This window comes from Martes martes (assembly GCF_963455335.1).
Source record: "Martes martes genome assembly, chromosome: 6".
Taxonomy (NCBI): Eukaryota; Metazoa; Chordata; class Mammalia; order Carnivora; family Mustelidae; genus Martes; species Martes martes.
In genome coordinates, this window is record NC_137893.1 from 79,923,683 (window position 1) to 79,995,771 (window position 72,089).

Sequence of the window (72,089 nt, forward strand, 5' to 3'; positions counted from 1 at the left end):
TTTCTTACATTTCTTTCTTTTTTTTTAAACCTTATCTACACTTACATAACAACAACATTATCCACATTTATACAACACAATTTGTCCATTTAGGTACTTTTCAAACATTTTGAAAAGGTTTTAGATCTATTTCTGTTTCCATGTCCTGGGCCATGTTCTAGACAGTGCTGTCTAGAACAGAAGTCCCTCGTCTGTTATATAAATCATACCCATTATTCAGCCAGGCATGGCCACCAGGCAAGGGTGAATGGCTGGTCTGAAGTGACCATGGCACTTTGTCATGCCACAAATTAGCTGCAGGCAGCTCTTGGACCAGATCAGCCCAAAGCACTGCCCTGCACTCCTTCCATGTATTAATCACCTTTCTGAAAATCACAGTGCCTTGCATGTGGACAAAAACACTGAATTCCAGCCAGGCTCCCTAGACCAGTTCACTCCACTGGTCCACTTTGCATGAGGTTGAGTCATGTCACTTGTTTACTTTCTCCTACAGTGTTACAACCTTCAGATGGTGCACATGCTGAATCCTACCCCCTTATCCATCTGGCAAATCCACACTCCTGAGGCCCAGGCATCTCCTCTAGGGCAAGGCTGTGCTGATGCCAAACACTGTTTATCTCTCCTTTTTTCAATGCAACCAACAGATTCTGTACTTATTTCCCTTTTTCTACTAAAGCTCTGATTCCGCTTTACTATGGTGATTTGTTTGCATATCCATCTTCCTCCCCTGCCCTCACCGTTGCCCTTAAGTTTCTTTTAGGGACTAATCTCAAAACCATTCCTCATCCTTCCCAGAAGCCTCAAAGTTGATCTCAAAAAATTTTATGCTCAAAAGGCATATAATTCCTCATTATTTGCTCCCATTCTGTCCTATTCTCTTCCTTCAAATAAAATCACATCTGTCAGCATCTACACAATTTCTATTTCCCAGAAACTTAAGTTCTCTAACTATAGGGACCTGGACAGCCTTGTTCACATTTGCATGCCCAATGCCTGGGACAGTGCCTGGAATCTGTAGTTCTCAACTGTTTAAAAACATTAGGTAAACAAATGAATGCATGGTAGCTTCTTGAGAGCCAGAACTCTATCTTACTTAAGTTTTTATGCCCAAGTCAGTGAGCAACAATTTTCTGAATCAATGATCAATTCAGTAAATTGTGTTATTCACTTATACTCTACAAATATAATCTGGTTACAAAAAACTTGATTCTCAAGGAAAGTATATAACTTAATTTCCCAAAATTTATAAGGATCACAGACACAGCAGAGTGGAATAAAACACTGGGAATTGAGATTTTTAAGCACATTTTTTAAAAAATTAGTAATGCCATAAAAATTTCTTCTGATATATGTCCAGCAGCTAAACAAAAGCCAATATATATTCATACGTGTTTGTCATCAAGCATGGAAAAATAAAATCACAGGTAATTCAGAGTAATTCAAACCCTGACTTTAGTTTTACTTCCAATATTCCTTTTTACTCATACTTGCATATTTTTAAAAATAATCAATTAGTCATAGTCAACATTTATGTGCAGAGACCATATGAGGCAGTATGGAGAAATGCAAAAGAAACAGGAGGGAGACAGATGGTTCCATGTAATATACATAATAAACTGTCCTGCTTTGCTCTGCCTTACTTGAATATTATGCATTCAATCCATAATGTTTTATTTTCTTCTGCATAGGTGTGGGTTTTCTCCTCTGATTAGACCTGAAGTTCCCTGCAAACAAATACCTTGACTTTTAGTTTACTCCTTTCCATCACCATTCGTCCTACCTTTTTACTGTATCAATTCATACCTTCACTCATCAGATATTTTGTGAGTGTCCACTGTGTCAGTTACTCTGCTAGACACGGGATATACAGAAGAGAACAAGATAAAGTCCCTGCTTCCAAGCAGCTTTACTGAATGTGGATGTGGGAGGTGGGGCAGAGCCAAGATTAAACAAGTAAACAAACAAATATGAAAACTTGAGCTGGAAAAGTATAATAAAAACACTTATGTATAAGGGATTAGATTAAGGGATTAAGAACCGATAAACATGAGGGTTCTTTACAATGAAATGGTCAAAGAACATTTAACCAACCCCCTGAATATATTAAGGAAACGTTGAACAATCTGGGTAGAGGACTGGTTTAGGCAGAGAGAACAAAAAATGCAAAGGCCCTGAGGCGGTAATGAGGCCTGTGAGTTCCAAGAACATTTGAAGGATAGTGTGGCTGGACCTGAGTGAGTAAGGGGCAGAGGAGTATAATAAGATGGGTTTAGAAAGAGCAGATCATGTAAGGCTACGATAAGCAGTTTAGACTTTATATTATTGCGATGAGACGCTTATGGAAAGCATTGAGTAAGGGAGTGACATAATCTTATTTGTCTTTTAAGAAGATTACTGGGGCTGCTATGTGGCAAATGGACTAGTAGTTTATAAAAATGGAAGCTGGGTGACCAGTCAGGAGATATTACAAGGGCAAGAGGTGGTAGTGCTTTGGATTGAAGCAGTGAGAAGAGGTCAGGTTTTGAATGTACTTGAAAGTAGAGCCAGAAGATAGTACTTGCTAGTGGTTTGCATCTGAGTTATGAGAAAATGAGAAGGATTAATGATGACTTCTAGGTGACTGATCTGAAGAGTGATAGGGTTATGATATGTAGAAGACTAGAGGAGAAGCCTAAAATAGGGTTCCAAGAGCAGATGCTCCATAAATGCTAATTTGGTAATTGAAAAACAGAGAAGTACAAAATAATAGCACTATAAGCTGTTTATATAAGTGATAATAAGTACATACCCTCAAATTCCAAATCTGCAGCATTTTAGAAAGCAGCAATAGTAATCAAAGCAAAAACTGGAAGAAAATAATATCCTGAGATAAATCATCTTTCAAAAGTGTAATTGAAAATCATTGCAGACAATAGTAGGACCTTAGCTTCAAATTTCACAAATTCTAGGAGATCTTACATTAATAAAAATTGGTTTGAAGTTATTTGTTGAATCATTAGCAGTACTTTAATTCATTTATCTCTCATGTATTTAGCAGAAGACATTAGGTTTAGCATTAGAATCTCCTACCTCTAGATACTGATGCTTTCAGAGAAGTTAGACTAGACAAGCTAAATCATCTTTATTAATTGTCATGATAGTAATGAGCTGAGAACTTTCAACATGACCTCTATGTAGCATTCAGAACAAATAAAGATTGGTTGCTACGATATCTTAATAAAGTAAATATCCATTCCATCAAGCCATGCTTTTGAAATTCATCTCAGAGTTTAATAGTGAAGTACCAGCTCCTTAATTGGTAAGGTTTGATTAATATGTCCTTTCTTACATACAAATGGCCTATCTGCAGTAGGTTAAATTTGTTTCATTTTTCAAGTTACAACAGTTTGGAGATTTCTGCCTCTGTTTCATCTCTGATATAAAGTTTTGCACCTAGGCAACGTACACTAATCTATTTTTTAGTGATATTCTAGCCACTTAAATTCAAGATGCTAGACATTTAATAAGGCATTATTTCTTGGTGGTTTTTATAAAGATCCAAAGACTAGACACTGAGGTAAGAAGCATCATTCCATTTGTATAGAATTTTTCAGGAAGGAAAATCGGGGGAGTTTTCTTTGACTGTTTATCACCTAAGATTTGAAATTTTTGCCATTACACTGCTCAGTAAACCCTAAGGATAGTTTCCAATTGGCCCAAGTTACAATAATCTTGTGAAGATTTACTGCTGAGTTTCATGTTATTGGAAATGAAGGAAATTCTACTCACAGTCCAAATACCAAATGCAGCTTCACATGGGGTCAGGCAGCATCAACATGCCACGGGCTTTTATCATAAATCAGATACTCTGGAACAAATTTGGAGTGTTGACTTCCAGAGTTTCCATGTAATATACTGCGCCATTTTTTTTTCCCTTGAACACACAGAGGGCAGTTGTAAATCACACACTAACCTAAAAACCAAGAGACCATTTTTTTTTTTTTTCTCCCTGAAACAAAAACTAAACTAATGGCTAATTCAAGAAAATACTACCATTGGCAGTGAGTGAAGAGTCTTTAGAACGTAGATGAGGCATATTTGCTCCTTGGCCTGCCTTTCTTCCCTCCCTCCCTCTCTTTCTTTCTTTCTTCTCTTTGGCTATTAAATAGGATCTGCCAATTCTATGCCATATCCTGTCCCACATTGTGGCATACATTTTGTCTTCATTTTATTTCAAGTAGAGAATTAGTTTTCTTTTCCATAACTACTGGCTGGTAATTTGATATGTAACTTGCATAATCATGCCCACAGGCTACGGACAAACTTTGTTTATATCACTAAGAATAATAATCTTTTTTTGTTGTTGTTCATTCTTTTCCTATCAAACCAGCATTCCTCTCCTGTGATGATTATCTCACAGTCTTATTTAATGAGGTCTTTATAAGATATCTCTTAAGGGGCTTTCTTCTAAAATGTCTCCTTAGCCCTGATAAAACCTTGGCCTCTTTGCCCAATGCTAGCACAAAACATTGTGTACTGTGTTCAGCTCTCTACAACTGAGATGCCCTCATTCTGGACATCTAATTGTACACCCTGGAATGGGACTATATGTGCCTGAAGCAAGAGATATTTTTTCCTAATTCACACAATGGGCCAACAGCAGCTCTATTTTAGCCACACAAACTCCAGAAGTACAGACTTCCTGCTCACTCTGACATGCTGGCAATTCTAACCAGTCCATAGACTTTTCCACGGTAAAGGCTGGCACTTGCATCAGTGTCTTCAAAAACACCAAGGTACCCAATGATCTTCTCCCAGTATCTTCCTTACCATACCCAACTCTGATCCCGTGGCAGAACTGGGGCCTACCTTGATGTGAATAATGAATATAATCAATCAAAATCCTAAATAAAAATTAATCAAATCCCATTATATATTCAAAGTTCATATCCTTTGTATTTATTTCAAGAATACATAGGTTACATAAACAAAAGTATTAATAAAATTCATACTGTTAATAAATAAGAAGAAAAACTCAAATAATTTTTGATATACTAAAAAGGAGTATTTGATAAAATTTAACATCTATTCCTAAAGGAAAATCTCTTAAAACATGAGTAGAAAGATGTGGTATGTTAAAAATCAATCATAATTCTTCCAGCCAGCCTCACACTTAAACATTGTATGTATGTCAAGGCACTAGGGTGGCTCAGTTGGTTAAGCATCTGTCTTAGGCTCAGGTTGTGATCCCAGGATCTTAGAATCAAGTCTTACATCGGGCTTCCTGTTCATCAGGAATCCTGCTCTATCTATCTGCACTATCTCTCAAATAAATAAAGTCCTTAAAAAAATTGTATATATGTCCATTAATGCCCATATTTGTTTTGTCAAAGATAATAATTTTCTCCACAAATAATGCACACAAATAATTCTCCATAAATAATTTTCTCCACAAATAATGCACACAAATAATGTCTGAATCAGACAGCCAATGCAATTAAATAAGAAAATGAAATTCAGGTGAAAAGTACTGAAGTAAAAAAAAAAAAAAAAAAGCACTGAAGTATAGGAAAATATTTAAATATTTATCCACCTAGGAAAAAAAAATTAATGAACGAACTAAGAAGCTTTTAAAAATAGAAAACAAATTCAGTAAATTGGGCAACTAAAACAAAAATTAATACATTTTCAAAATTAGAAAATGTAAAGCAAAATCATTTCACTTAGAATAGTAACAAAATGTAAAAGAACGACAGAGGGAATTAAGTTCACAAGAAATCAGACCTTAGTTGAAGAAAATGATAAAATTTTACTTAGAAGCATATAAGCAAAATGAGGATGTGGAAAACATGCAGATTATAAGATAGAAAGGAACATCTTTATAAAAACAAAATTCTCCCCAAATTAAGCTATAGATTTATTTCTGTTTTAGTCAGAAAACCAGTATTTTTTCAGTGAATTGATAAAAATTATCCTAAAGTTCGCTGGATATCCAGGAAAATTATGAAAAAGAGTAATAACAGAAGACTTGTCATTCCAGATTCTAAAATGTAGTCTAAATTTATCATAATTTACAAAGTTACAAATTTACTTTTTAAATAAAGAAGAATAACACAAATATTTGAAAATAGGTAAAGATAAGGATGGATTTTTAAGTTGATACAGAAAAGATGAAAAATTTAATAAATGGAGTTGGGACACTGAGTGAGCAATGTGGAAAGAAATCAGGTAGATTCCTCTTCATCCTTACCCTAAGTTGGAAATAAATTAAAGATTAAATTTAAAAGTAAAACCATAGAAATAGCATATGCTCCTGGATATTTACCCAAAAAAAATGAAAACACTAATTTGAAAAGATACATGCACATGTCCCTAAGCTGACTGCAGCATTATTTATAATAGCCAAGATATGGAAGCAACAGAAGTGTCCATTGATAGATACATTGGTAGAGAAGATGTAATAAGTATGTATTATATATACATATGATGGAATATTACCCAGCCATAAAAAAGAACAAGATGGATGGATCTAGAGAGTATTATGTTAAGTGACATAAGTCAGAGAAAGACAAATACCATATGAACAAAACCAAGAAACAGAAAGCAGAAACATATCCATAAATACAGAGAACAAACTAACGATTACCAGAGATGGAGAGGTGGGGGAGATGGATCAAATGGGTGAAGGGAAGTAGGAGGTACAGGCTTCTAGTTATGGAATGAATAAATCATAGGTACAGCATAGGGAATATAGTCAATGGCATTATAATACCAATGAATGGTGACAGATGGTACCGACACTCGTGGTGAGCGTAGCATAATGTAAAGACTTGTAGAATCACTATGTTGTAACCTGAAACTAAGGTACTATTATGTGTCAACTATATTTCAAAAAATAAGTAATACAAAAGATAAAACCAAAAGAGTGTATAAGCATACAGAGATGACAATTATGTACTAATATAATAATAATAATAATATATTACATTATATTATATTATAAATGTAAAATATGAACATGACTTAAAAAGCAATAATCATAAAAGAAAAATATCTTTGACCTCCCATGAATTTAAACATATGAATTAGACACCTATTAAAAATGACAGTGTTAGGGCACCTGTGTGGCTCAGTGGGTTAAAGCCTCTGTCTTCAGCTCAGGTCATGATCCCAGGGTCCTAGGATTGAGCCCTGCATCAGGCTCTCTGCTCAGCAGGGAGCATGCTTCCTCCCGTCTCTGCCTGCCTCTCCACCTACTTGTAATCTCTGTCTGTCAAATAAATAAATAAGATCTTTAAAAAAAAATGACAGTGTTGATGTACATGCAAACAAAGATTGTGTGCATTTACAGCATGATCTCATTTTCAGAAAAAATAAATATGATATTCAAATAACATGACTGTATTATGCAATTACAAAGTTGGGTGTTTAAAAACATAATGCTTTTTTCCTTGAACTGATTTTATTGTATAATTCTGGATCTCCAAACAGCCAGACTCATCTCAGGCAATTTAATTTTAGTTCTTGCATTACAATTCTACCCCATCCAGTGACTTAATAGATCACTTAGACCGTGTACATCAGTTACAGTTTGGTTCAGCAGTGCATCCTAGACACTTTTTCCCACCTCATCTTCTGGCTTTCACTATCCCAGTGTATCAGGCACCTGCCTTCCACCGACAGCAGCTGGGTGCCTATCTACAGTGGGGAGAGGTTGTGAAGAGGAGTGGCAGCCTACTCTCTACACTGTATTTCACAGCCACGTCATTATAGTCTGTGGTCTCAGACACATCAGAAGGAGCTCTAGCAAGGGGGCCACATTTGGCTGCAGGCAGCAAGCTGAGAGGGTGAAAGCTTAGAGATGCTGCTGCTCTGCTACTCTCTCCTCCTTTTGCCCTGCTAGCTTGCACATTCACTGCTTCTCACAGGTAAGTCATGAAGTTCATGTTTTAGTCCATCGTTACGAGTAACTCCCTGACATGTCACTCTTGAGCCAGTTGATACCTTGGAGACTAGGAGGTCTGGAGGCCTCTCTCACATCTAAATGAACCATATGGCTATCTTCCTTGAATTACCAATGCAGGATGGTGTGGGGCACATCTGCCCAACTGCCACTTTTAAAATGCAGCCAGAAAACAGAACATCCATCTCCTTTTCTCAGGTATCTGCACTCCCTGGAGTCTTCTTATATTTCCACTTAGCATCCAGCACAAACAATCAGGGGAGCAAAACAATTCCAGGCTGGTTTTCTCCTCTCTCTTTCTCATCTAAAACTTGATTCTTCTCTCTCTACATTCAACATGGTTCAAAGCCCTTTATTCATGAGAAGGGGATATAAAGGGGCATTTCTAAACCTTAACAAATGCAATTTGCCTCCTGCTCCATGATCTAAATTAGAAATGGTCTCGAGGAACAGAAGAGAGAAGGAAATGTTCGATATCCCAAGTTATTATGGTACATCATTATTATTTCAAATTTCATCCCTCTACATATATATCTGTATATACACACGTATTTATAAATATTATACAGATATACATGCAGTTATAGAGATGTAGATAGACAGAAATTGGCCGGCAGATGATATATATCTAAATACTAACAGAGGTTGAGAAGTGTTTCACCCTTGTCCAACACTTATTACATCCATAGGTGAATACTAAAACCATTTTTAAAATAATAATTTTCTAAATTTTCAGTTGTCCAAGCAATGTTTTAATTCACCTGGGTAACAATTTGTATTTCAAAAGTGTTGAGAAAACCACTGAACCATGTAGATCCACCTCATTCACAGAGTGGCTTCAGCTTAGATTTGAAAAACTCCTGCTAGGAGAATCACAGACTACATCAGAATTTGTACAATTATGTGTTTCATTAGTCAAAGTAGAAAGAATCCATAAAGTAAAATCTTGCTTTAATCCTCCAGATATTAAATCCATTGGACAATTAAATAGTGTTACCAGGAGTTATCTTTCTAATTTCCATCATGTGCGGCAATCAAAAACCTCTTCAGCATCATTGTGATACATGGCAGCATAAAATATGCATACTTGTTCAATGGAAAACTAACATTTGTTTTTTAGTAAATGCTTATCAATTCAGAATAGTACCAGGAACATCTTTCCTTTAAAATTGATTGTGTTTGATCAGAGCAGTCCACTGTTTATAAGTTTCATTTTCTCCAAGGATGAGAGGGAAAAAAAAATTATAATTGACTCACCATACTAACCACAAATCCAAAGCCACAAATATTAAAGGCAGCTATATGAAGTGAATGGTAACACTGAGACAAGCTAATCATAACTCAGAAATATTGAGACCCAGAGTGCTGATTTAGCACATACAACTTTCTTGTTATGTTTCAAGAATCATCATATTTTCTGAGTAATTTGATTTCTTGTAGGAAATATACCAGGATTGCATCTTGGAATAACTAACGATGTTAGGAATTGGCTCAATCCTTTACAATCGCAAAACCTCTAACCTTACGTTTCCTGAGAGACATACTTAAAAGAAAAAGGAGAAAGCAAGAAATGGCCCAGGATTTTGACTTTTAGAAACTTCTAATTCACAAGTGTCACAGAAAATTCTAGTCAAAGAGAGCTAAGATCAGGAATAGAGTATGGAAGCAAGGAAATCACTTAGGACCAAATGCTCCTACACAGCCAGACCCCAAGTTACTCCAAAAGCATAAGGTGACCTTCCTGCACCCCCAGGCCACTCCACCCTGATCCCACAGCCAAAACGTAAGCAGAAAGTTTAATGTGACTTAGTTTCACGGTAATTCCTTTCTCTCTGTGAAGAGTTACCCACTTCAATCTAATTTCCTACAGCCTCAGGAGGTATATTATAAAGCATGTTTTGGTTAAATTCCACCAGACAAATGACATGGAAAATCTTGTGTGTGTTAATCACAATAATTCCTATACACCTGTAACATTTTAACAATGTACCTTAGAACATGTAATAAATTCCATATGATCTTCACAAGACTTTAGGTCAAGCGTCAGAGTCCAAGAGGATAAATAGAATCATTTTAGGTGTGCTAAGAAAAATGCGTTTAATACAGGAAATTTCATTTACAAAATGCCTAGAAATTTGGAAGGAGCAGTCTCTAGGCTGGGCGTCCAGGAATGGTCCCAAATACTACACAACTGAAATACCAGAAGGGCTGCTGATTCTGCCAAAATGTGAAGTTACGTAAGAGTCAAGAGGCCACCACAGGAACTAAGTAAGAACATTTGCCTATAGCTGTGAACTGGAAATGAGAAGGTATCTGCTATTGTCACCTTAGCTACCAGCAGAGCTGACACCAGAACACTGTTGGAGAAAACCCCCACATCTTTGTAACCTGTTTTCTGAAAGAAAAGGCCAAAGCTGCAGGAAGATGGCTTCCACGTGACTGCCATCTTTTTTTTTTTTTTTTTAAGATTTTATTTATTTATTTGTTTGTTTGTTTTCGAGAGAGAGAGCAGGGATGGGGCAGAGGAAGAGAGAGAATTTTTTTTTTTTTTAAGATTTTTTTTTAAGATTTTATTTATTTATTTGACAGACAGAGATCACAAGTAGGCAGACAGACAGGCAGAGAGAGGGAGGGAAGCAGGGTCCCTGCTGAGTAGAGAGCCTGATGCAGGCCTCCATCCCAGGACCCCAGGATCACTACCCGAGCCGAAGGCAGAGGCCTTAACCCACTGAACCACCCAGGCACCCCGGGAAAGGAAGAACCTTAAGCAGACTCCCCACTGAGTGCTCGATCTCACCATCCTGAGATCATGACCTGAGCTAAAAACCTAGGGACAATCAACAAACTGAGCCACCCAGGCACCCCTATAATTCTCATCTTATAAATCTTGAATAAAAACTTCTAAATGGTAGGATCTAACTTGTTTTCAAACCTTAGCAGCAAGGGGCCTGGGAAATACGGATTTTCAGCTTTCTAGCTTCTGCTGGATAAGAAGACCACACAGAAGGAGTCAGAAATGAATACTGAGAACAGACTGATCATAGTTATCACAGGCAAGAGTTAGTACATCCATTTCACAGATGAGGAAACTAAGAGTCAGAAAATTTCAGTGATTTTTATAGGCTTCAATGTTAAATAATTAAATCACCAGGAATAGAACCTAGGAGTTTCTGTGCCATGTCCAGTATACTTTCCAGTTTGCCATTTTGTACTAATTATAGGGAATTATTAAACTAGAAAAGAAACAACTGATCATACTGTGTAAGGGGAACTAACATTTCCTGACATTTATTTGCTCATTTATCAGGCTATTAATTATGTTTCAAAGAGGTCAACTTAGGAGAAATCTCTAGATAGATTAACATGCCGTCTCAGTGAATGTTAAGCTGTTGTTGATACAGTTTAGGGTATAGATGAAGTGAGCAAGCTTTTGTCTTCCTTTAAAAATTCAACAATAACTCAAAATATTGAGATAGAAAGAGACATCTGAAAAGAAATTCATGTTTTTACTTTTATCCCCACCTCCCCCAAATTAAGACTATTTGCAAAGATTTACAAAATGTCAGAGTAAAATACAATCATATTTATGTTATTTTAATTAAATTCAGACTTGCTATTTGAATCAAATGTAATATAAATATAAGTTAACTAATATTGGTGAAATAATCTTTTAAAGAGATACTGGCCTTAAAGATAGAACTATAAAGCCACCTAATATAATCTGGCTCCCTTACCAGTTTATCATATCTCTTTTTTAGTAACTGGTACCTTTCTAAAAAAAATAAATTATTATCTGTATTTTTACATATGGATATTAATTTAATCAAATGTGAAATTTGACGTTAATTTTTAGCCTTAGTCAGACTCAGCTCAAATTCACCAATAAACACGTGGAAAGTGGTTTTTCTGCTACTTTACAAATCTCTAAGGCAGCATTCAGTGCTCATTTTTGTGACTACGTCTTTAAGGGGAAGCATTTTGGAAGAGGTCTCCTGAGAGCATTTATAATAAATCTTTCCTGACTTCCTTTTAAACAGGAAAGAAAAAATCTATTTAAGACAATGCTTTAAGGCAAAATGTTACCTGACTTCAGATTCAAACTTTTCATTTATTAGGGAAGAAGTTAAGGTCTCCAGGGGGTGCTGAATCAGTCTATTCTGAGAAGTAGAAATGGAGAAGCTACTTTAGTTAAATGGTGTCTGACTCTGGCAACAGAGACAACTTCCTGCCCTGCCAACATTCTCTCTCCTGGAAGTACCACCACTCTACTTCTCAAGAAAGGCATATTGATTCTTTAATTGAGAAATAAGAAAATGATGATGAAGAATTGCAGAAGCTTTCATGTATTGAATCCCCACTGCATGCCAGCTATGTTGATGCCTTATACATATTATCTCCCCGAATCTTCAGAACACTACTACAAGCATTAATAATCCCATATTACAGAAAAGGAAACTGAGGCTCATAGGAGCTATGATAGCTACATAGCAAGGAGGCAGAAGAAGCAAGACTCAACCCCTGGACAACTGGCTTCAAAGGTGGCATGCCCTCCCCCATAGTAGGGCAATGACAAACCGAGGGACCCAAGTAAAAGACACTGTCTTATTAAAAGGAGCAACTCAAATAGAGATAGTCTGAGGCAAGCAATGTAGACTGACACAATGACCAAAAACCTACACCGTGTAAAACTGCAACACCACAGAAAAAGCTTCACAATCTTACCTGAATGTCTACAGCAATCAATGTAAAGGTTATTCAAGTTCGGCATACTTGCCTGTAGCAAAATACAGCTAAATTTGTTCTACTTATGGGAATGGAAGGAGAGTAAAGATTCCTGTTTCCTCATTTTCAGATCTATCCCCAGTTTGAATTTTTCACCTTCAGAGTTAAGGGACGCATCATTGAAAGGGATGCACAGCTATGAATAAACGAGTTATTCTTGAAAAAACAATCAACATCCCCTCCACGCGTCTATGTATTACTGATTTTCTTTCTCAGAAAAAGATTATGTTACTGATACAAGAGTGCTCACTTACAGTCATTTTTTTCATGCCCAAGGCGAATTTTCTCTATAGCTTCTACTGCATCATTTAATATGTGTCTTACACACATTATACTGTTAATGATTATTTGGGTAGTAAAAAATTTTTTTACCAGTTATGGAACCAAGCCAATTAATCTTTTTCACTTTGGTTCTTGGCTGGAGGTCAGCAGGGACTGGGATGGGGGTGGGGGGGTGAGGGTAGGGGTGGTGGCAAAGTGGTAGATATTTTTGGCTAGTAATGCTTTTTTCTTTGATTTAGTGGCACATTTTTTCTTTCTACTACCATTTCTTCCTCCAAACATCTGCAACTTATTGTAACTCAGACATTCAAAATCAGATGTGATGTCTGAAGCATTGTAACTGAATTGTGTGCAATGAAATACTCAGGACTGTGATTATTCTTCATATAGTTCTTCAAAAAGCACTCAGCTTTTCTGCTGCCACATCACATTATAAATTAATTTTGCTTCCAAGTAATGCTCACCTTAATTTTCTTTAACTTCGCTACTCTTAACAGGTTATCTTGGCTGAAGCTCTGATGTACTAGGCAATGGTCTCTCTGGAGGCTCTCATATGCTACAACCATATACAATCACCTTAGCTGTCTGGAAATTCTTCAGGGCATTTAAAGTTTGTAGCCATTGTTCTTGATTTGTCTGGTGACCATGGAGGCCCATAGGAAAGAATTTTTGACATACTGGGGTAGGATGTGATATGAAAGGGATTGTTACGGTGACACAATGAGCCTAAAAAATACATAATCTCTACCAGAAGCAATACTAAAAGGGAAAAGTATTTCTGAATACAGTAGTAGGCTCTTCTTGAATTTACCCCTACTGCACAGACTATTCCTACCAGTGCCTTCACCACCACCTGCTGCACCCACCACTACCACCACCACCATAATTATAGTCCATTCTCTCCTGACCTGGATCCACTCTCCATTGTATTTGTTGTAAGCCAGAAATGCTGGCTCCTGCAAACTGCATTGTCTGGGCTATGGGAAACCCATAGGAAATCAGAAAAAGGGAAAAGAGAAAGAGGTGAATATTGTTCTTGGCTCATTCCTGCTTTGCTTCAATGCTAGGATTCTAACAGTGGCTGTGACTCCCTCTGACCACAATTTCTGCCAAGTCGCCCCTCCTCCACTGTTTTGGCTGTCACAGGGCTTTGGTGAGCTATTATCCTCAAATTTAGAGATGGTAGCACCTTCCAATATTGCAACTTGGAGGTGCCTCAAGTTCTCTTGTTTGTTATGTTACTGAAACCCACACATCTCCAACAAGTACTTTCATTAAATTCTCAGAATTCCATGAATGTGCCTTCTGTTTCTTGCTGGTTCCCTGACTGATAACAGTAACTGGTTTCAGGAATGGCCTCAAGAAACAGACCCTGAGGTTGAAATTCTAGTATTGATTCCACATGTATTATTTTGTAACATAAAGATGACTTCCCTACTCAGGTTGGGGGAGAACATGGGTAACTAGCAGAGGACAAACTTTTGAGAGATTAAGTGTCTGTATCATTTGCCTATTATGGTGATAAAGATTATACGCTGCTTCTCACCCTACTAGAGAGCTTACAAAAATAAAATAAAAGCCAAGTGCTCTGAACTTTTAACTCAACTCATGATGGAAAACCAAAAGGTTTCTAATAAGCTTTATATACATATCTCTTATGTATATGTAAAACAGACATAATTAATGATCATAATCATAACCTGAGAGTATAGGTTGCAGAACTGCACTATTGATTAAATACATATATTCAGTGTGCTTTGAGAGTTCATGTTAAAATTAAGGTTAGCAGCCCTTCTTAAGTCTCAGGGTCCCATGCCTTTGTAACTACAGTTCTAACTATAATCTATGAGACTTGTTACAATAAGTCACTGGTTGAAAAAGTAGAATCCTAAAACTTCAGATGAGGTCCTCAACTTGAAATTTCAAAGACCCCTGAATCTTCCTTGCTGGCTAAAGCAATCCCTCCAGTTTATCTGAGAGAACTATTTGCAAAGACTTCACCTAGAGCACTTGCCTAACAAGGACATTCCCATTCTCCTCAAGGCTAACTCCCACCATCATTCATCACTTCCTTGGCTAGAGGGAGAATTGCAAAGTACTCTCAAGGATGAGCTAGATTTTGCACTACAAAGGAAGATGGGACCCTGACAACTTTTATAGTCAGGAAATGGGAGTGAGAAGAAGCATGTTTAGAAACAGATTCTTAAGGGGTTAAATCAAGGAGATAAAAATATGAGGTTGGTGCAAAAAGATCTTATCAGTACAGAAAAGTTTATCTAAGATTCTAAATACACATTATGTTGGTTGAAACACCCAAAATGAGCTCTAATAGTTTGCTTGAAGCCTGGGCTCAACAGTGACCTGCACAAATGAGATTGAGATGCTGGGATTTCTCTGTAACTAAAAGGAAAGAAACCAAAAGCTTAAGAAGGTGGGGTTGCTGGAGTGGACCTATTATTTGTGACCTCTTCAGCCACACCCTACCATACCTACAGGAGAGACAAAAGGACACTTCCTCTCCAAAGCTTTAAGACTACTTTGGTAGTGAGCACCAGTATTCCCAAAAGTTTCTGTTGTGGCTGCCTTCCATAGGCCAGAAATTCTATAGAAGATTTGAACTGGACTCCTAATCTCAGTGAGAATGATGCGGCCTTGGTGTGGCTGAGGCAGGGGGCAGTACTCAGTTACGGGGATGAGGTTGGCACAAGGATCACAATAAATCACAAAGGCAGAATGGCGATACAAATGTTTTGACCCACATGAATATATGGTTATGGCTAATTTTTTGGTGAGAATCTTAGGAATGAAATAGATTGTCAACCTTCTAAAATATGGGTTCGTCTACATTGTCAGATCAATTCTTCCTTTAGTAAGTAATACCCAAATTAAAGTACTATAGTGGGAATTAGTGGCCTTTCACCCCATTCTAAAACCCAGAGCCTTTTGAGATGGAGGCTAGTTTCTTTTAGGGAATTACTGAAATGTGGTCACAAAAATACACTGTAAACCCTCCTCCACACCTTCCTCCAGCAGATCCGTAGCCATTTAACAGGGTCAAAGTGAGCTGGGAAAAAGAATAACCATACCATATAAGAGTTATTACTTACTGGCCATGATTTAGCATTAATCAGCGTGGACACAAACTTAAGAAATAAATGGAATCTGGCCCATATCCACCTTCAGTGGTCAGTGGGCTTCCAGTGGTTATTTCCCATGTTCCTGATTGCATAGGTGGAATAATTATACTTAAGGACTGGAACCATCCATACACTGGTTCTCTGACCCATGAAGTAAATGTTATTATGGTGGGAAGAACCAAGTAAGACTGCTGGACTCTCCGCTGTCGAAGAGGAGGAAGAAAGCAATAACCCTGGAAAAACTGCAGAAATTTGTGCTACTGTCAAACATTGAAAGAAGCGGGGATGGTAATTCCTTCCCAATCTTCTTTTAATGTTCTAGTTTGTCTGGTACAAAAGCCAAATGGATGCTTTCAAATGACCCTGAATTACTGGTGCCACCAGCCACAGCTGCTGATCCAGATGTGGTTCCCTTGCTAAAGCAAATCAACACAACTGCTGGCTCCTAGAGCGTATACTGATGTAGGAAATGTTTTCATTTGTTGTGGGGTTTTCTCCCTCACCTGAATTTGTAAAGACAATGAAGAAGAGTTCATCTTTATCTAAATAGTTGGATTAAAATTATACCTTCAGTGTCTTACCTTAGGACTATGTCAACTCTCCTGGTCTCTGTCATAATATAGTCTAAAAGAGTCTTTACCATGTTGAAATCCCAGAAAACATCACGCTATCTGTTACATTTGACAACTTTATGCAAACTGGACCTCTTAAACAGAAGGTCACAAGCACCTAAATATCTAAGTAAAATCATGTGTGCTACTGAGTCGGAGATAAACCTCAAAAAGCTTCGGGATACGACCACTAATAATCCCTTTGGTGTAGAGCATGTATAGGTATCCCTTCTAAAGTTAACAACAGTTAACTGCACCTTGAATTTCCTACTGTGAAGAGAGAGGCACCAAATTTAGCATAAGTATTTGTATTTTAGAGGAAACATATACTACAGCATTTGGGAACACCGCTGTAACCCATCTTCTTACTAATACTCAAGGATAGCAATTTTAATTGTTGCCCAGAGGAAAAAAAGAGTTAGCAATAGTTCCAAGTTGTGATGCAAGCTTCTCCACCTCTTGGGCTTGGTAAGCTAGGAATATCTAAATGCTACTTGAACTCTTTTAAAAATAGAAATGTCCTTTGGAGCCTCCAGTGTGCCACAATAGGAAAAACGTAGCACAGACCATAATATTCTGGGGCAAATCCAAACTCTCTTCTACAAACTACTATTTTCCATTTGTAATGTTATTTCTGGTTGCTACCTGACTGTGATACAACCAAGTAACACCTGAGTGCAGCAGCCAGGGGACTATACGACCTGACCTGCTTGTCATAAATTGGGTATTATTTGGTCAACCAAATCCTAAAAGTAGATGTATGCAGCAGCACTGAATAATTAAGTGGGAATGGGATATACCTGAAAAAGCCTGGACAGGTCCAAAAAACTCAAACAACCCCTCTGAACAGAATCAGACTTTAAAGTACCTCCTCCTACTGCTGTGTCAAGAGTTCCTTAAACCATACCTGTGGCCTCATGGGCAGTTATCTATGACTATTAGCCAAAGAGGAAAAATTATCTGGTGTTTGATGGCTGTTGACCCCACCCAGAAGTGGCCATCTGCCCCATCTGTAGCAGTCTGAAAGACAGTCCTAAAGGAAAATATTCCCGGGGGCAGATTTTAAGGTAGCATATACGGTTTTCTACTTTATGTGGAAGGAGAGATGTTCTACAATATGGATCCATAATGACTCTTGGGAGAAACTGAGAAGCTTATTCCATCAGAAACTTTAAAAACAATATTAGAGGACTGGTGACGAGGAGTTCTGGGGAAGAGGTATGTGGATAAATTGGAATTGTCACGAAATATTAGGATATTCATATCCTATTTAAAGCTCACCAAGAGGGCTTCTATTGCAGAGGAGTCTTCTAATAATCAGGTGATTCGTACTGAAGATACCATTTAGCTTCTTTATCCAGCCAATCCAGTGTTTTCAAAATGGCCATAGTGGCAGGGTTGGAGGTTATACAAAGGGTTCAATAACAAGACTTTCTCTTCTCAAGGCTAATCTGGCCATTATAATTGCTAGATGCCCAACCTATCAACTACAGACGCCAGTGATTAACTCTGATATAGTAACTTTTCTCCAAGAGGACCAGCCAGCTCCCCGATGGAATGTTGTTTACACTGGATCCTTTTTATTTGGGAATGGGGAAAATATTTCATCCTCAAGAACCTAAATACCTATCCTAGATATGGACTGGCCTTCCAGTCCACAATATTTTTTCTAGCAACCTTTGTAAGTTGAATTGTGTCCCCCCAAAACATACGTTGAAGTCTTAAACCCAGTACCTCAGAATATAACTCTATTTAGAAAAAGGAACATCAAAGTTGTAATCAGTAAAGATAAAGTCATACTGGAATAGGGTAGGCTCTTAATCCAAAAAAAGGATATGAGAACACAGTGGGGAGTGTCATATGACAACAGAGGCAGAGATAAGCTAGTAGTTAAGAAATGCCAAGAATTTCCCGAAATACCAGAAGCCAAGAGCATGTGTATGAAATAGACTAATGCCATCTTGGACAAATCTGCCACAAGGACACTTCTGTGACCTGAAACCTTCTTGAGCGTAGCCTGTCACTCCCACATTTTTTTTAAAGATTACTTTTATTTGAGAGAGACAAAGATAGAGAAAGCACAAGCAGAGGGAGAAGCAGAGGAAGAAGCAGACTCTGTTCTGAGCAAGGAGCCCAATATTGGGCTCGATCCCAGAACTCTGGGATCATGACCTCAGCTGAAGGCAGATGCTTAACTTACTGAGCCACCCAGGCACCCCTGCACTCCCATACTTTTTAAACACACCTTTAAATACACCCTTGGGGGCTAACACCTTTGATCTATTCTGGAGATATGACTCATTCTCAAACATTTCCTCCCAGGTGGTCTGCCTACAGTGGCCTCCCAGGGGTGGTCCCAAGCATGTATTACCCAGCTCTGGGACTATAAAAGCGGTGTTACAGGAGGTGGGGCTGTCGAGATCTACTGGTCTTGCTGCCACCTGAGACAGCTCTGTCCACAGGTCCCCTTAAACCTTTTCTCATCAAGCAGTACTGGTTAGTCATTTCTGTCAGTCTTAAGAGATCCATCAGCCTTGGAGACCATTTCGCATATACCTCCTTTTCATGGAATAGCATGAAACTGATTCTCCCCTAGATCCTGGAGAGACTGTGGCCCTACTGATATTTGGAATTCAGATTTCTGGCCTCCAGAACTGTGCAAGAATAAAGTTCTGTTGTTTTAAGCTACCCGGTTGGTAGCACTTTGTTACTGTGAACGTAGGAATCTGTATATACTCTCATCTATGCCTTTTTCACTGATATACCACAAAACATCACCCTCAACCAAGCAACTTACTTTAAAAAGAAAGGAAAGCAGTAATGGGCTTATGTTTATGGAACTCACTGGCCTTACCACATGTGCCATCATCTAAAAGCAGATGGTGCAATGAAGGCTCAGCTCTGGCATCAGCTGAGGATGGTGGGATTATGGTCCTGTAAACCAGTGACCAATATATGATACTGTCCCCCCATTCTACTCCATGCTCAGGTCTAGGAAGCAAAGGATGGAAGTGGGAGTAGTCCTTCAATACAAAACCTGAAATCTCTGGGTTAAGAATTTTTTTTTCTTATTTTATACCATTGGGTTCCATAAAATTGGAATTACAAGCTCCTCAGAGAATGATGCTTCCAACTGGAAATGGAGTCACAATCTATTATATTGAAAGTTAATTCTTCCTATTACTTAAGGACTCTTATGCTACTGACTTGACATGTAGAGATGGAACATGTAATATAGTTGGGGTAATCTATCCCAATTGCCAAGGGGTATTGTGTTGCTGCTACTGAATAAGAACAAGAAGGGATCTGGGGGCAGTCCAATAGATTCACCAGAGTGGCTATTACTCCCATTATAAATTTTTATGGTAATCTTCAGAAATCCAGTAAAGGTGGCTATGAAGGGTTCAATTCTATGAGAATAGAGGTTAGAGTTACCCCTACTGGGTAAAGCATCCAACCAGCCAAAGCAGTGGCAGAAGTAGGAGAATACAGAATGGGTTGTGGGGAAAGGAGGTCCCAAAGATCAAGGCCACAGCACCACTGGAAGGACAGCCTGAGCAGAGGGTCAGGAATTTCATTAAAGCATAAGATACTTGAAAACAGCTGTGGCACGGAGGCTATGAGCCACCAAGAGATGAGAACAGCTGGGTATAGCAGTTTAAATAAATGTGAATCAGATATTCCTCTCTTGGGGATTCTGTGGGCATTTCAGAAGAGGAAATCTGGGGTCCTGCCAGTCAGCATGTGTACGATTCTGATAAGATTTAGGGGCTCCGATGGTTAGTCTTTTCTGTCAGCTTGGCTAGGCTTCAGTACTCAGGTATCCAAACAAACACAATTTAGGTGTTCCTGGGGAGGTGTTTTTTAGATCAAATGAACAACTACAATTAGCTGACTTTAAATAAAGAAAATTATCCTTGATTATGTGGGTGGACCTCACTGAATCCGTGGAAAGGCCTTAGAATAAAACTGAGATGTCCCTGAAGAAGAAATTCTGCCTCAAGACTACAACAGTATCAGTTCCTCCTGACAGTTTCCAGCCTGCTGCCTGCCTTTCAGATTTCCGACTTGCCAGTCCACAGTCTCACACACACACACACACACACACACACACACACACACACACACACGTATATATGTATATATGTATATGTATATAACTGGTCGGTTCTGTTCTGTGTCTCTAGAGAACTATACTGACACAGGGACAAGCTGTGAAGGTGAACTTTCCTAGGACCCATAGGGAAGTGGGCCCATTTTTAGGCCACCTCAAAATATGTGTCTCTTTATTTCTAAGTTAAAATTTATATGGGGACTTGGGAAGGATGTTAAGGGAGAGTACTGCTTGTCACTCTTTCTAAATTCTCTGTGATGATTTCTCATGTTACTTATACTGCTTGCATCCTTTTTCTGTGAAGTCACAGAGGCATGCTGAACTGCAAATACAGAAATGATTCTTTGGTCTGATAGTAAGTTGCTTTACCTGTAGCTGAGATGGGTTATTTGCACTGGGTACCCCTATGAACCAGAGGGCAATTTCTCTAGGGGAACTGACCAGCCACCACAGGCAGACTAACCATAAACAGAAATTACTTAACTTCCTATCTTCACACTGCAGGCTTGGCCTCCCTGATACAGTGTTGAAAGCAGGAGAACTAACCACCTACTTCTTGGTTTTCAGAGAAAAGACTGAATCTACTAAAGAAAATACAGAAAGGCGAAACAGGGGAGGAGGGCAGTGAGTGGGAGAAATTCCCCTAAACTGTCCAAAATAAATGTATTTAACCCTTAAGGAAGCCCATTGCAGGATGAGTAAATATTAAGTACAACTGGATAACTTTAGGAATGTTACCCAAAGAACTGAAAAAGTAAAAGTGAATTTAGACAAACTCCCACTTTAAAAACTACCACCTAATTAAAAGTTTCTCAAACTTAAACCATGCATGGAACTTCTTTGAAGGGAAAAAAATTAGACAAGTCAATATTATTTATTTACCTAATATTATCTATATGTGTACTTACATAAAAATAGGTATAAAGTTCTTATGTTTATATTCTTACAGAGCTAAAATACCTGTATAATTTTATAAGTTAAAAGATAGCAAAACTACAAAGCCAATGAAGTTGTAATTTAAAACATTAGTGTGACAAAATGACACATAATTATTTGTTTATTCAGTTTATATTTTTCAATATAAAATGAGTTAGTAAGGTTTTCAAGGAAAAGATATGCTTTACACAGGTCATTTAGAACATGACAGGCCATCATTTGAGTCTTTGTCATGGTTAGTGTTACTTATTTTTAAACACTGATGTATTATTTTGATTAACCAATGAATTAAATAAAGCACTCCAAATTATAAAGTTGGCAGCAATGTTTCGATATCATTCAGTATAAAAGTCCGCATTGTGGATTTTCTATTGATAATGACTACTAATGAACTTGGCAACTTACTAAATACAGAGACAGAACTCATGAACCCTTAATTCACAGGAGGAATGTAGAACTGTCATGAGGCGAGGTATTCTGAATTACACATGCATAGACTAGAGATAGGCTCTACTTATGCTGGAATCTTTTGGCTATAAGGAATAGAACCAACTCAACCCACTTCAGTACTGGAGGCTCTACCTCTGTCATGGTGAGGGTAGGATCAGGAATTGGAGAACAGGATCTGGAATAGCTATTCCATGTGGGTGTATCTCTCTCTGCTTCCCTCTCTCTTTTCTTGTCTCTCCCCCAAATGACAGATGTTTCTGCCTCTATTTCCGTATATGTGTGTCTGTCTCTCTGTGTCTGTCACTGCCTGCTTTTGGTCTCTGTCTCCTATACCACCAACTCTTTTTTCTGTTTCTGTCTTCATGTCTCTATTACCTTCCCTCTCTGTTGTCCAGATTTATCAACCCATTTACAAGTCAGTCAAAGATTGCTACTCCCTGTTCTGGCTTAACATCCTTTGTAAATTTAAATGCTGACTATGGAGAGTCCCAACTCCAGATTTCTAAGAGAAAAAACCTGATTGGTCACACAGACCACTGATTTCAAGCTGTGGCTGGTTCGAAGTATGTATCACATGAGTGGCTGCCCACTCAGCAGTGGTTGTTCAAACACGCTCTCTGAAAAGGACATGGGTTTTATAGGAAACATGTCTGCTTAAATGTCTTTTTAAGGGTACAATACATCAGTTTCTCCTAGCAACTGTTCATTAGAGTACTTGAAGTAGCCAGTTGATTTTGACTTTAAAAATAGTGTCGAAAAACCAATCTGGAAAATTATACAATAGGCACAAAAACAAAAGGCATTTAAAAATATAAAAGAGTCCCTGACATCTCCTTGAAAGAGGTGAATGGTCCAAACCACAGGGACCATTGTATGTTCTACCAACAGACCACACTCACTTAAAGCACTTAAGAGGAGAACTGAACTTCAAGACGTGGGATAGAGACCCTAACCACCAAAGAATGCATTTTGTCCTTGTACTTTTTGTGGGAAAAGGGCATGGATAAGACTACTTACTCCTTAAAAATTTAATATAATATTATAAAATTCTTCTAAGTACTGCCTTTTGTAGTACTTTTATTTATACACATCAGTAGAATCACTAAGACAGCTTTAATCATAAAAATTTTAGAGCGAAATTATATCCTCCTTAAAAATTAATGTTTACTAGACATAGGCACGGTGGATGTAGAGCTTTTGCACAGAGCTGATAATATTAGAGAGAAGGGAAGATGAGATTAAAATTAATATGTAGGGAAAGCATAAAATAAAGCTGAGCTTTACCAAGGGCACAGAAAATTTGGGGATTATGGATGGGGCTATTCAACTGAGGTGAATCCTTCTAGAAGGTAGACTGAGTCTCTCAAAAAATGAGGACACTTTGGGAGAAAACATCAATAAATATAAGGTAAAGTATGAGTGAGAAAAAGAAGAAAAGTTGAAACAGGCTTTTATTCAGGGGCAAGCAAGGAGTGCTAAGGAGTAGAGGTTTGCACAAAGCAGTGACTGGAGTTTTCAGAGGAGTTTTCAGGAGGGGGGAGATTAAGGCAGTAAGTTGTGTAAATTCATTTGGAAGGAATATAGGGCAGAAGCTGAATGATGGAGTGGCCAGGGACTCCAAGTCTGCCCTGGTATAATCAGCATGGAACTGTTCAGCACTGAAACACACCAATCAGCCCAGGACCTAAAGATGAGCTCCGTGTCCATTTCCTGGCATCCAGCATGGCAGGCCACACACAGTGCCCTTACCCTGCAATTGAAATCCACCTCTCCTAAACACTGACTGATTTCTGATTCTGTCAAGATGCCAGATCTCAGCTAAGCAGGACATAAGAGACACTTGCTGCCATGTCCCCTGCCCTAGATAAGATTCTCCTCTTCTGCCAATCCCAGACAAATCTAAATGAGTCTCAGTGTGCGCAGAGATGAATGTGTAGCAGTAGCTCCTTGGGGGTCAGAAGGCAGAGAGAGAATGAACCAAAAAGAAACAATAATGAGAGAGAAGGGGGAACTACCAGGCACTGCTGGGAGGAGACGGTGAACAAACATGAATTTGAGGCTGACATGGGGGGAAGACGAGAACCGTGATGGCAAAAAGCAATGGAGAGAGTAAGAAGACATAGGAGAAACACTTGAGAAAATAAAAGGAAAGTGAGTGGGGTGTCAGAGAACAAAAATTAATAAAAAACAGGAAAAAAAAAAAAAGGAGCTAACAACAAAAGCACCAGAAAAGCAAAGCAAGTGAGCTAAGGAAAGGAATAAAAGGAGAATCTATATGGACTATGCATCCTTTTGGCCATCTCTGGCCAAGATTACTGTTGCAAATCCAAGTTTATCTGGCTAATCAGCAAAACACAAATAAAAGAGAATAAGAGAAATAGAAACCTCTGCATAGAAGCCTAAGACTATCCCCCTTTGATAATCAATAAAAAGGCATCAATAGATCTATTTTAAAACTATTCAATCATATAATTTGCATACATTTGTAAACTACCTAGCTTTTGAAATACATGGCTTTCAGTCAGTTGTCATCCTTCCACATGTGACCAATAACTAGCCTACTAGCCTTACTGCTTCATGCCACTGAAACATGAATAATTCATTCATTTTTTTTAAAGATTTTATTTGATAGAGAGAGAGATCACAAATAGGCAGAGCAGCAGGCAAAGAGACAGAGGAGGAAGCAGGCTCCCTACTGAGCAGAGAGCCTGATGTGGGGCTCAATCCCAGGACCCTGGGATCATGACCTGAGCCGAAGGCTGAGGCTTAACCCACTGAGCCACCCAGGCGCCCCTAATTCATTAATTTTTTAAGAGCAAAAAGTCACAAGAGCTTTAAAGGAATTAATAATCTGACAGTGATGTTAACTCAAGAGTCTTCCTCACCCTCCTCATCATTAACTATAAACACAATGACCAATAGCACAGTGCTATGGAGGAGCTATGAGAAAGTAACTTATAGCCTGTGATCTTGTTGTCTCTGACAAAAGAAAGTTTAAACAAAGGTGAATAATAAAATTTCTCAAGAACTGTGTGTATTATTGGCTATGTCATTTATCTCTTACCTGGAGTTAAGTGCTGTCCCAGATGGATTACATTCACAGGTTAGGCTTTCAAGGATGTATCTCCCAGGTAATATTTGATGAGTCCTTCTTGGTACCTTTTAAGATCTGTAAGAGACGGTATGCTAAGAACATTTTCTATCCCTTCTACGACACTAATGGCATGGCATCAATACTGAATAATCATTAAAAAGCTTAGAGCCATGTTTGCTTAGAGACCCCAGTTGAAAGACAATCTACAAAACTGTTCAGTATTTACAAGGTCCTTCTGACTCACTTTCATTTTATTTATTTTGCTTAACTATCTAAAAAAGGAGTTATAAACTTTTTGAAGAGTCCATGGGGTGTTAAGGTTATGAGTTTCAGATTTTCATTGATATATATGTTTCATCTTTTAGAAAATCCAGTTTGGGTTAAGAATTTGGTTTACTGGAAGAGAAACAGTCCTCTGTCTCCTCAGAAACTATGAAAATCAGGGAGGTGAGCAGGCAGAGGGCCTGAAAAGACTGTGAGCAACCAAAAAACTGAGTGAGCCACCCAGGGACCCCTAGGGATTAGTGTTATTTAAAAGAGACCCCACAGAGATCTCTAACTCATCCCTCATCCACCATGTGAGGAGACAGTGAGAAGGTGCCATCTATAAAACAGAGGGTGGGCCCCCACAGACCTGGAATCTGTCAATCCCTTGACCTTGAACTTATTAGCATTCGTAACAGTGAGAAATACACTTCTTTTGCTAATAAGCTATCCAGTCCATAGTATCTTTTTTACTGGAGCCCAAATGTCTAAGATAATCAAAATTATCAGTGTAAGGATTTTATTTTTAGTTATGTTGGTATGAAGTGCTCCACACTGGATTATACGTGGATGGCAGAAAAACTGGAACATAAAGATAAGCAAATATAATCAGATAAGAACTAACCATAATTTCACCATCTAGACAAAATCAACACTAAGTTTTTGGCCAATTTTTTTATTTGTGTATATATTTTTATATATATTTGTCTTTATATAATTTGAGAGACTGCTCTTTTCTCTCAATATCACAAATATATTCCATATAAATAAATATAATTCTTTTACTTTCATTGTTAATAAATATGTATGTTATATATTATATTCTACTTGTAACCTATATAAAATTAGATATTAGGGGTGCCTGGGTGGCTCAGTCAGTTAAGCGTCTACCTTCAGCTCAGGTCATGATCCCAGGGTCCTGGAATCTATTGGGTACCCTGTTCTGCCAGGAAGTCTGCCTCTCCCTTTCCCTCTGCCCCTCCCCCTGTTTATGCTCTGTCTTGATCTCTCACTCTCTCTCTCTCAAATAAAGAAATAAAGTCTTATTTTAAAAAGCGGATTTCAATTTGTTTGACAGTATTATTTTTTTCAAAGAAGGGTACAACACTGTTAATCTAGAATTTTTAAAGAAAAAATTTACTCTAAATAAAGTACCAGTCAACTAACATTGAAAATATTAAGCAGAAATTTAGAGATCTCATTATGTCCTGACCTTAGTACAAAAGGCAGATGTTCAAATATGTATAAGAAAGATATCTTGATCTAAAGGAACACTTGTGGTATTTCCCTAAAATATTATGCTCTGTCCATTTTTAAATGGAAGCCTCCTATCATCATTTAAGTAGTTCTTGATGAACTATAACCAATGACGACTTGCCACGTATCAATAAAATGAGTCTGCTCTTCAGTTCTGCGTTTGCTGCTCTTACTGTCTCTGTTTTCTAACTGCCTCACTACCTTTTAGCTGTTTTTTCTAATTCTAATTGATCATGGGCTGAGACACTGGAGACTTAAGCTCATTAACATGTGTATGTTAAGTAAGGCCCAATCAATCTATGAAAGAAGTATTAGAGTCAGTAAATATCAGCTATTGGCTTTATATATCATTTTCACTGATACTAGTTTATATAATATTTATGAAAACATGGAGATATGTATTGGGTACTTTATGCTATTACAGAAAAGGAATCTGAGGCTTAGAGAAATGAAATAACTTGCCCAATGTTATCTAGCTGTAAAACGGTAGCAATGGTAAAAGCTAAACCCAATTCTTCTCATTCTGAATCAATTCTAAGAACTTTGTTAAATGCGATTTCAGGGTTTTTTCTTGCCCCTGACTGAAGGATTATAATCCAGAGCAAAGTTTCCTAAAACACATTTCATCAAACACGAAGATTCTAGGTTTAGGTATTACGCAAAAAAAGAGAAAAACAATGGATCAAACAATTTGCTCTACTGCAGGACTCTTCAGAGATTTTAATATGCTAGTGTGCCTCATAAATCTCCAAAAGCAGCCTTTTCATAACTACTTGGACCTCACAGTGACCCTCTGTAATAGTAGATCTCTTCAGGCTCCAAGGAGCAAACTACAGAAATAATGTCCCAGGGGGCGGGAGTAGGTGGAGGACGTTCACCTGTCCAGGTATGTGAGGCCTGATAGTCTTAGTCTTTGCACTCACTTCTCATTTACAGTTTGTTAATATAAGAGAGATTAAAATATAAATTCTGAAAAAGATTGATGTTTGTGTGAACTGTTGATAATACAGAAAAATTACTTCATATAAAAGGGAGAGACATCTTTCAGGAGTCGCCACAGAATACACCTAGAAACTACTATGAATAACATTTAATCAGGTAAAAGTTTAAATTCACAGAGAACATGTAGATAAAACGAAAACCATTATGCTGGATTTGGAATTAAAAGCACCAGGACAGCAGACCTTGCTACTGTTGTCCATAACCTCCCCCATGGTATGACACCCTGTCCTTAGATCTTCATGATCTGTAACAAAAAAAAAGAACTCCCAATGTAATTTAACCTTCACAATTTGCACAGACTACACATATTTGAGCAATCCTTCAAAAACTGGACAAATCACTTTTAAAGCAGCAAATTCTCTTTGTAGTTTATTAAAATATTTTTAGGAAGTAGCACCATTTTAGAATAATAACAGGGAAAGTCATCATCTAGTCCATGAAATAAGATATTTCCTAAAGGGAAACACTTCCCCACCTTGCCTTCTCAATAAGGTTTTTGCATCATGGAAATATTCCTTGCAAAATGTTTCCATCAACATCTGTGAGTGGAAATTTTGCTAAGAATTTTATGTTTATTATCATATTTAATATTTAAAGCAGCCCAATGAAGTGGGTACATTATAAATAATCTCCAGCTTTACAAATAATAAAATTGAAATTGAGAGAGATTAAGTTTTCTGAGTAGGCAGAGCTAGGATTGGAAGCCAGCCTGCCTAATTACAAAGTACTTTCCTTCACCCACCTCTCTCTGTGATGCTCATATTCAGTCAACTATTTTGTGTATTAAATATATATAACACTCTGATGTTCCTATTTAAATCAGACTGTAGCCACAGAAGGTTTAAAAGAAATAATATATTCTCTGTAAGATTTCCCTATTTTACCCTAGCAAGCCTCTTGTGACAACAAAACATCCCTTCATTCACTTTGACCTGTAACTAACCTCCACTCTTCAACTGGAAGTCAAAAGACCATGGCATCTCATGATTTCTTCTTCTCTTTTGACATTTCTGCTGTCTCATCAAGGCCTTTACAAATGGAACTTAAGTATGATTAACTACAGTACAAGTTAAACCCCAAATAAAAGCCAACGGGGCATATATGAATGACGAAGCAAGCCAGCCCTAAAGCTCAAGATAGCTTTACCAGAAAATATATGACCAACCTGCAATTTCGGATTTCATATAAATTAATTTTAATTCAAAATTCATAGGACTAATTTGGTCTTCAGTACAGAAGTTGGAAGAGATACAATTGAAGGAGTCTAGAAGGACATCCTATCAATGAATCCACAATTATTTATTGAATATTCTCCACCACTACCATTATGCCACATGTTTAGAATCCCAACCCTTGAGCTATCAATAGGGGTTAAATCATGATCAGAAAACAAATATGTGTAAATGTGAACATATATTACTTGGAGAGAGGATGGCAGTAACTCCTTGGTGATTATCATTACAGTAGCATAATATAACATGTGGCCCCAGGGGGATAGAATGAAAGACAGGTAAATTATGACTAAATTCTGGAGAAGTCACATCAATGGAGTGAAGCCCCATAGGACCAAAGATAAAATACCAGAGCTGAGGATCTTCGCTCCAGAAGATAACATCATTGTATGGTACTGGGTAGTAGAAAAGTGAAATAAAAGATAGTGTTAAGAGGGTTTTTTGTTTTTATTTTATTATTATTATTTTTTTTTTTTTGTCTTCCATTTGTCTATGGAAGTTGGTAACTTTTTGCAATGAAAATACATTCTGGCATTTGAAGATGACACCTCACAGGTAGAAAAGAGTCCCTCCCCGTACAATATAGGAAAAGGTCACAGAGGTCTATTACATAAAACTGGCATCGTTATACACAATTAGAGCTCTTGTTCAAAGAGAATTACAAAGGAACAAGCATAGATTTCTCCGATATCCCTTTCATCTGCAGAGTGCTCATCTTCCAACAAAGCATGCCTTCCATCCTGTGGTATGCTAAGTGTTTAACAACTAGTTCTCCAAGGGGAAAAAAATTTAATATAAAATATACTGCTTTAAGAACACTAACACCCAATTTATAAATAATGATAAATATGTAATAACCATCACTGTAAATTCCCTACCAAGGACTTCGATGTGACTTGGTTCTTATAAAATCTATTGTCAGCTTCTCCTTCCATTCTATCCCCAACAATAGTGCCACAAAGTTAGACTATGTATAGTGCTCGATTATGATCCTACTCCAAAAAGAAGTCTCTCACGTCATTGACAAATAAGTGGAGTTCTGACATAAATGTTAGTTGATATTTTCTTTTATATTACAGAGTGAGTGTAAAGTAAAACAACAAGGACATTTGTCAGACTTCATTCAATTTTCACTGACATGAACAATTTCTTTCTTGAATCAGATAGTGTTTCATATACTAGACAAATATTTTCTCCATTTTATGAGCCATTCACAATCTACCAGCTACAGACACAAGAAAATTTTCAATTTAATCTGCCTTATTAATATTTTTCTCCATTTCTTAAGCCCAGATAATGAACAAAACAATAATTGTAGCATTTGTGATTTTGATGGTCTAAATACTTCCATCGTGGTTGGTTCTTAACTACCAAGGCAGAGCTGGGAAAAGCAGGTAAGAGACATAGTATTTCTACCACACAGCCACCATAGATGTAAATAACATCAAAAGCTTAGATAATAGTAAACTGTAGTAAAATAACTAGGAAGCAACAAGTCGAATATTACCTTTGTTTTTAACATACTGTTCAATTACGTTTATATTTAATTTTTATAATAGCTATTTAACAAAGAGAAAAATTGCTGCAAATTAAAAATAGACTCTTTCAAGCTTATATGAACCGGTTTCAGGATGTCACTGCCTCTTGAATCCTAACTACCAGGATTCTCTTCTTTCTATGGGTATTTTCTCGGTTGCAGAACTGTTTTGCAAATTCCCTACTACTACCTCTTTGGTTTTTAAAAGTTCTCATTTTTATTTCCTGAACTGGAATGAAATTAAGAAATGAGTACCGGAGGTAGGAAAGGTCGGTCAATTAATCATTAAAGAGCAAGCTGTGAGGGGCACCTGGGTGGCTCAGTGGGTTAAGCCTCTGCCTTCGGCTCAGGTCATGATCTCAGGGTCCTGGGATTGAGCCACACATCGGGCTCTCTGCTCAGTGGGGAGCCTGCTTCCCTTCCTCTCTCTCTACCTGCCTCTCTGCCTACTTGTGATCTCTCTCTGTCAAATAAATAAAATCTAAAAAAAAAAAAAAAAAAAGAGCAAGCTGTGAAACAAGGCAAAGAGCTCTGGGGTGTGGAGTCAGGAGCCCTGGCCTGAGATCCTGTCCTGATATCTTAGATGTACCTTTTCAATTCAGAGCTTCAGAATTCTTATCTGTGAAGTGCAGTTCAAAGCCACCCACCTCACATGTCTTTTGTGAAAAATGCATAGGAAAACATCTATGGAAATGTTTTATAATTAAAATTTATGATGCAAAATAAATCATTTTATAATATGCAATTGTTTCAAATGAGTTTAATCTCTTAGACCTTCTTTTTTATTAGAAATGCCTACAAATAACACATCATATTAAGTTTTGAACTTATGAATTTTTAATTAATTGATAAAATACTGCAAATTATTCTTGCTGTTCTGATTTTGTAACAATCAGTTCAACGTTTGCTATATTAAGACCATGCATGTGTTCCCAGACCTAATTCTTTCCCTAGGTCTGATTTTATAAACTGCTGGTGATAAAATCAAGTCCTGATTTATATGATGCATCTCATGTGGGAAGGGTCTATGGCTCTTGGTATTTTCGATCTACCCTGAGAAATGATAGCACAGCTAGTGTAATAACTTTTGAAGATAACCACTGTTAATTTGATGATAACGTTTCCATTTACTGAATTGTGAAATGATTGTGTTTTATTTTCTAAGTGATTCTAATATCATTAGAAGCATGCCAGAGCAGACTGGTGAAGAGAAAATTGTGCAAAATTTTTAATAAAACTGGCGAGCATATGTTTTAAAAACACTGTATTCACTTCAGTTATTCTCTTTATAGCTTTGGTTTCAGGACACTCTCCTGAAGATGGGATTGGAGAGGACAAGGCAGCCGGATGTGGTAGCAAATTTTCTGGGTTAAGAACCACACGTCCCAGGTTCCATGTTCCTGTTTTTGTAAAGGGAGTAGACTGAGTTCCTTTCCTGTACTAGGTTTTGAAGAGACTTAATTTTCACCATTCTAGTCTCAGAACATTGTTGACATTTGGTATTTTAAAATGTTTGAGAGGAAGCAAGTTTCATTACCCAAAATTTAACCAGAAGTGTATCTACCAAATTTGTAGCAAAGAGGATTAAATGAAAGGAAATACGTTCCCCACTCCCATGCAAAATTTCATCAAAGGCTGAGAAAAGTTCTACAGAACTTTAATGAAGAAGGATTTTTCCTAAACGTGTGTAGTGGTTGGTGTAGAAGAAATGTACTTGGACATCTGAATAATCCCAGGTCTTCAATAAGTTGCCCAGCGTGTTTTAGTCCTAAAAGATACACAGTGAAGTATGTTCAGTGTTTAGAATTCAGGGAAACTGCATATTACCTCTCCCAAGTATGTTCCATAAAACCCTTTACCCACATCCATTAATATCCTTCAGAACATTCAGCAGACTGAATTTAGGGAAACCGGTGGTTCAGATACATCTTGATTTACAGAGTTGAATAGCGCTAGTAGTGGGTGCCCTATGCAGTCTGTGTGGGGCTCTAAAGGAAGCTGAAAAAATGTCAGAAATAACACTGTCTTTTCCATTTTAGAATTAATCAATTCACAAAGGCAGTTTTTGGTGGTCGATGACTGAGACATGGGAGATGAGGATACCTTCAATATCCTATCCAGAAATTCAAATATTTAATAAACCTAGAGTCAGAAAACTCTACCTCTTAATAGCTATATAACAACTATGGGTAGGTCAAATTTCTACTTTCACAAGTGAGGGAACTGGTTTGTTTCAAGTTAACATTACCTGACTTTAGTTTGTCTGATGTTCATCTAAGGTTGTGGCTGTAATTTGGAGAGCAAAGACATAATGAACTAGAGTTTTATTGGTTGTTCATTTACTCAATATTTAGAATTTCCTTTTTGATAGAGGAAAGTGGTCATATTTTGAATGTTTACTGCTACTTCATTACAAATGACAATTTATAATTATAGACATTTTTCTAGTTTAGAAAAAAGTTTGTATATATTACAAAATAGGTAGGTTTGGTTATGAACGTTTCCATTACAGAAGATACCAAATATATTTGAGAGAGCTTGAATGCAGGAATAACATTCAAGAAATCAGGATTTCACATCTAATTCACATTAAAAAAAAAAAAAAAACTTAGGACACAATTTTCAGTTTCTCTGAGCCTCGTTTTCTTATCTTTTCAACTGTACTGACTAAGCAAAATAATCTGATGTTCTTTCTAAATTGGCCTATTATTTCCTTATAATTTTCCTAAAGAGTTCTTTTAAGTATTGACTCATTTAAGTGGTTATTTATAAAATATTATTATCATTTGTGGATTTTAGATTCCTAAACTCACAGTAGGCCTTTACATAGGAACATACTTTGAAATAGGTCTCTTCCTTAGAAACAGTCCAGAGCCCCTTTGTTATTATACCTAAATGATGATGATTACTATGCTTTTTAGTGACTGAGGTGTATAGAGAAGGGAAATGAAAGTAGGCAGAAAATGATATGAAAAGCCACCTTCTCCAGATAAATAAAATGAAACATCTCCAAAGATCTAAGTCAAATTAAACACAAAATTTGACTTATTTCAATATATTTTAGTATTTAACCCTTAAAAACGTACCTCCAGGAAGATCTGTAGAACGTCTGAAAACACCTCCTTTTTTCTTCTTTTAATACCTAACTCCAAGTCTTCCTGTTTCTAAGAGTTGATTCCTCACCCCTAAGTGGTTCTCCAACCTGCCTCTTCGTTCTTTTTAGATCTGCCCCTTGACACAGAGCTCCAAAATCCACACTTCCTCACCCATCTCAAAACATGGTCTTCCAATTCAAACAAAAGGAAAACTAAAACAAACCAACAAAAATATAACTTTCAGTACAAATAAGAATAATTTTACATGCAAGTGAGTGTGGTAATTGCCTGGATCCTACAGGGTTAGGTACAGAAGTGAAAATGCCACCCGAGCAATTCCTCAGATGGTATGAGTCCTTCCGAGAACTTATTTATTACACAGTAAAGAAGAGTAGGATGTTCTTTCTGAAATATTTTTCTTGGGAACTCAAAATATAAGTCTCCACCATTGACAGGGTAGCATTTTTAGATTAAGCCATGGGAAATGTAGCATGATTTACAAATACAACAGTCCAAGAATAACAGCCTTTCTGCCATCCGTGACTGGCACTGCTATTATAGACTCTATTATAATCTTATCTCGATGTCCAACCAAGCTATTCATTCAGCAACTAAGCTCACGTCAAAGACAAGGCAGAGTCTACTTATTTGCAGAATAATGTTCTTGAAAAACACAGTCTCATTGCTCAGACAGAACCAAAAGCATACATGACATGGTGTAAGGTGCTTATGATAGAAGGTGGCAGGAAATGAAGTCGAAACAGAAATACCAACTGAGAAGGTGTTTAATCTCTGAGGTGTGAGGTATTACATTCTAGCACTCTCTCCGACTGATATCAGGCATGAAAGGAAAAACTAGCTAAAATATATGGGGAAAAGGACACGTAAGTCCCTTTGATGTCTGTGTCAGCAAAGCACTTCGCTTTCACATCCAGTCTTTAATAGAACAGCTGAAGTTCCTGGTTTGTAAATAAAGGAAGCTAAGAGATTGCTGAGTAGACTCTTGTCACACACAGAAAAATGCAAGTGCGCTTCCATGTATGTCTGAAACCACTCACCCCAATACTCATGCACACATACACATACACACACCTCTTAGAGTTATCTCATAAGTAACTCTATTCCTGCTTTTCATAAGGCCTGCAGGGTTGTTTTTTTTTTTAATTTATTTATTTGACAGACAGAGATCACCAGTAAGGAGAGAGGCAGGCAGGGAGAGAGGAAGGGAAGCAGGCTCCCTGCTGATCAGAGAGTCCCATGTGGGGCTCAATCCCAGGACCCCGAGATCATGACCCAAGCCGAAGGCAGAGGCTTTAACCCACTGAGCCACCCAGGCACCCCAGGCCTGCAGTTTTTTGTTTGTTTGTTTGTTTGTTTGTTTGTTTTTCTTTACAGATCTCGTTTATTTATGCGACAGAGAAAGATCACAAGTAGGCAGAGAGGCAGGCAGAGAGAGAGAGGAGGAAGCAGGCTCCCCACCAAGGAGAGAGCCCGACGCGGGGCTCGATCCCAGGACCCTAGGATCATGACCTGAACTGAAGGCAGAGGCTTTAACCCTCTGAGCCACCCAGGCGCCCCCAGGCCTGCAGTTTTTAAATAATTTTTGCCATGGAAAACTAATGAACTCCTACAAAATGCATATATTCAAAATCTTGAAGACTGTTGGATAGTTCCTCTATTCTCAACAAGGCAGAAACTGAAGGCCATGAGCCCAGTAGTGATAAAGCCAATAGAGGTGTCTCTGCATGCGGAAAAATCAATAAAACACAGAACTGACTCCCCAGGAGGAGTGAGGGGAAGACACAGTAACAGCAAACTGAATAGGAGATTTTGTCAATGATTCAGAGCCTCCAATTCCATGAGAGCAATGACTACATGTGAGGCAGATAAATCTCAGCACCAAGAGACTCCAAACCCCACACCCCATTGGTCTTCCCAGGGGACAGTGTTGATCCACACAGCCCAGGTTTATAGGAAGGAATTCTTTTTCCATCTCTGTCCTCACCAGTGATGCACATGTGTGCTGCCATGCTCCTCTGGACTTACTGCCTGACACCATTTCCCACCAAGGGTGGATGGGGGGAACTTAGAAAGCATTCAAAGAAATTCGTGCTTTTCAAGCAGGTCTGTTCTACTCACCCAAGACAGCTGCATAGAATTCCAGAAACTAAGAATTGGGACTGAAATCTGAGATTGCCTAAATACAATTCCACCCAAAAAGAGTCCCCTTAATTTCTCTTCAGACTGTGGTGGTGTCTCTGCTTCAGTGACTGTTCCTTGCATGCATTCTCAATAGACATGTAGATATGTTGATGGTTCAGGTTTGGGCCACTGTAAATATTAGTGAAATTTATCTTACCTTGAGTTGTGATCTGGTCTCCTGTGGTTTCACCCAGGGATTCTGCCTGGTCCTTAAAAGAGAGGGATAAGAGGTATCTTCTAAGAGATTATTAGTTAATTACTCTGGGTTTTAGTTCTAGAAAGTTTTTAGCATTGACATTGAATATATCAACAGCCAATTTTCAGGACAGATACTGTTTTAGAAAAGTATCAGTATACTCCTCATGTGGTACCTCCCAGTTCATCATGATTTCTTAATTACTGGTGGAAACTCTGCAACTGTGTTTATAAGTCCTTTCCATAAATGATAGGGAAATTTACTAAAATTAAAATGACTTTGTTTATATGAGATTAGTGTCTTTTATTGTTTCATCATGTATTTCAGACTTTATTCTACTTTTCCAGTTAGAAAACTAATTTTATTGGTCTTCAATATGGAAGAAAAATAGCTGAGTAGAAAAGTACCTGTCATTTAAAGTAATACAGCATCTAGGGGCACTGTGGGCTGGTCTTGTCCTTGTCCAGCTCACTCTGTGCCCTTGGTAGCACTATCACAATTCTCTTCTGTTCTAGTCTTTTACCTACTCTCGTATTCTTCCTTACAAGCATTCCATATTTGGGGAACTTCAGAACTTGAATTCATCACAGAATTTTCTGTCAAGTGTCACTGATTTCTTTGTTGGTTTCCCCTTTATTTTTTTTCCTAAGAATCATTAGCAGTATTACCAGCAGATTTTCACGTTTTTTCATTTCAAGAGTACCTGGTTTTACGATGTGGTATCTCGTTTCTTCCCCCAACTTTTGGAGCCCAGCTTCTGTCAAATCTAGAGATATGCTTGACTGGGACTAATATTTCTTTACTTCTTTTTATGCATCCTAAGATATTTTCACCCAAGATTCCAATCACTTACAAAGCTCAACTCCAAAATTGCTTTATTCCATCCAAGCAATAAAGTCTTGGCAGGACTCTATGATATGACTGTCTCTCTCAGATTTAGAATTCAGATGTGAGATGGTTTCATGAATACACATATTAACACATGTAACTGGATTAAGAAACAAAATCACCTTTTTTGACAGATAGTAAATCTGACTTGGATGATTGGCTTGACATGAGGACTGCTTTGCCAAATTAGTTTATTTTCCATAAATTAGCTAATTCTATAGTTCTGAGATTTTAACAATAGTGTCTTTAAAGTGTGTGAAAAGAAAGTATTTTATCAAAACTACTTATTAAATGTGTATCAAAACTAATAATAACAGCTATTGAATACATCTCAGTAAAAAAAGCCTTTTTGGTATACATCCTATAAATTGAGAAATAAAATGACTCTAATGACAGGGTGACAAATCTTTTTGCAAGTCAGACCCAAAATTGAAGAGAACCTAATTGAATTGCCAGCTGATAGATTAATAAGAATATTTTCGATGATAGATCACTATATGAATTTTTGGCACATAACTTGGAAGGAGTTCAAGGAATTGAATGATATTGCTCTCCCAAAACTCTTTCCATTTTTATCTTCTTACTTATGATAATAAGTTTTTTCCAAGCTTACATATACATAGAATACAAAAATATCATCAACTAATTGATGTTGAAATTGTCTTAATCAAATAATAACTGATATTCATCTGGGAGCAAACAGGCTATTCTTCAGAGATTCTTTTCAATAATATTTTCTTTTTTTATATTTAATAAGTATCAAAATCTATAATATGTTGTTTTGATCAATTAGGTAGTAATAATTTTCACAAACTGCAATCTGATAGAAATTCTTTAACACTTAGAGTGTTATGGCCAGGAAAATAAAAGTAATTAAAAACTTATAGAATCATTCTTGTTGCAGAGATATATGATAGGTGACCAATGAAAGACTTTGAGAAACATAAAAGTGGACTGTACTAGGGTAAAATTCACTGGAAAAATATAATGGAAATATGAGTTCAAAGAAGAAAACAAAACCTCAAGTGAATGGTATTGCTATCCTAAAACACTTGCCAACTATTAAATAAGAACTTGTTTCTATATATTTAAATACACATTTCTTGAACCACAGAATTTTAAAATTGGAAGGGAAATTAAAGGTTGACTATTAAACTGCTCTTCATTTTTACTCACTTGCATTATTAGAAATAATTCTGAATAATTTTGTATTCCCTCAAATATTAAATTGACTTCTACATTTTTCCATCTTAAGTTGACATGATTACCAAAGATGTAATTTCTGGCACAATATAAATAATAAAATTTAAAAAAAAATTTTAGATTTTTTTTTTAATTTATTATTTGACAGAGAGAGACAGGGAACACAAGCAGGGGGAGTGGGAGAGGGAGAAGCAGGCTTCCTGCTGAGCAGGGAGCCCGGTGCGGGGCCGATCCAAGTACCCTGGGATCATGACCTGAGCTGAAGACAGATGCTTAACAACTGAGCCACCCAGGCACCATTAAAATTTAAAAATTTTTAAAAAGAGTTACACTCACTCTTTAAAATATAGCCAAACAGAATGCAAACACTATGGCCATTTGATTCTAGCATCGCCCATGTGCTCCATCCCATGGGGAAGCTTCTGCAGTATCTCTTCTCTTCTGTTACTCTCTTCATGTTTCCACCATGCTTCTGCTATCACCTCTATCCTCTCAAATTCTGGTGGTAATTATGAATTTGCATTTACTTTGTACGTTACAGATTATTATGACATATCTAGCACACGGTAGATGCTCAGTAAATGTTAGCTATAATGGTTATATTATCTTCCTTAATAAATATTTCAAGTATACTTTATTATAAATTTCATACACATTGTTTTATATACATATCAAATTTTAAGTATTCTTCCTTTTTTTCAAGAGTCCTGGGCAACTTGTTAGTTCTACATTTTTATGTAGATATTTTTCTTCTTCTCAGATTGCTGCTTGAAATATGTATTCAGAACTGGGATATTATCTCAATGACCATGGATATTATGCACTCCATAACCTTTATTTTATGGTTGAAATATTATTACAGAGTGAGTTTTCACCTGATTGAATTAGACAACTAGTTACTGACCAAGCTAACCCTGGAAACTGGATAGAATTTAACACACACTTGTTTAGCTCTCTCTTCTGGAAAATGAAAACATTACCACTGATACTCCACTCTCTGGTTATCTTTCCTATATTTCATTCAACCTGCCATCATATACCATTGCTTTTCCATTACCAAAGTTTCATGTCTTTATAACTAAAACTTAGTTTCAATTCTAAAGATTGAAAACCATTAATATTATCATTAGGTAAATATTATTCACTACAGAACCAAGTACAGTAATTGGACAAATACAAAAAGACAAGTAATTTTATTCTGAAAGCTATGCTTCTTGAAGGAGGATATCGAAGGCTTGTGTTCAAATGAGTCATTTAAACCCTCAATTACTCAATTTGTCCCATTTATTTGGGTAGATTTCTTGTTAGCCTGTTTGTTTTCTCTTGGAAGTTTAATATTTTCCTTCAATTCCCACATTTATTTTCTTGTGCACAAAAGAAATGTCTGCCTTCTTGGCTAAATAACTAAGTCATACAGTTTCTTAATCAATAGAATATGTTGAATGGAATAACTTTTTAAAAAAATCTTCTTGGAGACCTGCTGCTATCTCTTCTAAATTTGATGCAGTTTTCTCATTCTGACATTTCTTTTAATAGTATTCCAAATTTAATCTCATGCTTTTTTTATTTCTATCCTCTTGTTTAGTTTCCATTTATGTTTTGGTGGAGTACATTCTTAATTTATTTTTTTTCTTTTTCAGTTAGTGGTAAGTAAAATCCTTCCAAGTTTGAATATGTCCTCCTTTTGCTCTCACACTTGGTTGATAGACTAAGTGGGCTAAAATTTCTACATTCAAAATAACTTTGATCAGATTTTCAAAAATTAAATCTTGGCTTCTAATATTTATTGTTGCCCAAGTCTTGGAAGTCTTGGAAGAAGTCTGACAATAGACTTCAATAATCAGATTCTCATCCTTTTGTTTGCAAATTGTTTCATTTGCCCTGGAAACTTTGAAACCCTTCTCTTTGTTTTAATTCTGACCCTTCATTAAGATAGATCTAGGATGGATATAGCTTCCTTCATTTTATTTGGTCCTCAATCAACTCTTAAATTTTCTTCATCTCAGTGAAATCCTCCTATAGTCTTTTTGGATTTCTTCCCATCAGTCACTTCTGTCCCTTCCCTTATATAAATCCTATTAAAGAAATACTGGATCTCCTAGATTGCCCTCCATACCTCTCCCTTTTCTCTCTCTGCCTTTATTCTTCTACATTAGCAACTATTTCCAAACTTCATCTCTCAGCACTCCTATTCTCGTTTTTATTTTACTAAGCATACCTTGAATGCACAATAATTACTTCCTGCCATCTGCTTGATTCTTTTACATAGCAGCCAGTTCTAATTCTATGAATTAGCTCTTCTTTGAAATACTCCAACTATATAAATTAGAACTTTTTAAAACTCTTTCTTCATTTGAAAAAAATGAGTTTTTCCCCTCTATTTATTCTTGTCCTTTTCTTTCATGCTTTTTATTTTACTCAAATATATGTGCATCCTTGATTTCCCACTTATATTTATGAATCAAATATTAACGTTTATAATATAGGCATCAAACACTGGCTAACCTAGAATATTCACAGTTCCGCTATTCCAAGAGGCTTCTCCATGAACCTAAAGACTCGCTGCTCATATATTCTTAAACATGAAAGACCTGAATAATTATGCTACGGATATTAATCATGCTAGCCCTAAAATTCAAAGGGTAATAATGGTGGCACTTCATTTGATGCCCTTACAGAATGGCTGCAAGTGGGAATGTAAACAAGCCAACCTCTGGAGGTATAGCTAAAAATGGAGATAGCCACAGATGGGATGGAGTCAATAGGATAAGTTATATTACCTTTCTCATCCAGCAAGAATATTTACTTGCCATAATTCTACCATTTTTCTTCTCTTTGCTGAAAATCTTCTTAATTCAGATAGTGGGTAGTAAAAAGACAAATTTAGATTGGAAATCTCTGTATCTGTGCTAGGCATTTCTGCCACTAACTAGCTATAAGCCTATAAGAGAGCCATACCCTCTTTGAATCATAACACAGTCATACCTGAGGTCCTGTCCATCCTAAAATTCTTAACATTAGGAAAATAAGTGTTCATTAATGGTCTTTCTGTTTCTGGGTATGTACAAGCCAATCAAACATTAAGCCAATAGGAATCATGTATCAATGAATCATATACACACTTACATACTTATTTTATTACACAGACACTGTATTTAGTGCTAACACCTATCTTCGTCCTCTCCTGGATGCTGTGATTGGTCTCTACATAAATTTCTTATCCCACTCAACCAACTGATGAGTTTTAAGACACATAGAATCAGGGGAATACTTGAATTATAGTACTTTAACATAATTAACAATATGAAATGAAAAGTTTCTTTTTAATGAAACCTCCATTTCCACATACAGTTTTATTTTTTCTTCCTAACTAAATGTTATATTATCCAGCTCAGTAAACTCACTTTTAACACCTTACTGGTTCAGTGTCTATGATCTTAGAGATCTCTGGCCATGTTCATTGTTTTGGCTACTGTCAAATGATGTTGTCACATATGTCATCTTTGCAACCTTAGATCCAATCACTTCTCTTTTTCATAAAACTGCAAAGTGCCTCTCACATTCTTTTCAATCAAGAAAGGAGACTTAATCTTTATAATTGGCAAATATGTGCTTTACATATACAATTGGGGAAAAATTATCATTCTTCCAATTTTCCATACCATCTAGTTCTTTATCTTATGATAACTAAGATTATTGAGTATATATTTCTTGGTTATTTAATAAGAATAATTTTATGCCATATGGTTTATCTATCTTATGTAATTACTTCATTTGACTCTCTGAATTAATCTGGGATGTAAAAAAAGAAATGCAACCCATGTTTTACAGATTGAGATGATGAGGCAAGAATGTGCGGAAGGAAGAGCATGCCAGCAGCCAATCCCATTCACATGTGCTGCACCCTCTCACTACTAAAGTTTGCATTATATTTTTTGTATTTTTTTCTGTCAGCTCAACTCCAATACCTATTTTCTATAAATCTTTCTATTCCTAACTTCTTTCACTCATTAAGCAAATATTAATCAGGTCCAACACGAGTCAGTTTCTATATACTATATACTATATACTATATACTATACACTATAGTATATCCCTGCTCTCATGAAGCATTGACCAGTAAAGAAAAAACATTAATCGAATAGTTTCAAAAACAAATGGATGTTTTAACTGTGGCAAATGCTGCAAAGTAGAAGCAAGCAGTGTCATCAGATCTTGTACTTGGGAGATCTGACCTAGTCGGAGTGGTCAGAGAAGGCCATCCTGAAAAAGTGATATTTGAGCTTTGGTTGAACAATGAAGCAAAGTTTACCAGAGAAAAGGAGAAAAAGAAAACAACAGATGTAAAGACCTTTAACACCAGGAAACATAACAAGTGGGGAGTAACGAAAGGAGCCCAGTGTGAGCAGCATCCAGAGAATCAGGGAGAACATAATTTTAGATGAAACATGAGAAGAAATGGAGACCAGGCTCTGCGGGGTTTTAAAGCTAAGGTTAGTGCATCTTGTCTTTATCCAAAAAGCAAAGGGAATTGTATAATTTAATTTATACGAAATTTACAGAATAGGCAAATCCATTGAGACAGAAGGCACATTAGTGGTTTTGGGGGCTGGGGAAAGTGTGAGAATGAGTGTGACTACTAATGGATTTAAAGTTTCTTTTTGAGAAGACAAAAATATTCTAAAATTAGATAGTGATGATAATTGCACAACTCTATGAATTTACTAAAAACTGTTGAATTGCAACTAACTTTAAATGGGTGAATTTTATGGTACCTGAATTATTTCTTGATAAAGTTATTATTAAAAAATAACAATAGAAAAGCATGAAAGATTTTATGAAGAAAATTCTCTTAATGGGATTAGTTTTGAATGGATCATTCTGGCTTCAGTGTGAAAAAAAACAGATTTGAGAGTGTAGAAAAGAGGCTATTGTAATAATCTTAGTAAGAGAAATTTAGAAAGGAAAACCAATAGAACTTAATGACAGATTGAGCACTAGAGATAAATCAAAAGGATCTGTCCTTTTCTAGCTTGAACAAGGGAATGGGTGTTGGTACCATTGCCTGACATTGTGGTATTGGAAGATGATCAGATTTGGGGGGTAGAGGGTGGGCAGAGGGATATACTGAGTTCAGTCTTACAGGGTTGAGTCTGAGGTTCCCTGGAAAGCTAAGGATATATAAGGATCTATATACAGATATTTAAAGATAAGGAAATAAAGATTATGATAGATAGGTAGTCTGAAACTCAAAGTAGAGTTTCAGTAAAAAGAAAACCTGTGAGTCTTCTCTACACAAATTAAAATAATAGGCCTAGATACAGAGAACAGTCTGGGGAGAGAATATAAGGTGAGAAGAGTCAGGGACCAACCCTCAAGGAACTGGCCCCAAGTTGTTGGCCATGTAGACAGTAAAAGTCTGCAGTAGAAAAATAAAAATTAACAGAAGCCAGAGAACTGGGAAAACCAGGAGAATGTTCTGTCAAAGAGGAAAAGGAGAGCATTTCAAAAACCTCTATGGCAGATCTCACATTATAGTATTACATTGTTCCTTACCCTATACTTCTACTAGATTATATGAGTTTTTTGAAGGCAGGTATATTTTCTTCTTGCACTTTACTTAGTGTTTGTCCCATATAAAACATCAATCAACATGTATGGTTTGCAACTGAGTGTTTAAATTCGTTAGCTGGTGAGAAAAAATTGTGACATTGGTAACCCAATTTTTTAAAACGTGCCTTTGAAACAAAGAAAAAGAGCTCATAATTCTATGTTAGAAAAACTTTAATGCAATAGATGAAAGGAAAAGTTGTCATTTTTCCTAACTAAACAGAGAAATCTATCTAACTCCATAGTACACTGCAAGTGCACAGCATAAATAGAACTAAATGAAAATGAGTAGCAGTAGCAGTAGGCTAGCAGCAATTGTGGTAAAGGCAGAAATGCACAATAAAATTGATGTTTGCTTAAAGTGAAGAAAAGGAGCCAGGATATTTTCAGAGTTAGAGCTTTTAGGAAAAAGCCAAACCAATGAACAGAACCAAAAATCAAGGAGCCTGAGGAAGAGATAAATGTGCTACAATTTGCCTCCCACTCACCCAGGATTCAGAAAGATGTGACCAATTTCTACTGAGCAGGATTGTGAAACCTACCTGTATAAAAAGTATACAGCACTATATTCATAATTACACATGTAGACAATTACCAAGCTTAACTACTTAGTTGCTAACTTCATAAGCTATTTACATTGTTCTTTCATTTGATTCTTTTGTTTCTATGTCCCAGGAGCTTGTTGAAAGCCTCTGACCATAGCCCTGATGTCCAAACAGGGACTTCTGCAGACCAGACACACTCAACTGCAAGGCATTTCTTCACAGCTGGCCTGAGAAAGTCTGGGTATGGCAGAGTAACCAAGTCTTACCCAATGCCAGCTAATACTATTCTAAGAATCATACTGAATGTCGGGGACTGTTGGGACAGTGTTCACTGCTGTACGTTTGCAGAATACAAAGAGTATTTTCTTTAGGTAGATACTACTCCACAAAAGTTTGCACTGATTTATACTTCTACTAATGTATATGAGAATGTTTGACACCTATTTATAGCTGGACTGAAAATTTCACCTTAACCAAATCTGCTTGAGCAGCCCTTGTCAGCCAGGGCTTTGCAAGTTAAAGAAAATCTATGATCTGCATTCAGAAAGCCCATCATGTCCTTTTTCCTCATTCTAACCTTTTCTCAAAAGTTTTACAAGTCACACATCACAAAAAGAAGTTAGAAGTTAAGTCTAATCTTATTATCTTCTCTTGCTCTCTTACCATTTCATATATTTCTTTGCTTTATCTCTTTCATCCTGGAGGTCTGTAACATATACTTTCTCTTAGCAGCTTTATTAAGCCTTTTAGAAAAGCACTAACTTGCTCTTAAATTTCTTCTTATATGAAAATTAGTCCATAATGCTCCCATTCATACACTTTCATCCTGCTTTCCAGTTGTAAGCACATTGCATAATAACATGGTTTAGACTTTTCTGTCATCCTGCAGCACTAAGACTTTTTTTAAAATACGAAATCTTTGTATCTCATAATTTTCTTCCTTCACCCATGCTGAGGACGCTTTGTTTCTAATGCTACTAGCCAGAGGCACAGATACTCAATAATTTCCATTTCCTTCTCTTGTCCAACTTTGTCCAAATTTACTTAGATGGCCATATCTTCTCTTATTTTTCTGAATGCAGAAAAATAAAAGTAAAGGTACTGTCTTTCAGTTTATTTTTCATTTATGTGGAAAGCCTAGGAGCTTAACCTCCAAAAGCAAGCATGCTTACGTTTTGGTTCAGATCAATTCTCTTGGCCATCAGGACTACCATGGTGACTTGAAGACTAGTTTTGTCATGGCTATTGATTAGTCTTTTCTTCACTGGCCAGGGACTCAACAGCTAGCCAGACATGGGAACGATTAATTTCGGCTATGGTGGGTCAGAGCAGCTATTGGGCTGCTTCCCTCCACTGCCTCCAACGGAAGAGTCAACTGGAGAGGGGTTATAAATCACTATATCTACAACACGTTCCACAAAGCAGGTCAATCAGCAAGTAATGGGGGAGAAGTTATTTATTCTACAGAAATCCAAATAAGTACCTCTAAGACTCTGAGAATCACTGCAGTAAGGAATATTTCACTTTGTTTAACCTTGAATTTCCTACTCTCCTTAATTTGAGAACATTTGTTGTGTTACGCGCCTGTATAAAAACTATGAACATTTGGTGAATCAAGGTTTATAAAACAGTCCTCTGGAAAACTTTAGATTAAGAACCAAGGCCAATTCTTATTCATCTAAGGTTAATAGCATTTAGAACACTGGACAAATCTTTTTATGACAGGATTTTCTCATGTGGTTTTTCTCCTTGGACTTCTATAAGAAGTTTTATTTATTATTTGGTGTATATTTTAAAGTGCTCCCTACAGAGGGAACTGCCTCCACCCTACTCAAAATATGGGAATCTAATGTCAACAGATTGGTGTTCAATTCCCAGCTCTGCTATTTACCAGCCTTTGAATAACTAATTGAATCCCTTTTAGCCTCAATTTTCTCCTCTGTAGAAATAAGAACAGGTCTCCACTAATACTAGCACAACCCAGAGCAAAAGGATAAATGAGGGCCAACATACCAACATACTGTATGTCTAAGTACCTGAAAGTTACCAAATAATCTATGCCTCTTACCTACCCTATTTCCCACGCAGGCTTGCTCTTCCCCACTCTCAAGCCTTCTCCTGTGGAATGTGCTCACCCCCCGGAGGCCAGAGAGCCACCTTGCTTGCTTTCCCTGCACTAGCCCCTGCCCCTGCAAGCCTGGGAAGGAGTTCTGGTCTGCTGGAGCTGGGCAGGGCAGAAGGTTCCCAGGCCTGCTGGATGGTGATTGCAGTGCTGGAGGGATATCTTTCTGACTCATGATTTACAGACATCTCTAAGAACCTAACAAAACCAGATCATCCAAGCAGAGGGTAGGGAGGAAGAGAATGACACTAACTAGAGATCTTGGTCAGCCCAGGCACCCAATTTGGTGATTTGGGACAGCGAGATGTAAGCAAGAACCCTGGTTCTTCTTCTAGTTTCCCAGGACGAAAGACATGACAAGCGCACACACACACACACACACACACACACACACACACACACTCTCTCTCAGCTCAGATCCTCCAGCCTGGGGCAGTTATTTTGGCTAATGCTTTTACTTTCCATAATACTTATATAGTCAAATTCATTCTAAACAGAAGAGAAAAAGAGAGAGAGGAGAAAATCTTAAGCTTGAAAAGTAAAATAAAAGTCTTTGGGTTTCAATATCTAGGCTCCAAACACTGACTAGGAGCCCCTTTTTCTCAAGTCTAAGGACAGGAGTGATTGAGATAATCACACCTATTGCACAGAGTTGTGTAGGAATTAAATATGATAATGCATGTATTTATAGCATTATCAAAATCAGGAATAACTTTTCCCTAGTATGATCTCTAATTCTTGCTAGGAGAACAGAAGGCAATAAGGCTGTATTCTTAGAAGATGAATGAACCTGGAAACCACTCAAAGTGTTACTCCACTGCTCAATTATTTCAACACATTTAGACATTATTGCATTGTGTTGGACTCTGTTTAAAAGATTTATTTCTCATATATTCAAGAAGAGCTAGATAACTCTTTAAGCATTGAGGCCTGTATTCAGTTGATTGTCTGCTTTAATGGAGAGGGGTATAGACCCCTTATAACTTCTCTCAGAAATGATAAGCAAAGGTGGCATTCAATCTAACTTGATGAGCTCATATAAAATATTTTTTTAATTGAGGTCCAATTGACCAACAATGTTACATTTGTTTCAGGTATATAACAGTGATTTGACAAGTTAATACATTATGTTATGCTCACCATAAGTGAAGCTACCATCTGTCACCATACAGTGCTATTATAATACCATTGACTATATTCCCTATGTTGTACCTCTTATTCTCATAACTTATTCATTCCATAACTGAAAGCCTGTATCTCCCACTCCCCAGCACCCATTTTGCCCATCTCCCCATCCTTCTCCCTCTGGCAACTAAGTTTGTTCTCTGTATTTATAGGTCTGATTCTACTTTTTGTTCGGTTATTCATTTTTTTGGTTTTTAAATTCCACGTATGAGTGAAATAATACGGTATTTGTCATATAGAATATTTCTAAACAGGAGGTCCTCCCTGATACTTCATATTAATTAGACATAGGTTGACCCAATTTCGGGATAAAGAGCTTGCATGAAACTTTATAAATCTAAATATTCCAGTTGCAACAACGATACAAGATTTATTTTTGTGGGAAGCAAACACTCAGATTTCACGGGACTGTCTTTAGGTAGCATTTGTTAATCTCATATAAAGGAAGAAAAAGTAACTGTATTGTGAGTGTTACAAAGCTTCAGGCCTCTGAAATGAAAGCCAGTCAACAATATCCTGAACAAATGAATAACACTTTAAATTATATATAGGCTATATATTTCATGCTCATATATATTTACCCTACCTATTCATATACTCACACATAGTCTTCAACTCAAGCAGGCCATCAGCCCACTGAAGAGCCCATACTCATTGCTACCACTAAGCTAACCTTTTATCTATGCAGGGCAACGTCCTCCCACCCAAACAACCTTCCAGGAAACAGCCCTGAAAGTCTCCTCTGGATTCCTATCATTACCACTCCTTTGGTCCAACATTTTTTAATGTCATATATACATATTTTGCCTTGCTGTTGAGATTATAAATCACTTGAGAATGGAGAACAGATATCAAGTGACTTCATATCCGAACGCCTGGCATAATGCTAATGGCTTCATTTGAGCACAGAAGAGCTAGTTATGAGGCAGACCTCCAAGGTCCACATAATTAATTAGTGCCCAGCCTAATCACTGTTTTAATTCCAGAAGTAAGGTTAGCCAAGGTAACAGGCTATTTGAGCTCTGCTTTGTTCAACATGGTGTCAGACACCTGACAAATACAGAGATATGAACTAAGTAATGCAAACCCTCAACTAATTAAGGGGTTTAGTGTGTATGTGTTCCTATAATGAATAATTAACAGAAGCAATTGGAGAGACTTACCCATGCTACCGTGGTGGAAGCTGTGGTTCGATTTGATTTCCCTTCTGTGTCTCCTTTGAAAGCATTCACACACCAGCCACCATCCTTTATGCTACGTTTATAGGTATGTCATGTCTGGAGCCTCTCAGGTGGAAATTATGACAGTTGTTCCAGCACCAGTGATAGAAAGATAATTAAAAAATAATTAACAAGAATAATTAGCATGGGGCCAAGGGAGGAGAGCTGTTATTTTATTAGCTAGTTTGACGTGATTAAATGTATACAGAACACATAGCTAGAAAAGCACCTTTACACGGCAATATGGAAGAAACTCCAATTTTTCACTTTCATTTTATTTTCCTGCTTTTCCTTTCTGCCGACAGCAAGAAGTTGCCTCTGTGATCCTCACTGCTTTTTGAAAAATGCCATCCTGCTTCTCTCACAGCATATCTCCATTTGACTGAAGATATAACTGCACAGCTCAAATGAAAACACAGAAGAGGAACATCAGGATCTGTCCGCGTAATGCGTCCGGGGGTTGTGGAGTAGGTGATTACTTTGGCACCCGCTCAGGAGAAAAGAAAGAAAAAGGCAAAGGCGGAAAGCATCAATAGTGTTTTTACTTGTTTTTGCTTATCATGTTTCACTTTCCTGAGAGCAAGGATAACCCCACGCTGGTCAAAGAACAGAGGCGTTAACACTCACTTTTTAAGTCAGTAAGGTGTTCCCAGCACTGATTATCTTATAATTGGACAAGACAGCATACAATTTTATCCAGTAATTTCCCTGTTACAGGGAAGCTGTACACACTCAAGAATGATCTCCTGCTGAGGGAAAAGCCCTTAGTTAAACAACTCAGCCATCCAGCAAGAGCGCAGGCTTTGTAGTCCCATAGATCAGGCTGGAACCCTGGCCTCCCTCCCATACTAGTACTGAGTGGACCTGGACACAATACTTGCTCTCTCTGAACTGATACAGTCTATAAAGTGGTGATAATAATACTCACCTCACCTGATATTTGCACTACCATTTATTTGAATGCTACTCTTTGTATCACCATACCTGTTGTTAATATTTGGTAATGTAACCTCTCTGAACCTGCTCCCTCGCCTAAAAATGTAGGTAATACTTCTGTGTTTAGTATGAAAATTAAGTGAGGTCCTCAAGAAAAGTTATCTCCCCATGCTCTATCATCTATCGACACCCACTGAGTGCAAAAGTAAGGAATGCTAGAAGGCCACCACGTTTTTGACTTAGATTTATTGGGGGCGGGGGGGACTGAAGATCCAATACAGCTACAGATACAGGCATCAGGACAATGGCTTTTGTATTCCAAGAATCTGAATATAGTAGCCGCTGGTTATTTTTGTCTACCTGCCTCTTGTTTGTTATTATAAATCTAAGCAGGAAACCAAGCTGTCTCCTAAGCATTAGATATTTGTTAAGGCACAAAAATATAATTAACACATCATCACACCACTCTGTTTCTCTCAGAACTTGATAGCACTGCGGAACGAGAAAACAGGGTAAATGAAGTAGGAGAAACCTTTAACTGTGATTGTAATGGTAGATAGGAAATAATTTGTGGTGATTTGGATTCCTCAGATGAGTTTTTCAGATGCAATTTGCCTAGAGGACATTTGAGATGGAAAGTGGAGACCGGGTGGCCAATCACATCAGAGGGTGTGAAAACGGCTGACCTGTCTGAAGTTATCACAGAGAGTTTATAGTAATTTGTGTTAATCATATCAGGAAATTCACTCCCCAGTAGCTGTGGTTCCCCTGGCATCACTAGATTTTAACTGAAACCAGTCTAGGCTTTCAGAGTCTCAAAGGCTTCACTACGTTCATGAACTTTATCAGCATGATTCAGTCATTCATCTAACAAATATTTTTGAACATGAATCCTTCGCTAGTCATTGCTCTCCTGGACTTCCAGTCCAGTGGAAGACAGGAAGAGGCTATTTCAAAATTAAGCTCAAATAAATAAACATTAAGAAAATACACAGGGGCGCCTGGTGCCTCAGTCAGTTAAGCATCTGCCTTCAGCTCAGGTCATGCTCTCTGGATCCTGGGGTTGAGCCCCATGTTGGGCTCCCGACTCGGTGGGGAGTCAGCTTCTCCCTCTCCCTCTGCCTCTTAACCACCCCCACCCTACCCCCCGCTGGTGTTCTCTGTCTCAAATAAATAAATAAAATCTTTTTGAACATCTAAAAAATATATATATATATAGAGAGAGAGAGAGAGAGAGTATTTACTATATAGGGTGAAACTTCATCACCATATCCAAAAATATCTTATAATAAACAGAACAAATATTATCAGAGAGGGAAAGATTGAAAATGCGAATGAGTCTTTTCCCTCTAGCAAGATATGTTTGCCCTTGGTGATTTCATGTTAGCTATCTTACTTTCTCTTGTGAGTTTTTGGCACCTTGTTTTACAGCATGACCCATTAGCTCTGAAAAAGTTCTAGATATATCTCATTATTCTTACCATGTTAGAACCAAGAATAAGTCTCAAATTCTTCCATGTCCAAAGATACTAAGACTAAACATTCCAGCTCAGGTGATGCCAACTGAACTTTAATTACAATGCCTAGAACATACTACTCAAATATTTACTGACTGAGTAAATGAACAATAAAAGTCGCTGAAATGGAAGGGAATGAAGGAAGTCTGTGGATGATAAGGAAGGAACATTTCCAGGGGAACAAAAAGAGGAATACACAGTTAGGCAGCCTGGCTGCCTCTGTAAACTGGGTGTTCCTCACAGTTCATTCCAATTCTGCCTGAGACTCTCCCTTTCAAAACATCCACAACTGTTAGATAAAAGAAAGCTAACAGTTGGAGGACATTAAAGCTGATTACCAATAGATTGCATTAACATGCAGAGCAATTAGGAACCACTGAAGGGTATTAACATGATGGGCTGATGCTTTGTGTACCGTTCATAATTCTGAATCAGTGAAAGTTAACTCCATCTGCAGCCAGCCTTAGACACTGATTCAGAGCTTCGAAATGGTATTTGTCAATACCCTTTTCCCCATGTCCTTTTCACATGACAAAACACCCTGTCCAACTGAATGACTGCCTCCTACTTCCCAAGTGCACCATGGTTGACTGAATCCTAGAAGCAGTTTTCTATTAAAGTCACTAAATTGATGACTTCTCATCTCATATGATCTTTAACACTGCCAAATAATCCTTCTGTCTATCTACATTTATCTCTAGCTCCCGTGTTTCTCAGCTATAGTCCAAAAATCTCCTTCAAGCATTGTCTGCCATTATTTCTTTCATCGTTCTCAGCTAAACATATGGTTTCCTAGTTCACAAATAGTGAAGTCCATGAGAATTCCCTCAAACACAAGGTCTTCCTTGTCCTATCCACACTAATCCTTCAACTGGCATTCTACCACAGGTAAATCATTCCATCAGTGATTCCATCTCTATCCTGTGTTTTAGCCATTTCATGTTGAGTAGTTGTATATAAGTATGTTCAAATCTCTCCTACTTAAGAAAAAAAAAAGGCACAGCCATATAATCCCTTAATTATTTTCATACAAATGATAAAAATTACTTTCCAGAAATATCATTCCATTTTGAGAATGGATTTTATTCACTATAAAACTGATAATGCTAACTGGCTGAAAATGAGTCAGTGGATCCATATTGAATACAATATAAATTCCCTAATAGAGCATACTAGATTCCTCATTTCCTGTCCTCCACTCAGCTTCCCTCCTCATCGCCTACCCAACTTCCTTACATACCCTATGAAATAATGAACTATCTCACCCAACATTTCGTATCACCACTCTGCCTTTACAACATGTGGTGCTCTTCTGGGGATATAGCTTAAGTTATAAATCAGGGGCTTTGGGCAACTCCCCTCAGAAGGAAACCTGAGTAGGGTGGCAATCAGAGCCATGGATCATTCACTGGAGCCATAGAAGAGCTTTAAAGTTATTCTACAGGCAATGGTAATTATTCAAGCTTTGTAAACAGAGGTGAAATATTGGGTTTCAAGGTAGATCATTATATATGAGAACAGATTTAAAGAGGACAATGATACAGAAAGGTAAAGCTAGCTAAAACTCTACTCTGACTGTCCAAGTGAGAACTGATGGGGGGGCCTGAAATACCCATAGCAGTTGGGATGTGGTCTGTCCATGGAATACTACCACAGAGGTTATTACAGAAACCAAGACTATAGAATCCAGCATGAGGACTGATGATTCCAACATCAAATGTCATAGAAAAGAACCAAAAATGTGGCCATTTGAGCTAATAAGTAAAGAGCCATTTTAACCTAAACAACAGCAGCTCTAACACAGTAGGAGCAGAAACCAGAATGCAGAATTGAGTGACTGGCAGACAGGGAGTGGGTTGGTGAGTGTCTAATACTTTCCAAGAATTTTGAACAGAAGGGAAGTGAAATAGACTAGACAGGTCTAGAGGCTCTATAACTTCAAAGGATTGGTAAGCCTGAGAAAGAGATTCGTTCATTCATAGGCTGAAGGAAATCTTGGGAAACCTTTTCTTAAAGGATCAGATAGTAGGTACTTTGGGCTTATAAGCCATGCGGTCTCTGCAGCAATTGTTCAACCCTGCTGTTGTAGGACAAAGTAGCCAGAAACATGGGAACTAATGGGTGCCATTCAGTTCCCACAAAATTTTATTTACAAAAAAAGAAAGAAAGAAAGAAAGAAAGAAAGAAAGAAAGAAAGAAAGAAAGAAAGAAAGAAAATAAATATATAGAAACAGGCCTCTGGCCATAGTTTTCTGGCCCCTAAGTGACCTCAGACAGACAGGGGGTGGGATCCAGGGCAAAGGTTGGCCTTAAACAAGAGAAAAAGAGAATATAATGATATACACTTGTCAATAGAGGCTAGATTTGCAGTAAATAAAAACTTGAACACTTACTTAAAATATCAAGTCAGTCTTTTAAAATTATTGAGACATAACCTTAAAATAAACCCAGCTCTTTCTAAAATAGCTCCTTAAATGACTCTAAAAAAAGAAATATTTACTTAGTTCTATTGAAATAATTTGCTTAAATTCCCAACTTTGATCCATCTAGTATCAACTCTTAGAAATTATGAAGCAGTATTAATGCTAGCAGCAAGACCATCCCCCTTAACATAAACTTGGTAGAACACAAACTCATCACTGCCTACTCTAAAAGGAAGGTCTGATTTAAAAAGGATCACATTATATTCTCTTTCAACCCCAGATCTACAGATATCTTACTTGAAAAGCTGATTGTGCAATCTTGGCTTATTTCCATGACTAAAGCAATGTGATTAAGTTCCTATAGGGCTTTAGATAATCACCCAAGCTTTTTGATTCTTATAATCAGGTCAGAGCTTCAATCAATGAAGCTCTCCTAACACTACTGACTGCTTTAAGAAAGTGGACAGGATAGTACCTAAAAACAAGAACTGCAGTCAAGCTGAAGAAAAAGCCTTTTAAGATAGTTTTCTTGGTACAGCTTAAGCAATATGACAATGAGGAGCTGGCATGAAATGGATATTCACATACTATGTATAATGGACAGGGACATATTTGCAGGGCAAAGTGGGGTAATTCTATGTTTTGCTGATTTGCTAATAATCGCAATGATTTTTCTTTGAGACAAATACACTAATCACCATCATCATAATAAAGTAGTGTGGAATACGGGTAACTTTTCTGACCCAGCCAAAATTTGCCAGGTGAGGTTATTTTTTTCCAACTTAAATTATGTGAATAGCATTATTAATTCCTCCTAAAAACATGTCTAGCAAGGTAACTTTCTCCTCTATACAAACAAAGAAAACATGAAAACTGGAAACATGAAAACATAAATAACAGTGGCTTTTGCCTAAACATCCACCTCTCCACCCATCCGCCCACCAACAATAATGCCTTATCTGGGGCAGAAACAGGGTGGTAGATATTTGGTGGCAAAGATCAGTGATGCGGGCGTTAAAAAAAATATATTCTAGTGCCTGTCAGGGGAAACACTGAAGACTTTAACTCCTCTCTAAGGCTGCTCTGCTGAATGGCTCTAGGGAAAGCTGTAGGCAGCCCTTCTCTGCTGTGGATGGAAGAAAAATAGAAATGGAAGAAAAATGTGTTAGGAAGGAAAGAGGTGAGGGGGCGAGAGGAACAAGCAAACAACAAATAAATCTCTTGGTAGTGTTTTGGATTGATAGATAGCACTTCATCTTGAAGCATTTCTCAAAACCCCACACATGCACTATCACCAAAAAAAAAAAAAAAAAAAAACCCTTCAGGAATAGAAGAAAAGCAGACAAAATAGCAAAGAGCCTGATGGTAAAAAAGGGAAGGAAGTATTCTGGATTAATTTTGATTGGTTAAAACATTACAGAAAGAACCACGAGCTCTTGAATTCCCACAAGGTCCAGGTAAAGGCTCATTTTTTATGGTCTTGTCCTTCCAGGCATTCCATTTGGTTGGGTGAAGTGTTGAGTCACAGCCCTGCTGGGAATAGAATCTGTCCCTGAAAACCACACAATAACAAATGTTATGACCAGTTCACTAAATCACATGCTAGGAAAACCTTGACTTACTCTCAAGCTGTATTTCCTCAGTGCTCAGAATCTGAACCTGGCTCCAAGCATCCATTTGATGGTGAGTTATCTCCCTAAAATCCTCTGCAGAAGCAGGAAGCCCTAAAGCCCTGCCAGCATTTTAAAAGCTCTTGTTCCACTGGGATGAGATACCAAAATCACAGCTCAAAATGAAAACCTCCACTATGACCAAAATAACTTGTTCCCACCTACAAAACTTCATATGGCATCTCTGGATGCCACTCCATAATTTTTGTATAACTAATAGCTTGCATTTCTAAACCATTTATATTTTACCCAAGTGCTTTTATAGACCGTCACATTTATACACTTTGTCTTTGAAGAGTTGCTATACTTATGAGTGATCTATATTTTCCAGGCTATTAGAGCACATAACCACACAGCAAACTGTTTCTAATCCTCTCCTGCTTGTTCTTTGAGAACTCAAATATCCTGTAAGTTCCTTGGAAAATATTCTAGGAATCAACACAGGATTTTTTTTAAAATATGAAAACCAAAAATTAATCAATTCTCTTGGTCACCACTATTTTCCTGTCCTCTGGCTTAGGTCTCTATTTTGGTGCCTGTAGCCAGCATCGCTTGTAGCCAGCATCGAAAAGTGTAACTATGCTTGCCTCAGTTCTCCAAAGGCATGACCACCACCATCACGGCCAACTATAACCACCAAGTCTGCCAAGGTCAGCCATAAACACTGCATCAACACTTGTAAACATCGAAAACTGATGCCGAAGTCCATGCCAAAGTCCACTACCTCTGCCACTGTTATGCCCACACCACTGCCCCAGTGCTAGAGATGGCCCTGTTAATGGGTGTCAGAGCGGTGACTATCGAAGCCAATACTGCCACCAACGCTCAGATTACTATTACCACCCTGCTGAGGTCTAATGTGGATTTTATCCTCACTCCTGTGACAGCACCAAGGAAAAGTTTCTTTTTAACCTTCATCAGTCTTTTATTATATCCCTCTTAGGATAGAAACCGGGAAGTCTCCTCAGTGGTAGACTAACAGATGGCTGCCACATCCACCTCGTAGCTCCAACAAAAATTCTAGAACACATGTTTGAGAAGACTTTCCCTCACTCCCACATCCAAAACATCATTAAAGTTACTACTTCCAAATCATATCCAGAATCCAACTACTTCCCTCCATTTCTATACTAACTACTTTCATTCAAGTCATGATTATCTTTAGCCTAAACTCTGAAATAACCCCCGAATTGGTCTCCCTGCTTCCATTCTTGCCTTCCAACAATCCATTCCTCAGAGGTCAGCTAGGGAAAGAATTTTGTAACTATAACTCCAATCATATCACATGCCCTTGATTAGGGCCCTCCAATGTTTCCCTGCCCCATTCTAGCTTATGAAGTTCTTTGTGATGTGCCCTGGCTAAACCCTTTAACTTCACACTATTTTTTATTTCACCAATGTGTCTTCAGCCACTTCGGCCTTCTCTCTGTTCCCCCAAATACCAAGTTCATTCCATCCTGAGAGTCTTCTCACCAGTTATTTATTTTCACTTGAAATGTTTCCTCAATATTAGTGTGGTTCCTGTTTCCACAGAGAGCTGTCTCCTGACTAGCCAATCCAAACAAGCTTCCCAGTCATTGTCTTTGCACTGTTTTTAATTCACCAAAAAACAGAGAAGCCTGGGTGGTTCAGTGGGTTAAGCCTCTGCCTTCAGTTCAGGTCATGATCTCAGGGTCCTGGGATCGAGCCCTGCATCGGGCTCTCTGCTCAGTAGGAAGCCTGCTTCCCCCTCTTTCTCTGCCTACTTGTGATCTCTCTGTCAAATAAATAAATAAATTTTTTTAAAAAATTTTTCACTGAAAAACATTTACCACTCTATTTTCTTATTTATCCAGTTGTTTATTTCTTTAATTGATGTTTATATAAATTGATGTCACATAGATATATAGATATGAAATAAAATCTTCAGCCACAAAGTCTATAGGATCGAATAAACAATCTACTTCAGAGAAAAAATTACACTCTGATTCCCCTGAAAGTACTAGTCAGTAATTGACTGACGTGTCTAGTCCCAAAAAAGATAAAAACTCAGAAGTTCAATCAACGTTAAAATATCTCAGCCCATATTAGGTGCACTGCCAGCAGGAAAGGGAGGTTTGGGAAGGTTCTTTGTGCATTACTTCCCTTTCCATCCTTACCATACTTTCTACTCTATCCTCCTAGTGCAGCTTCCAGTCCTTTCCATGGTTGGGGAGAAAAGGAGAGAAAAAAATGAGGAAAGACTTTCCTCCAAGACTGGTACCTGATATCATCTGGAATTGGTTTCCTCTGGCCCTGGCAGATATCTCCTGGGCACTTCTATGGATTCTTCAAAACCACAACCATCCCCATCTCTAGAAATCCCTCCCTGTAGTCCTCAGATGGACAAATTTACACTCTCTCTGGACACGGAAGAGTCCCCCTTCAGCGCCTAGTCTAGGCAATAGGTGTCTAATAGGATTTTTTCTACTAGAGTGTCCTAATTCCCCCAGAGGCCCCTCAGAACTCCCCTACATGGGTCAGGCTCCAGGTGGCCATGTGAGGTCTCAAGTAATTCCATACCACTTGCTCCTCTCTCCTTTCTACACTGGACAAGGAAGTCATGGTTGTTAGCACTTTCTTTACAAGCTTTCTTAAGGGATCTAGCACCTCGCTTTGAAATGTAAAGGTACTTGAAACTTCTTATCATGGGTTTCAGAAATGGGCTTATCATAGGCTTAACTTTCCCATTCTTTTTTTTTTTTTTTTAAGATTTTATTTATTTATTTGACAGACAGAGATCACAAGTAGGCAGAGAGGCAGGCAGAGAGAAAGAGGAGGAAGCAGGCTCCCTGCTGAGCAGAGAGCCCGCCTCAGGGCTCGATCCCAAGACCCTGCGACCTGAGCCCAAGGCAGAGGTTTTAACCCACTGAGCCACCCAGGCGCCCATTAACTTTCCCATTCTATCAAAATATACAAACTCTATTAATCAGTCCTTCTATGAAACATTTTCCACATAGCCTTAGTTTGTCACTCTCATAGTATCAGTTTAGGCAATGAGGAAAATAGAGAATATTCCCAAAGTGAAAATGTATTAACCCTTACATATGTGGTCCAGAATATGTAGCCTAACCTTGTGGATAGTCCCATATGGCAATTCTACATTAATGAGTCTGAAGAAAAAAAAAAATGATGATCTGGTTCATTTGACAGTGACCATCACTAGTCCATGAGCCCATGAAGAAAAGTGTATTTTATTTATTTATTTATTTGACAGACAAAGATCACAAGTAGGCAGAGAGGCAGGCAGAGAGAGGGGGAAGCAGGCTCCCCACTGAGCAGAAAGCCTGACGTGGGGCTCAATCCCAGGACCCCGAGATCATGACCTGAGCCAAAGGCAGAGGGCTTAACCCACTGAGCCACCTAGGCGCCCTGAAAAGTTATTTTTTATAAGTATTTCAACATTCTTGTTTTAAAGGTTTATTATATACCCTGGTGGAGCTGAGAGTTGATATCAGTATCCGGGTGAAAGTGAAGAATAAAAGATAAAAGATAAAGAATAGAAGATACCCAACCCACCATTGTCATAGACTGCAGCTTGCTTGTTGATTATTATTTGTAATAATATAGACCTCACAAAGCTCACTTGGAAAGGGACTCTCCGAATTCCCAAATACTCACCTCTAGAGGAACTCAGAGTCCCCCAGCAAAGTTCCCTTATTAACGCCAACACTTCTAAGGATTGGCCAGGGAAGGATTAAATTTTTAGTGCCAGAATTAATGCCAGATCACAATTGCACAGGTATTATCCTTTCTGATTTATGATGCCATGTGGGACAGTAAATGAAATTGTTCTTTCCCCTTGGGGCAGTTGAGAACTCTTAATTCCTTCTTTCTCCTGACGCATCTTATTGGGATGGGATAAGCCATGAAACCAAAGAAAAAAAAAAAGACATCTTACAATGTAAATCCCAGGTATTTGATATAAATACCATGTATGCTCTTTTTTCCCCAAACTGGTCTAGATCACCATTATGGAGAAAAGTCAGAATCACACATAAAACAAAAATCTTAACAAATGAAAACTAGCTCACATACCCTGACAAATTGGAATAAAACCATGAAGATCATCTCCTCCACACAAATAAGAGAAAATCTGAAAGAAATTATAACTAACATTTTAAAAACACCCTCATAGAACTTTTTTTTAAGATTGATTGATTGATCAATTGTGTGTGTGAGAGAGAGAGAGAGCGCGCATGGGCGCAGTGAAGGGCAGAGGGAGAGAGAGAGAGAATCTCAAGCACAGTCCATGCTGAGTGCAGAGCTGGGCATGGGACTCGATCCCATGACCCCAAGATCATGACCTGAGCCCAGATCAAGAAGAGTTGGTCGCTTAACCAACTGAGCCACCCAGGCATCCCACATCCTCATAGAACTTTAATAAAAGTTTACAACAATCTTTTGTCATGGATCGCATGGATCCCCACCAGCTCTGTGGAACTGAACCTAAGTTTCCTAAGATATGATATAGTGTAGGACTATTTATACTTATGTTTGACATAAAATGTGAACAGCTCAATATATAATGATTTAAGATTAGAATGCAGATAGGTTTGATAGGCCAGAAAATTTTACTTTTCTGATCAGAACATTTAACTTCCTTTCAAACCAGGTCTTACTTACTCTTCCAGTTCAGAGACCCTCCATGAACATGGCTTATTTAGAACAGTGGCACAAAGAAGGTTCCATAATCCCACTTTACCATTCCTGTAGTTATTTTACATCTGAGTCATCACCTCTTTATAAACACCTATATAGACATCTATATATTAGACCTTAAAGGCTATAAGATCCTATTTATTAGGTTGACTCAGTCTCACGTCTTGACAAAATGACCCAAGAGCAGTAACATGCTTAGTTAACACTTCTTGCTTCTCACAACAAAAACGACACCTTATTTATATGATTTTTATATAAAACACTAATATTGTCCCTCATGGATAAAACGAAAGACTTTTTTTTTTTTAAATGTCTAATACCTTTTTTAGAATAAAATGAGTGGAAAAAAGAAAACCGATACTTCAGACTAATTTGCTGAATAGCTTTTAGCTGTCTAGGGGAAACAGCCCTGGAGGCCGGCCCCTTCACCTGGCATGTTCAGAATCTCATTGCGAATTACTATGCCTGTGAATCAGAATCTGGCTGCTGAGCATGTCCCAGTCTGCAGGCTGCGGAGCTCTAAGCAGATCAGCCACAAAGGCATTAATTAGGAAGAAGTTCTGGAGGACAGTTAAGCTTTTGCCATGTTGTTAATAAGCATTTTCACACAGAGTGACTGGAGAGCTTTCAACAGTGACTGCAAGCCCCAGTAAGTTGTCAAACAGGAAGCCCACATGGGTGAATTCACCCTGTTTACCTTGCTTGATATAAAGCCAGGGGAGGGCCAGGCAACAGCCATAAATTCAAATAAGCTTTTAAAGCCTTCTCAATTGATCACTACATAAAAAGACACAGAGCAATTGTATAATCACCTCACACACAGGTAACTAAATATATTGCCCTTTCCAAATTCACTGATGTAAAACACAGAGCTTTTTCTCTCCAGCTAATGGCCGAGAGAAGCTTTCTATTGCTTTCTTGTGAACTTAATACCCAGCAAATAAATGGCAGTCCTGGAAGCAGCTCCTTGGGTCAGACAGTAACACATATACAATGAAATCTGCTTGTGGTAAAGTAACTATTACAAGTGAAGTGGAATTAACGCCTTGGTTGCACTTCTGTCTCCTGCATGGATATTAAATTTTTTCTGTGAAGGTCAAAGAAAACAAGATTTTTTTCTAAACTGCTCATCCTCTTATGTCATATTAAAATACATAAACCTGACTTGCAAGGTGACATAAACTAGGGCAATGAATGACTGACACATAGACTATTTGTAAATTCACAAACTATTGATGACTCCTGAATCAACATACCAATAAGAGGCAGTGTGGCCATGGGGAACAGAAATCATCATCACACCTAAATGGGGTAGGAAGCAGATGCTACATACTGATAATACTCTCCTACTGTAAGTACTGTATGTGATAATTTGGGCCAACAGAAAATTGAAGTCAGAATTTAAATGCTGGATTTTATTCTTGACTCCGCAGTCCAAGCACACAACTTCTATAACCACAAGAACAACTCTCTTATTTTGTTCTCTCACTGAAGTACTTTAAAAGGAGAAAAAAAATTATTCCAACCTCAGTGACATTTCCAAATGCTTACATTTCCTCCTATGACTGTCAACAGAGAAAGAGGCATTCTCAGTAATCTCATAAACTTTTACAGGTTTCTTTGTTTCAGATTCTCCATCTTTTCAGTGAGTGTGGCTTCATAACACTAGCAATTCAGTCTTAAGTATGTTATTCATGTTGAACGGAATGTAAGGCATAGGATTTAGGTCTTTCTATCTCAGCATATTTTAAAGAAATAGCAATTTATTTGTTTTCTAAGATATATAGTCACTCACTAGAGAACCCTGGATATATTTACATAAAAGTCATAAAAATTGAAACTTTTTAACGATCTGATAGTTCCACAGTAGACTAAAGACTTCAAAGATTATTCTTCCCCCAGTGCCCTGAAAGTCATATAAGTAGATTCAATTTGATGTTTATCGACATTAAATACATGTTCAATAGTCTTTCAATGTTGAACATACAGTTCAACAGTATGTTACTAGCAAGTACTGCTAGAATTAGAAGCTGAGATTGTGTTGCAGGCGGTGGTAAGAACCAAAACACTGGCTGAAATGAGCCTTGTTACTCAAACTGTGGTCCCAGAACCAGTAACATTAGCAGCTCCTGAGAATTTATTAGAAATGCAGAATCTCAGGCTCTGCTCCAGGCCTACTAAATCAAAATCTGCATTTTAATAAGTCCACATATTTAACAGCAATTATATCTCAATTTCTTAATTAGCAAGAGAAAATGAGAAAAAATACAAAACAAAATAATATTTTGAGGTGATTTGTGGATATAAGTTTTGAGAAACCCTGGGCTAGAGCTGGGAGAGGCAGATGCTGTGAATTCAATTCAGAATTCACAGTGAATGAGGGAGGGAAAGGAGCCCAAGCCAAGGGTGAGGAGACCAAATGCAAAAACAAACCAAAGACCAAGAGGCATGAGCAAGGTCATAAACAGGAGCTTAGGATAAGGATCTAAAATAGGATGAGGACCAAAAAGTAGGTTGAGATGGAGTGAGGCATAAATTTCAGGTGGACAATCAGGTGAATAACTCAACCTAAACCTTAAATTCCAAAATCAGTAAAACTGACTTATAATGAATGAAGACTATAATCTGTTACCAGCTATGTCTCCAAGACCTGTGTCTACCTCCTAGAATCCCTGAATGGAAACAGGTTGATTGGTTGGTTTTTCCTGGAACCTTCACAACTTTCTGCTGGTTAAACACAATAGTAAAACTATATATATTTTGTGTTAAAAGTAAGATTGTGCAAGAAAGAATATTTTTTAACCATGGGTTTTCTGTTGATAAGAGACTCTTGAGTTGGCAAGTTCATAGGCAATTTAATCTGGTGAGCAACACAAGAAATACCAGAAGTTAGACCTTCAAGGGTAGTCATTGACTTAAATCTTAAATCTTACTCTCCCCAATTTTACCCATTTTACAACTAAAATTAAGGCTCTGAAATAATAATAATAATTTTTTCAATCTGACAGAACTAAGACAGTGTCTAGAATCTGCATTCCTAGCTACTATACTGCACTTTAAAAAAAAAAAAGGCAAGCTAAAAATAGCCCCCACTTGTCAACTTAGGGTCTCCCCTGTGTCATACAACACAGGAAAAGTACTCATTTCTGGACTTAGTAGAAAGCTCATAACACTGAACATCATACCCGTAACATCATCAAGAACTTAAGCAGATTTCTAAATTTCATCTTCAGAACTTGGTATGTCTTGAGGATCAAATGAGATGCTAAAAGCTTTTTGAAATAAAAAACCTGTGTGTATATGCATATGCATATGCATGTATAAAATGGTATCATTGCTACCACGAGATCTAGATGAGATCTAAAATTCTGTTTGCCATGCTCTGCAGAGCATCTGTCCATAGAACTGCTTATCACAGTGCCTGACACACATCAGAACAGCAGGCTCTCACTAACCCTTTATTGAAGCACTATGACTTTATGACTATGATTATAATTGTTAATACAGAAAGCTGAACTCAAAGACTTCTACCAAAGAGATTTATTTTCATGTTTGATGTGATTTTTTTCTTAAACCAAGATGTTAACTCTTAGTTTAGAAAATATCAAGATTTTGTTACTTCGTTACATCAAAAATAATGGTGGTAACACATGAAAACTGCAGGCTCCCCAGAAAGATTAATACCAAATTCAAAAAAGAGCTGGCAGCCAAATTTGTCCATATTTGGGGAGTAATGTACGATTGAAATTCTCCCCCAAGGAGAAATTAGATATAGCTTGTAAGCTATTACAGGAAATTGCTGTGTAGCTTCTCCAATTACAGATTAAGTATCAATCATTCAGCAAGGCAGAAATGCCACTAAATTTTCACTAATATCATATCAAATGATGCAAATTCTATCTTAGAATTCTATTTTACTTTGATTCCCTAATCTTTGTCAAAAAAGTGAATATTCCACCTTCACAAATTAGAAATAAATCTATCCCCAATACTTAGAAGTATTATTTCCATTAACCATTATTTGCATGCTATTACATTCTCATGATCTGCAACCCTGAGTAAAAGTCAAATTGCAAGAAAACACACTGATATCACACAGTTAGAGAAAATCATTTCTCTTAAGACCAAAGGTTAGAGGAAATTTAGTTCAGTTTCCTAAACAACACAGGAAACTCTTATGTTCTGAATGACCACCATGAATCATTTATTGTAACTATCATAATAAAAAAAAAAGGAAATTCAATTATGTTCATTATATTCTACTAAATCAGTCAAGTGGATGCAAATTTTTTTTTATTTCTATCAACATAAAAAGACTATAAGCTTGAGCACCAATTAATCAGAAAATTCAGTGAACCCCAAACCCCTATTCTAAGAATTTTATTACATTTTTATGCAAATCCAGAAACATCACAAAAAGAAGAAAATTAAATAAAACAGCTCCATAACTTTGTAACAATTGGATTGTATTATACTAGTAAAGGTTCTGTAACTAAACCATCAAAATCTATTTTAAGAACTTAGCTTTTAATGCCCAAGATCAGAATGTGTTTTGACTTTTCAAATGTTAATCTTATTTTGAAGAATGCAGAGTCACTACTGTCTTATTTTAATATATTAAAGGAAGAATGCTGAGATGTTTCTAGGTAAAATTGCATATGTTTATGAATGGTCTAATGTGACTGGCTTCTAAAGCTGATTATGATAGAGTTATTCATACAATCTCTAGCTCACATTATCATTTCTTCAAGAAATGTTTTGCTACCCCATATTTCAACTGTTTTTCTGCAAAAGTTGTGATAAGATTTCAAAACTTAAGTGAGGAAAACACATTTTCTTTACTAATTAAAATAAAACACACTAAGCCCTTGACTTTATATCAGATAGTTCCTGGAACATTTTACAATCCTCAAATTTTGAAATATCACTACAGAGAATGAAAACTCTGCATAGAAAACAGTATATCTGAGTATTGGTTGGTCAGCTGGGCTGAATCACTGGCTAACAGCTGACTTTACCCATTCACCACACCCAGCCTCATATATCAAGTTCATTCATCAGCAAAATCACAAATTATTTTCTGCCATGTGTAATTATGAAGTTATCTTTAGCTTAATTATGAGGGAATGAAACCAAAAGTTCTAATGTGTAAATGTCAAAGTTATAGTATGCATGGGATGTTTTCCAAAGTAAATACAATAAATGTAAATTCAAGGACTCACTCCAAAGTCATTGGGTAGGTAATTCAAGCAAACTCTTCAGTTGAAGACAAGTAAAGAAGCTGGAAAAAATACATATTGGTGAGCCTACCTCATAGTAGAGTAGGAATTTAAAGGGCTACAATCTAGGAATAAAGGTGAACTGGAAATGAAAATGGATCTCACAGCCACTGCAGCCCAACTTTGAATCTTGCAAGTCCCTGCAATTATATTAAGGCTATCTGAGAGCAAGTAACCTAGCTTCCAAAGTGATAGATCTGTAGGCAGAAATAAATATAAGTTCTCTGAAAGAGAAGATAATATCACTCTAAGTTCTGAATTATTTCTTCACACAATATTACAAACACTATTTCAGGCTCAAAATAAGGAATTATCTTGTACACATGTGGACAACAGGATACGAGTAGAAAGCAACACCAGTAAAAGACGGGTCTACAGATTATGGTTATCCTCCCAAGTCTTTAAAATAAGTAAAATTTTATTTTTTAAAAAAATGAGTGTTCTTGCTTTACAGTAAGAGATGAAAAACAAGACTAGAAATTTCAACAAAAAGCTGAAAATCATAGAAATTAACTAAATGGACATTCTAGACAGTAAATAACACAATAAAACACAAAATTAAGAACTCAGTGGCTCATTGTATCAGCAGATTAGACACAGCTGAAGAAAGAATCAGTGAACTGAAATTAAATCTAAAATGTTATACAATGAGACAAGATAGAAAAATCCAAAAATAATAATAATAAAAAAGAGAAGAAAAGCCACAAAAGACAGTGAAAGGATTTACTATGCATGCAACTGAAATTTAAGAGAAAAACACATGAGAGAATGGTCAGAGTGATATTTAAAGAGATAATATCTGAGAAGAGACATTACTGAGGAAAGACCTTAAATCACAGAATTAAGATAGAAATGAATTTTAAAATAAGATAACTAGACTATCTCTAAATGTTTGGAAATTAAAAACTATACTTGTACTTATTAATGAGCCCATAAGATCACATATAAACACAAAAAAATTACAAAATATTTTAAGTGACCAATAATGAAAATATGGTATATAAAAACTTGCATGCTAAAAATAAATACTTTGAAAGTGCACTATAACACTACATGCATAACTAGGAAAGAATTAAGGGTGAAAATCAATTATCTAAACTTTTATTTCAGAAAGTCAGATAAAGAACAGAAACTTAAATCCAACAATAGGAGAAAACACTAATGATAAAAATTAGTTATTAACATAGAAAGATGAATAAAATGGATAAACCACTAGTGAAACCAATGCAGAAAAATAAAGAATACCCAAACAAACACCAATAGACTTGGAAAGGGAATAGCACTACAGTTTTTCATTAACATGAAAAGATATTATGTATGTCACTATATCAGACTATTTAGACAGACAATTTTTTTAAAAACTTAATTTCCAATGTGACACTTAAAAATAAAGAATCTGAATGCTCCTATAACTATAAGAGAAATTGAGTATCCAATCAAACATAAACCAGTTTAAAAAGCCACAACTCCACATAATATCGCCAGAGAAATCAACCAAATATTTAAGGAAAAATAATTTCAATATTATACAAACATTTCTAGAGTACAAGAAAAAGAAAAGCCATTCACAAGCCCAATTTTTGAGGCAAACATCAATGATAACAGAGCCCACAAATGCATGAATATAAGAGAGTCCATCCTCAACAAAATGCAAACAAATTTGAATGCATTACAGGAATACAAAGGTTTTTTAGCATTTCAAAATTAATGTGTCTCATACCTTTAACAGAATGATAAAGTTCATATGGTCATCTCAAGGAATGCCAAAATAGATTCTGATATTAAAAATACTAATACTGAATTTTGATATCCATTTTTCATAACAACTGCATACATAGAATAACAGATAGGAACTCTGCTGTATTATAAGGGATATTTTTAAAAACAACAAGAGATATCAAATTTAATATAAAATATTGAATTCTTCTATTTTGAGATTAGTAAAGAAATAAGGGTGCATGCTATAATCACTTAAATTTAACATTGTACTAGAACTCCTAGCCAGAATAGTAGGGTAAAAAAAGAGAGATGTTAAAATTACAAAGGCAGAAGTAATACTATAATTATTTACAGAAAATCCAAATATCTATGAATAAATTATTAAAACTGATATGAGTTAGAAAATCAATTTCATTTGCTATTTCAATAATAACAAAAATCAAATATTAAAGATAAAAATTTCAATTAACATCAAAAATATTAAATGCCTAGGAAATAAATATAACAACAGGTATGTTAGACTTCTATGCAGAAAACTATAAAACATTATAGAGAGAAATTAAAGAAAATCTAAATAAAATGGAGGTATATATCACATTTATCGATCAGGAAATGACTGTTCTTCCCAAACTGATCTATACATCAATGTAATATCTATCAAAATCTCAACAGACTGCTTTTTTATATGTTGATCTTAGCATGCTGAATTTAAACTTTAAATAGAAATAGAAATGACACTTCTAGAGAAAAACAGTAAGGGAGAACCTGGTATACTGGATATCAAAATTAATAACAAATTTAGGTTAAGATAGGATGGTACTGGTCAAGGATAGACAATTTGACCATTGGCATAGAATAAAGAGCCAGTAACACAGAGTTAACTATTTATAGTTGATTTATAATAAAGTAGCTCTATAAATTATGGAGACAGATTTGGGCAGTACTGGGCCAATTTGGCATCTATAACAAAAAAAAAAAAAAAAGTGACCCTCCCTCTCCACCAACTACACATTTGACACAAAAATCAACTATGAGTATATATAAATCTGAATTTAAATGCTAGAACAATAAAACTTACTAATCTAATATAGAAGAATATATTCATGATCTCAGGGTCAGATAGATCCAAAAAGCACCAACCATAAAAAAAATTGGTAAATTTGAACATTTGTTCATCAAAAGATGTTTTAAATGGAAGAACAGGGACACCTGGGTGGCTCAGTTGGTTAAGCGGCTGCCTTCGGCTCAGGTCATGATCCCAGCGTCCTGGGATCGAGTCCCGCATCGGGCTCCTTGCTCCGCAGGGAGGCTGCTTCTCCCTCTGCCACTCTGCCTGTGCTCTCTCTCTCTCTCTCTCTCTCTCTGACAAATAAATAAAAAAAAAAAATAAATAAAAAAAAAAAAATAAATGGAAGAACAGTTAAGTCATAGAGTAGAAAAATATATTTGCAATTCATTAAGCAACAAATAGTTCCTATCTAGAAAGATTAAAAACTCCTAAATTAATTTTTTAAAAAAAGACATTCAAGAGAAAATGGGCAAAAGATTTTAACAGGCACTTCAGGAAACCAAATAGCTAATAAGTTTATGAAATGTTGCTTAACTTCAATGAGAATTAGGAAAGTACAAATTAAAACCCCAGTAAGATAATTCTACACATCTGCTAGAATGGCTAAAATTACAATACCAACTATACCACATCTGCCAACTCAAACACTGCTCCTGGGCATATAAATAATAGTTTTCTTTGCTGCATAACAAATTATCCCAAACTTAGAAACTTGAAGCAACACATTATTGCCTCACAATTTCTGTGGGTCAGATCCTCTCACATTTTCTGTAGGTCTGACCTGGTTTTGCTGACTCCTCAGCTCAAAGCTTCCGAAGTCTATGATCAACATGTCAACCAGTCTGCGTTCACATCAGGAGTCCTGACTGGGGAAGAATCTTCCAAATCATTCATGTTGTTAGCAGAATTCATTTCATTACAGACTGGGGTCCCCATTTACTTGCTGGCCATCAGTTAAGGACTACTCTCAGTTCACAGAGGCTACCTAGAGTTCGTTGCCACATGGTCTCCCCCATAGGCCTTCTCAAAAATATGGCAGCATACTTTTGCAAAGCCAATAAGGGAGTCTCTTGCTCCAGTCTGTTTAAATAGGGTCTTACACAACATAATCTAATCATGAAAGTGACTACCCTATCATCTTTGCTATTTAGCATAATCTAGTCAAGGGAATGACATTTGCCATATTCCACTGGTTAAAAGCAAACCATTGGTTCTGCTCACACTGGAGGGAAAATGATTACACAAAGGCAAGGACACCAAGAAGTATAATATATTGGGAGTCACCATAAAGCCTATCCACCCAACTATTTTGGAAAACATATTGATTGTATCCACAAAAGCTGAACACACACCCTTTGACCCAGCATTTCTATTACTGGATATGTAACAAACAGAAATGTACACAAAAAACATGTGCCAGTGTATTCAAAGGTAAGAAACAATCCAAAGGTCCATCAAATAGAATAGACAGATTGGTACATTTACATAAATGCTATACAGCAATGAAAATGAACAAAACAACACAGATAAATCTCACAAGCTTTTCATATTAAGATAAGCCATACACAAGAGAAAATATACTATATGGTTCCATTTTTTGGAAGTTAAAAAAAATTAATCAATTATATTTAGGGATGCAAGCCTGGGTGGTAAAACAATAGAAGCAAGAAAGAAGATTAGTACTATTTGCCCCAGGGGTATAAAAGTCGGATAAATAGCTACCATCAGGGAGGTTAGTGATTAAGAGTGGGTCTCAGGAGAGTCCTGGAGTATTTTCTATTTACTGTAGTTTGACCTATTGGTGTTTATGCAAGTGTTTTCTTTGCTGTAGAGCAGTGAACTATACCTTGGTGCAATATTCGATAAATATGTATGCTACATTTCATAAGGTTAAAAAGGCGTACAAACACCATACTATAGTGAAAGTATTTTTAAATGCCCAAAACTTGAACATAAGCTCCATTAGAATAGTACTTTTCTGTTTTGATCACTACAGTATTCTCTTCACCTAGAACAATGTTTGTTACAATACATACTACTGAATAAGTGAATGAATCAAAGAATACATTAATCCAGTATGTGTGTTCTAGCCCAGTCTACTATTTTGCCACTCTGAACAAGTTTTAACTCTTTATGTATCTCATCCTCATTTGTAAAATGAGACAAGTATCTGTTCTACAAATTTTACCACGCTATTGATAACTGTTTAAATGAGATATTTAAATCTTACATGACAGCTTTTTAAAATGAAAAAAAAATTATTTTGGCAGCATTAACAAAGCAACCCCTCAGTTAATCAGAATAGTCAAAGAATGAGGAAAATCTTCCTTGTTTAATAGTGCACTTTACAACTGAGTAATACTGGAACATAGAATAGACATTTGAGAAGAACATGCAGAACAGAAATTTTTTTTATGATCAAGAATGGCAAAGTGCCTTGTTATATTAATTTTCTATTGTTGCACAGCAAACTACCACAAACTGGCAGCATAAAACAATACAAATGTATTAGCTCACAGTCCTACAGATCAGAAGTCTGGAATGGCATGGCTGGGTTCTCTATGTTGAGCTTACGAGGTTAAAATCAAGGTGTGAGTCAGGCTAAGTTTTTGTCTGGAAGTTTTGTGGAAAAATCTATTGTTCACTCTCACTGTTAATAGAACTTAATTCCTTGCTTTTGTAGGACTGAAGTCCCCATTTCCTCATTGGCTATTAGTGGGAGCCACTCTCAGCTCCTAGAGGCTGCCCCCATTTCTTGCCATATGGCCCCCTCCATCTTCAAATCAGTAATGAGGCACCAAATTCCTCTCATGCTTTGAATCCTAGAATTCCTCTTCTGCCACTAGCCAAGAAAAAACTCTCTTTTCATAAATGGCTCATGCAATTAGGTCAGGCCCCTAGAAAAATCTCCTTATCTTTAAATCAGATGTCCATGTAATATAACATAAGCATGCAGTAAAATTCATCACCCTCACCATGCCAAGGATTATGTAAGGCATGAACACCAGGGGACTGGGAAACCTTAGAAGCTTGCCTACCACAGGTGTTCTCAAAAATTATTGGGTCACATGGAAGCTGTGCAAAACTCTGAGCACTCTCTAAGATGTTTAATACTACTTTTAAAAAGAAAAGTATTGGTACCAACTTCGTTATTTGTCTCTTTGGTAGCTTGAGGTAGTATAACATTCCTTTTCAGTATTCCAGAAAGTACACTCAAGAAAGCTAAAATTCTGTGGGTTTTGCTGCATTAATTTTTCCTAGGAAAGTAAAATTAGGTTTTCTTATTCTTTATTACATAACATTTGCACCATCACTTTTCATTTCCTTTTGCATCAGCCAGGAGAATCTTCAAGACCTGCCCATATAAGGGTCTCTTTAAATACACAGAATATAACTCATCTTTAAGTACAGATATTTTTATTACAGCAATCAGTACCATGTCACCCTATCTTTTCTTCATTTTCTGAAGGACATTTGTTATCAGTGATAGGTCCTTGGGAAACAAGTGTTCCCACCAGGCTGTTCTCTCCATAGAAATCTGAGTAGCAGCCTAATTTCCCACACAGCCATATTCAAGGTAATTCACCTGACAGTTACTGAGTGTTTCTCCATACACCGGCATGGGCCTCAGCACTGGAGATTCAAAGATGAATAAAACTAGTTCCTGTGTTAAAAAGCATTTATATATCTCCAACCTTAGAATGTATCATCAATGTTCTTTTCATTTTTATTTTCTAATTTCTTTTCCTTATTGGTCAAACTATTTGCTTTTCTCTCAAGTCTACTTGTATCTCACTGAATGTGCTATCCTCTACTTTACTCCCCTGTAGGGTAAATTCAGTTTTAAGCCAATGATCAACTTACCAATTTCTCCCAATCTGCATTGCATG

The 72,089-nt window shown here is 37.0% G+C and overlaps 1 long non-coding RNA gene across 1 annotated transcript; it reads right to left on the reverse strand.

Annotated features, from left to right (window-relative positions):
- Nucleotides 1–25,318: 25,318 nt before the first annotated feature.
- Nucleotides 25,319–49,504, reverse strand: LOC308344757. Its single transcript, XR_013967010.1, has 3 exons — nucleotides 48,850–49,504; nucleotides 36,095–36,146; nucleotides 25,319–25,423 (listed from the first exon to the last, which is right to left on the reverse strand). It is a non-coding gene; the product is annotated as an uncharacterized lncRNA (long non-coding RNA).
- Between the last annotated feature and the right edge of the window lie 22,585 nt (nucleotides 49,505–72,089).